Here is a 55,810-nt window from a genome sequence, read left to right on the forward strand (position 1 = left end):
GGAAGAAGTAGTCAATAATATCATTGTCATTAGCTGAATCAAAGTATCAAGTCACGTGGAAAACTACTTGCGAAGTAGTTTGGATAGGAGGATTACTCTCAAATCTTGGATTATAGGTTAGTGGAGCAACTAAATTGTTTTGTGATAATGATGCTACACTCAAATTAACAACAAATCTAGTTTTTCACAAAAGAACAAGACATATAGAAGTTGATTGTCATTTTACTAGAGATAATATCAAAGATGGAGTTGTTGTAACTAAAGGAATTGGAATTATGGACCAACTTGTAGACATCTTCGCTAAGCCACTATGTTAGAGACAACATACATACCTAGTATGTATAAGGGTGTTAGACTTCTTTTTGTCAATCATATGACAAAATCCCCAATTTCAGTTCTAGTTCCAATTCCATCTAAACTTTTTTTGTCTCATAAAAATCCTTAAGTTTAGATCTAGTACCAATTTTATCTTAAATGTTGTTTTGTCTCATAAAAGAATCGCAGCTTTAGGTCCGGTTTTATTTTCACTATAATTTATTTTATCTCTTAAAAGATTACCAACTATTACTTGAGTCCTAAATCTGCTCTGCATTAATCCTTCGTCAAAATCACCCTTAGGCATTTTGCGCTTGGTTTTCGATCTTTCATGCTTGGGAATGTTCAATCTCTCTTGAACAACTCGTGTTTGGGAGTTTTCATTCTCTCGATGTCAATAGGATATTTTGGACAAAGGGTTAATGGGAGCAAATATGCGACTCAAGTAAAAATTTATGAATTTTTATGAGATTGTAAAAATTTTAGGGTATTATACAAAAAAAAAAAAAAAAAAAAAGGTCTAAGGTAGAATTAGTATGTGAGTTAAAATTGAGGATTTTTATGGGACAAAAGAAGGTAATGGTAGAATTGTGAATGGATCTAAAATTATTGTTCTTTTTTTAGACAAAAGGTACAATTAGGAGAAAAGCTAAAGTAGGAGGTTTTTTTTTCATAAGGGTGTTAGGGTTCATTTTGTCAATCATATGACGTCAGCATTTCTTATTTTCTTCACCCTTTTCGTCAGCACGTGCGTCTTCGGTAGCACATCCGGCTCCTCATAAATATCTGGGCGCGCCCGACGCCTTCGTCATCGGCGTCTTCTGTAGCACGTGCAGGGATCGAGCGAGCTCGAGCTAGACGACATGGCGGCGGCGTCGACGACAACGGTGAGGAGGATCAAACTGGGGTCGCAGGGGCTGGAGGTGTCGGCGCAGGGGCTGGGCTGCATGGGCATGTCCGCCTTCTACGGCCCTCCCAAGCCCGAGCCCGACATGATCGCCCTCATCCACCACGCCGTCGGCTCCGGCGTCACCTTCCTCGACACCTCCGACATCTACGGCCCCCACACCAACGAAATCCTCCTCGGAAAGGTCGGTTCTCTCAGTCTCTCTTTTGCCTCCTCATGAATTGTATGTGCTTATAGTGTTACGGAATTTAGCTTCATCGAGCAGGATGGGATGCTCTGATCCTGCGTCATGGTTTTCTAATTTCGGGGTTGATTTTGAGCAGGCACTGAAGGGAGGGGTGAGGCAGAAGGTGGAATTGGCGACCAAGTTCGGAGCCGTCCTTGGGGACGGGAAGCTGGAGGTCCGGGGCGATCCGGCATACGTGAGGGCGGCTTGCGAGGCCAGCTTGAAGCGGCTCGAGGTCGATTGTATTGACCTCTACTACCAACACCGTGTCGATACTCGAGTCCCCATCGAAGTCACTGTATGGATCCTCCTTAAACCTTTACCTCTCTCTCGAGACTTTCTCGGAGCCATATGATCAGTTGCTAAACTAGATTGGCTAGATTGGTGTTAATTATGCATCGTCATGTTGTTACAAGTTTGTTGGATTTTGTGGCAGTTGCTTGTAAATATTGTTAAATGAGATTTAAGATCGGCTGATAGCAGAGTTCAAGATGCGGCACGATGCTGTTAAAGGGGTTGTGGAATTTAGTGGTTTAGTGGCTTGAGTTTTCGTTTTATGGGCATCTTTGACAAGTTAAGGGTCAACAAGCAAGAAAATCATTCAAAATCTTCCTTTGAGATGAAAGTGCTCCGGGGTTCATCCTGATTTATATACAAGAATCAAATTTTAAGTTGTTCCTGGACTTTCTATGGAATGGAGACATTTGGTTCTTGACATATCATCATGAAATGTGACAAGTACTTGGAACACTTCTTTAATTTGCTCTCTTCTGTGATCGATTAGAGAAATCCACCTCCGTTAACGCAATACCTAGTGACTTTTTTGTCACATTGAGATGCATAATAATTGACTAAACTATTCAGGGATTGGGAAACATAAAAAGCTAATGATGTGCATAATTTTCCGGATCTTAACACGTAAGATCTTGATGGTTGTTGTTTTGTCTTGTGAATATGCACAGATCGGAGAGCTAAAGAAGCTCGTTGAAGAGGGTAAGATCAAGTACATCGGTATGTCTGAGGCCTCTGCGTCAACAATCAGAAGAGCACATGCTGTTCATCCCATCACAGCGGTGCAATTGGAGTGGTCGCTGTGGTCAAGAGATGTGGAGGCAGAGATCATTCCCACGTGCAGGTAGGATATCACTCTGTTAATTTATTTATGCAGTAACATCATCTTTCTTCTGACTCTGCTCTTCCTTCAAAATGTTGACTAGGGAGCTTGGCATTGGAATTGTTGCCTACAGTCCTTTAGGACGAGGTTTCTTTTCTGTTGGCTCCAAGTTGGTGGAGAATTTCTCCAAGGATGACTTCAGACAGGTCTGTTTCTGCTGGTCGACATAATTAAATGTTCACAGTGACTGTCATTCTCATTGAAGTGCTGGAAACCTGTTCTTGTGGTATAAAGAAAAGTATCTGGATGGGATGAATAAAACTTGGTGACACAAATGCTTCACGTTCTTATATGTCTTCAATCCAGCACTCACCAGACATCCCACCTCTTTTGATTCTAGATAGATGTAAAATCACAAGTAATGGCTTTAATGAGCCTGAAAGAGGTAGGTTCCCGGATTCTCATTCTTTTGGGAATGAATAAAAATAGGTTTATTTGTAAGTTGCTCTGTTTCCAAGCCTTCCCACCATTTGCTAATCACTATCCTTTCTCCACTTTTCACCCACCCTTTTTTCTCATCTTCCTTCACAAGATTAGCGATAATTCCTCAAAAGAACCGACACCAGTATTGGGCCTCAGCTCTCCATCCTTTTTTATTTTCATCTTTCTTCACAAGATAAATTGTATCTTGACACAACCATTTCTTGAGTGAGGACTCCCAAGCACCTTTCTTATGGAAGTTTTGGGATCAAGTTGTGTATTATTACTTCCTGCCATTAGTTTTGGGCGAGTGAAGTAGCTATTTTTCTCCGTAGCTAAAAGAGCTTTGCATCTGATAATATTCTTCTACACATCATCTACATTTGTGATTTCTTTCTCTTATGTGTGACTAATGGTACCATCACATGAACAATACTTAGATTGTGGATTTTGTTTCTGTTTTCACATCTTACATCAAACCCATTAGCCTTGTGTGGTAGTTGCTGGATCACTTCACTCTACATTTCTGATGCTTATGATTTGGGACAAGATATTTTAATCATTTCATAATAATCTTTAACTGATCATGCTTTTCCAGATACACAGCGATTGTTCACTTCCAAATGCTTATTATGTCAAGTAAAAGACAATCTGATGGCATGCAATGCAACCACTTTTGCTCTTGTTGCGGTAGAATTTGGCGTTAAAAGGAAAATGATAGTTGCTCATATGCTTTCTGCTGAGACATTGCTCTATGTTATGCAGTATCAACCAAGGTTACAGCCAGAGAACTTGGCTCACAACACAAAGTTATTTGACCGAGTGAATGAAATAGCGCAAAGAAAGGGATGCACCCCATCGCAGTTAGCCCTCGCCTGGGTACACCACCAGGGTGATGACGTTTGCCCGATTCCCGGCACGACCAAGATCGAGAATTTCAACCAGAACATTGGGGCTCTGTCAGTGAAGTTTACACCAGAAGAGATGGCTGAGCTCGAATCGATTGCTTCTGCGGACAATGTCAAGGGTGACAGGTGCGATAGCAACAGCAGCGTTGCTACATGGGAAAACTCCGACACTCCACCTCTTTCTTCATGGAAACCTGCCTAGAAACATGTCTGCTTCTGGTGCTGCATCTTTGATATGCAGAGTTTGAGCATTTGCTGCTGAGGTAATTTGAGGCTACGTTGTGTGGCTGTTATAAGTACGTGTAATAAAAGAGTTCGTTATCTTGTAATAAAATCTGAACTCCAGAGAGTGACTGTTTTCGTTTTGTACATGTGACATTCAATATGAGAAGATTATAGATGTGTGCTAAGCTTATTGAGGAAAGATCACTCGAGAACCACGAGAGTGAGTTGAATACTATAAGATATTTGTAGGACCACTGCCGATTATTCTAAAAGTTTAAGCTGTTATATAAATGTATGAATATTCTAATATTCTCCCTCACGCTTAATTTGGTCTTTTGTCTAATACTAAGCGTGGAAATTTAATTGAGGAGACAAATGGAGTCTGGAAAGATTCAAACTAGGGACCTCCAACTCTGATATTATGTAAGATTTAATCATGCGAGATTTTATGATGTTGCTATCAACTATTTTAAAAACTTAATTCGTTAGATGAATGCGTGGTTTATTATTTAAATATTTTAACAAATACGAACTGAGCTTGTTGTGTCGATTTTATCGGATGACTTTTGGAATATGGAAATGGGGATTTTGAAGAATTCGAAACTCACTCATACATACTAAAGTGACACTTTATTCACCTCAACCACGAGTTCAATACTAGCACCGCTAACACCGCGTGACATTCTTTAATCTGTCCATATTAAAATTGACAAATTCCGCCTATCATTATGGGATTCCACCCCCATTTCTTGCAAATTTCAATCTTTAGTCCTAGATCCTACATTCCGATTGAGCCTTGTCCAATCAAATATCAAAATACTCTAGAGAAAAATAAAAAACAAAAAATTGCAAAAAAAAGAGAGATAGTAAAAATGATTTGGCCCCGTAATAATATGGTATAATAATAATGGAAAAATTACTAAAACATTCATAAACCTATTGTAATTTTTTCAATTTAGTCTTAAATGTTTTTTTTTTTTACTAATTCAATCTAAACATTTTGTATTTGTGTCAATTCAATCTATCCAACCATTTTTTTTGCCAGCCAGCATTGATGTGAACTCGACCGACTAACCAATGCTAACGTGAATAATTTTTTTAATAATATTTTTATTTTTCTTATATTTTTATTAATGTTTTCTCTTTTACTTTCTCTATCTTTTTTTTCTTCACTTCCTTCTCTTTCCCGCAGCTAGTCATCGCTAGCGATTGGCCAAAGGTAGGGTTGGTGAGGGACCTTGTTGGCCTCGGGGAAGCTTGACCATGGGTGGGTGACCTTGCCCGTGGCTAGGCGACCTCACCTATGCCACTAGCTGAGTTGGTGAGGGTCAACCCTCGTTGGCCATGGGTGAGGACAAAGGCCGCTAGTCGGCTCGCTCTTATTGAATCTAGCGAGGGTCGAGTCTCATTGGCCATGGGCAAGGTCGAAGGCCACGACCTCATGTGGTCTTTGGCGAGGCTTGCCAGAGGTTGGGCGAGGTTCACCTTGGGTGGCCTGGCAATGGTCGAGCCTCGTCGGCCATGGGCAAGACTACGACCTGCCCATGGCCAACGAGACTTGCCTAGGCCAGAGGCAGACGAGGCCTTGCCTAACCATGGCGAGGGTGGCCTCACCGTCGCTGGGTGAGGCTCACCCTCACCAGTGGCCAGTGGGGGTGAGTCTTGCCATCGGCTGGCGAGACTGACCTCACTAGCTTGAATAAAATAAAATATCATTAAAAGATTATCCATGTCAATATCGGCCGGACGGGCGGAGCTAACCAACCAAAATTTGCCGGATGAACTAAATTAATATAATTGTAAAATGTTTAGAACTGAATTGGCCAGAAAAAAAGGTTTAAGACTGAATTGGAGAAATTACAATAAATTTATGATTGTTTTGGTAATTTTCCCATATAATAACCCTAGTAAAGACGACGCACTTAACTGGAGTGTCAAGAAATCAAAGGTCACGTGTTTACTTCTCGCAACTTATTCGTAAATCACTTTAGAAGTGCAAACCCAATCGATTTATGAGCTTGCACAATATTTTATGAGTCTCTAGAAAAACCAACTTTTGTATTCATGCTTCAGGATTATAATAAAATATTTGGATATGATGGGCAATTGAGAATGAAATGCTTTTTCTTTTTTTTTTCCCCGTTTATATGGGAAATGTTGTTCTGTTTTTGTTTTTGTCACCCTCCAATTTGTGCCGTATTTATTTGGTCTCTTCGCCAGGAGTTTGTCATTTTATGTTCGTGACCTCTTAATTAACGTGGACCGAATTAGCCGCCGATCTTCACACTGCACAACCATATATTCATGGACCGCTCTTCAATTCAGTAATTTAATTGTAAAATTTATGGACATTAACAGAGAATAAATTTGTCGCAAGTTTACCGATACGGAATTTTTGGTAGCAAATAAATAAGTTTTTTGTGGCATTAACTCTATTGAATATGATCAAAAGTCCTAATTTCTACTATTTTTCAGCCGACTAACTTAAAAAACCTCCTACTTCAGCTTCCAACTTTAGGTCATGTCCCAATATTATCCTTTTTTTTTTTTTTTTTTTGGTAAGGTAAGATATGTATTATCTTTTAACCAAAAAGTTATAGAGCAAGGGGATCTTGACACCAAAAACTTACACTCATGATGACAAACATGTCATAACGAGTGGAAGGGTGTCGATAAAAAGGGAAACAAAACCAGCCAAACAATGGCAACAAACAAGGAAAGAGGAAAAGGAGGGAAACCAGACAGCGAAACAGCAACAACCCTCACACCATTACAGGGAGGAAACTGACACCTCTAATAAGAAAAAGTAGGCAACAAGTCCCCAACTTTTTAAATCCTCCCATTCTTCAGTGTGTCCACAACGCGGGTGATGGTCAAGTGACAACAGCCTTCAAAGAGAAAATAGCTAGATCTATCCCCCAACTTCGCTGAGTTCTCCTATTTCTTGGTGTATCTGCAACCTAGCTGAAGGTGAGAGCCTTGTTCTTTACAACTTTGAAGAGATGATTTTTCAGAGTAGGCACAAAAAGAGCTTGGCCCCGGAACAAAGTGTTGTTCCTTGTCTTCCAGATTAGGTGGCAAAGGGCTCCAAAAGAAAATCTTGCAATATATTGAGAGAAATCATTACCTGAGAGACAATCTAAGGCCCAGTGTAAAGTGTCCATCCAAGACCTATTTTGCCAAGTAAGATTGCATTTCGCAGCCCCAAACAAAGTGAGGCCGGCAGTAATCAGGCAACCATAGAAAAGATGATCAATAGAGTCCGGCCTTGAATTACAAAAAACACAATAACCATCCACTATCCTACCATAGGAGAGTAAAAGAACTTGGCTAGGTAGCCGGTTCCTAGTGATGAGCCAGAGATGGAACTGGTATCATGGGGTAAGAATTTTGTTCCAAACAAAAGAGTACCATGGGACCACGTTTCTCTTTGGTCGAATGGCTTCCCAAGCCGAAGTAGTCGAGAAGATACCTGAGGTGTTCTCCAGGCAAATAAACTGATCAGGGTTCTGCGAAAACTTTGGGAGAGGGTGCCTCCAGGATTCTAGAATGATCTTGGTAGTTTGGCCTGGTGTAGAGAATAGTTCCGCAATCGTAGCCTGCTTGGATAAAACCTAACAATAGATGTAAGTGTCCGTGAAGAACAAATTCAGGGGTCCCCGAGGGTGCCAAGGGTCAAACCATTGGGATACCGAGAGGCCATCGCCCACTTGCCATTTAAAGAACTGCTGGAAATCCTTCCTCAGATCAAGAAGCTTCCTCCAGGCCTAGGAGCAAAAAGTAGGCTTAGGAATTATCCAGAAATTCTTCCTTTTTAAACAAGTAGCATGAATCCACTTACACCAAAGGGATTCTTTGTCCGTAAAAAGAATCCAAATGTGTTTAAGCATAGCAGCCGTGTTGCAATCACGAAGACTACGAATTCCAAGTCCTCCTTTTTTGGGAAGGCAAACATCTTCTCATGCTACTTTTGCACCCCCCACTCCCAAGGCCCGGGCCTTTCCATAGAAATTGTCTACATATGTGCTCAATATGATCCAGTATAGCTCTAGGTAACATGAAGATATTAGCCCAAAAGACGTGTATTGAGTGGAGGACAGACCTAATAAGCTGTAAATGGCCTGCGAAAGAGAGGAAACATTGTGGCCAGGATTGCACTCTTGCTGTAATGAGGTTGACAAGGGCTTTACAATATGATAAAAGAATCCTAATTTTTTGTTTGTTTCATAGAAAACCCCAATTTTAGTTCTAGTCTCAATCCTATCTATTTTTTTTTTTGTCTCATTTAAAACCCTTAACTTTTGATCCAATACCAATTCTATCCTAAACGTTGTTTAGGTTCAGTTTGAGTCCCAAATATGTTCGTTACTAACCCTCTGTCAAAATCCCCCTTAGTGATTTTGCGCTTGATTTTTGATCTCTTGTACTTGGGAATGTTCCATCTCCCTCAAACAACTTATGCTTGGGAGTTTTTCACCTCTTGGTGTCAACATGAAATTTTTGATGGAGGGTTAATGGGAGCAAGTTTGTGACTCAAATAAAAGTTTGTGCTTTTTTATGAAATTGTAAAAATTTTAGGATAAAATTGAGATTGGACAGTAAAATTGGGAAAAAACCTAAAGTTGTGGGTTTTTCATAAGAGAAAAAATGTTTAAGGTGGAATTATTATATGACTTAAAAGCAAGGGTTTTTGATGGGATGTGCAGAATTGATAATTGACCTAAAATTAGTATTATTATTTTTAGACAAAAGGTAAAATTGGGAGAAAAGCTAAAGTTGGAGTTCTCTTTTTAGGGTTAATACCTTGAAAAACTCTAAACTGATACATATGTGATAAATTTACTCAACTAATTTTTTGACCATAAAAAAATCAACTAATATACATGTGACAAATTTATTCAAAATGTTTGCAAAAAAATCATAAATTAATATACTTGTGACAAATTTACCACCAAAATAATTTTTTTAATTATCAAAAACTCTAAAGTGGTATGTTTCTGAAAAATATACCATCAATTAAATTAGATTACTACTACAAAAAAAACTACAAAAATGGAACAATTGTGGCAAATAGAGAGCAAAATCCAAAACTAGCACACTAACTAATTGTCTTTTTTTTGGTAAAGACACACTAACTAATTGTCACATGTCATTTAATTCAAAAATTTGACTGTAAAATTTAATGAAAACTAATAGAGGATAAATTTATCACAAATATACTAGTTTATGATAAATTTATTAAATGTGTACCAGTTTGATATTTTTTATGTAAAAAAATTAATTTGACATATATTTGTCATGGAGGTATAGATTTGAGGTTTTTCAATGTATTAATTCTTTTTTTAAATAGGGTATTAGATCTATTTTTGTCAATCAGATGACGTCACCAATTTTGTTTTCAATTGGCCGTTTGACGCTATCGTCAACACGTGCGCCTTAGGCTCATATAAAGCTCGGCTCACCCGACACCTTCGTCGTCGTCTCAGTGCAGTGCAAGGAGTGAGCGAGCTCGAGCTAGGCGACGGCAATGGCGGCGACGACGGTGAGGAGGATCAAGCTGGGGCTGCAGGGCCTCGAGGTGTCGGCGTGGGGGCTGGGCTGCATGGGCATGTCTGCCGCCTACAGCCCTCCCGAGCCTGAGCCTGAGCCCGAGCCCGTGTTAAAAACCAGAGGAGATGCAGATATGCAGATGTGCACAAGAACAACGTTAAAAATAGAGGAAAACAAAGCAAATTTTATGATATGCACAAAAACAAAGGAACGTCTGCATAACCACACACACACAAAAAAAACTGACACCATAGCCTTTATATAGGCTTTACAAAAACAAATAACCACCACACCCCCACTAACTTCACACGTACAGCAACCAATCCACATAATAAAAGTGCTTAATAGACTATTAACACATAAAAAACAAACCAGAAACATAGACTCGTTCAACATTCCCTCCCTTAAACTGATGTTGCAAACAATCAGTTTAAAGGACCCTCTCTCAATTTGGAATATCCAACAAACGAACACCAAGGAGCTTTCTCAGCTTCTGAAACATGGACAACTTTAGGGGCTTGGTGAATATATCAGCCACTTGATCTTCACTTCTACAGAAAACTAGCTCAACTACTTCATCCTTTGTAAGATCTCTTAAGGAGTGGTACTTCACATCTATATGCTTGCTCCTCCCATGTAGAACTGGATTTTTGGACAGCTTGATAGCTGAGCTATTGTCACAATAGATTATAGTTGCTTTTTGCTGTTTGAACTGAAGCTCTTCAAGAATCTTCCGTAACCATATGGCTTGACAAGCGCATGAAGTTGCATCAACAAATTCTGCTTCAGTTGTTGATAAAGTAACAATTGATTGCTTCTTTGAAGACCATGAAACCGCCCCGAACCAAGCATGAATACATACCCTGAAGTACTTCTTCTATCATCAACATCTCCAGCATAATCGCTATCTGTAAACCCAAACAAATCTGACTTTTCTCCCTTTTTATAGAACAGCCCAAAATTTTTAGTTCCTTGCAAATAGCGAAAAATCCTTTTTGCAGCTTGTAAATGTAACTCAGTTGGGTGCTCCATATACCTGCTTATAAGGCTCACAGCATGCATGATATCTGGTCTTGTCCCCGTCAAATACATCAGGCTTCCAACAATCTGCTTGTAGAGAGTGCTATCCACCTTGCTTCCATGAGGATCTTTCAAGAGCTTCAATCCAACTTCAGTTGGAGTAGTCATGGGGTTACAATTATTCATTTGAAACCTGTCCAAAATCTCTTGAACATACTTCTTTTGAGACATAAAGATTCCAGCTGCAGATTGAATAACTTCTATGCCCAGAAAATAATGCATCAATCCAAGATCAGTCATCTCAAATTCATCCATCATAGACTCCTTGAATTTGTCAAACATGGCACTATCACTCCCAGTAAAAATAAGATCATCCACATATAAGCATACAAGAAGCAACTTTCCACCATCACCAATTTTAATAAAGAGTGTATGCTCATATGGACATTTTCTAAAACCTTTCTTCAAGAAATAGGCATCAATGCAACTATACCAAGCTCGGGGAGCTTGTTTTAACCCATATAGTGCCTTTTTTAATTTATAAACTTTATGTTCACTACCGAGCTTCACATAACCAGAAGGTTGATCAACAAATACCTTTTCTTGAAGATCACCATGCAAGAATGCTGACTTCACATCCAATTGGAAGATAGGCCATGAATTCTGCGCCACTAATGCAATTACCAATCTGATTGTGTCAAGTCTTGCTACAGGTGCAAATACTTATTTGTAATCCACTCCAAATTCCTACTTGTAGCCTTTCGCCACCAAGCGCGCCTTATACTTATCAACTTCACCATTCTTGTTCAATTTTGTCTTGTACACCCACTTGACTCCGATTGTTTTGTGTCCTTTTGGAAGATCTGTTAACTCCCAAGTGTCATTCCTCTCAATAGCTGCAATTTCTTCATCCATTGCTATCCTCCAATTTTCTTTTTGTACTGCTTCATCAAAAGTTGTTGGATCACAATCTGAAAACAAAGCAAAATGGATAAGTGGATCTTCATATTGATCAACTCCTGTTACTTCATAATCACTCATCCATGCAAGCCTCCGTCGAACACGATGAGGCCGATCTTCAGGTTCCGCAGCTGCTGCTGTACTTTGGACACTGCCTGTGGCAATTTGGGTTGTTTTGGATTGCTGCACTAGCCCATTTTCATCTTCAAAATTCATTGGAATTTGCTTACCAACACCTTGTTCACCCCACGGCCAAGTTTGTTCTTCATCAAATATCACATCACGTCTGATAATGATTTTCTTGGTCATAGGATTATAAAGTTTATAGGCTTTTGATTGATCACTAATGCCAAGAAAAACACATTTGACTCCCCTGTCATCTAGCTTCTTCCTCTTTTGGTCAGGAACATGGGCGTAGGCAATACACCCAAAAATCCCGAAGTGATCTACTGCAGGTCTTTGGCCGCTCCATGCTTCTTCCGGTGTCATATTTTGAACAGCTAGAGTGGGACTTCTATTTAAAATGTGAATGCTCCAATTGACTGCTTCAGGCTAGAAACTTTTTGGAATTCCACTTCCCCTCAAAAGACTTCGCACCATATTTAGAATGGTACGATTCTTCCTCTCACATACGCCATTTTGATGTGGTGTATAGGCTGCTGTAAGTTGTCTCTTGATCCCATGCTTCATACAAAAATCTGTAAACTCAAGCGAGTTGTACTCTCCACCACGATCCGTGCGAAGGACCTTTATTTGATTTCCTCCATCCTTTTCAACAAGTGCTTTGAAGTTCTTGAAAGCCGCAAAAGCTTCAGATTTTTCTTGCAAAAATACACCCAAATCTTCCGGCTAAAATCATCGATGAAGGTAATGATATACCGTTTACCTCCATTGGAAATTGGAGATATTGGTCCGCAAATATCTGAATGAACCAACGCCAATGGACTTTTTGCTCCACGATTTTCTTTGTGGAAATTGAGCACGATGTTGCTTGCTAACAACACAATCTTCACAAATTTCCAAAGGAGTAGAGATTTGAGGAAGACCCTCCACCATCTCTTTTTTATATAGTGTTCGCAACCCACCGAAATTAAGATGCCCATAGTGAAAATGCCATAACCAGGCTTCCTCCTTCAATCTTGCAGAGAAACATGAATTTGTAGTGTTGTGGAGATACAATGGAAACATTCGATTGCCCGTCATTTTGACTTCAGCAATTAAACCCAACTTCTCATCTTGGATTCTACAAATCCCACCTTTAATAGAGATTTCATATCCCTTCTCTTGCAGCTGACCAGCACTTAACAGATTAGTCTTCAATTCAGGGACATACAATACATTTGAGATAGTTTGTACCGAAGTCCCTTTTGGATGAATTGCCACTGTTCCTTTCCCCATCACCGACACAATGGAACTATCACCAAACTTTACGGTGTTGTTGTACGTTTCGTCTAGATCAAAAAACATTTTCTTGTCTCCACACATGTGATTGCTACAACCAGTGTCGAGATACCACATATTTGGTTGAGTTTCTTCCTTCTCATGGCACACCATCAAAAGAGATACTTCTTATTCTGTTTCAGCAAAGTTAGTTCTTTCAACTCTTTGTTTATTCAAATTAGTTCGACATTCAGATTTGTAATGCCCATACCTGTGGCATCTAAAACACTCAACTTTGGATTTGTCTGCTGACCTTGGCCTAAAACCAGTTGAATGTTGTCCTCCACGACCTCTTCCCCTCCCTTGGAAATCACGATAGGAATAGCTTTCAGACTTTTGATCAAAGCTGAAGCCACTGCGATCGTTGTTCTCCCTTCCTCTGCCTCTTCCTTTGTTCACCCTTGCTGCTGATGAAGAATGATCTCCGTTGAGACCTTCAAAGCTTGCTCTTCCGTCTCTTGTTGTAGGAGTTTTTGTTCATGAACTAACAAGGATCCTTGCAACTCATCAATGGAAAGTTCTTCAATGTCCTTGGCTTCTTCTATGGAACAAACAATAAAGTTGAATTTTGGTGTCAACGATCGAAGAATCTTTTCAACGATGATGACATCCTCCGTCTTGTCGCCATGAATCCGCATCTTATTAACTATTGCCATTGTCTGAGAGAAGAAATCTGTGATTGTCTCTCCCGACTTCATTCGTAGCATTTCAAACTCCGAATGAAGTGTTTGAAGTTGCTGCCTCTTTGCTCTTGCTGAGCCTTGATACTTTTTCTTCATGGAATCCCATATTTCCTTGGAGGTATCCTTGCAAAGAATTGTCTCCAAAATGGATCTGTCAATTGCTTGGAAAAGATAATTTTTGGCCTTGAGATCCTTCAATTTTAACGCATCCAAAGCCGTTCTTTGCGCTGCCGTTAACACAACTCCTTCATCAGGTTCGGCAACTCCCGAAGAAACAACATCCCAATACTCCTTGGACTTAAGAAAATTCTCCATTAGCATGCTCCAATGATCATAATGACCATCAAAGTGTGGAATAGCAGGTTGTACAAATGTTTCTGAGGCCATTACTGCTGCTGCAAAATAGAACCACCACAAAAGCAACCTGCTGCTGCTACAAACGAAAATAACCTGCTGCAATACTCTCCCTTGACTGCTGCAAACGAAAGTACTTGCTGCAATAAAAACTCTCTTTTGGTTCTCACCTTTTTACAGCACTCAAACACACACTTTTCTTCCTAACCTCCGCTCTGATACCAATGTTAAAAACCAGAGGAGATGCAGATATGCAGATGTGCACAAGAACAACGTTAAAAACAGAGGAAAACAGAGGAAATTTTATGATATGCACAAAAACAGAGGAACGTCTGCATAACCACACACACTAAAAAAAAACTGACACCATAGCCTTTATATAGGCTTTACAAAAACAAATAACCACCGCACCCCACTAACTTCACACATACAACAACCAATCCACATAATAAAAGTGCTTAATAGACTATTAACACATAAAAAACAAACCAGAAACATAGACTCGTCCTGAGCCCGACATGATCGCGCTCATCCACCATGCCGTCGTCTCCGGCGTCACCTTCCTCGACACCTCCGACGTCTACGACCCTCACACCAATGAAATACTCCTCGGAAACGTCAGCTCTTGAGTGTGTTATAAAGCTTAGTCTCAGCTGCTTCCGCATGAAGAAGATACGCTATAGTCATGCCGAATTCCAAGATCCTGCATGTTGGTTTTCTTTATTTTGACGGCAATCTGTGGGCTTTCTTGTGGTGATTTTGGTGTTGGTTTTGGAGTAGGCACTGAAGGAAGGGGTGAGACAGAAGGTGGAACTGGCAACCAAGTTCTGGATTGACGCGAAGTGGGAGATCCGGGGCGATCTGGCGTTCGTGAGGGCAGCTTGCGAGGGCAGCTTGAAGCGGCTCGACGTCGATTGCATTGACCTCTACTACCATCACCGTGTCGATACCCGAGTCCCCATCGGGGCCACTGTATGGATCCCTCATTAAACCATTCCCTCTCTGGAGACTTTCTCCAAGCCATATGATCAGTTGCTAAACTAGATTGGTGTTGACGATGCATCGTCATGTTGTTACAAGTTTGTTGAATTTTGTAGCAGAACTTGACTATTTGCTTGCCTTTTGACTTATAAGATATTGTTAAATGAGACTTAAGTTCAGATGATAGCAGAGTTCGAGATGCAGCACGGTGTTGTTAAAGCATGTAAGGATCCTCATTAAACCTTTGCCTCCCTCAAGACTTTCTCTAAGCCATATGATCGTTGTTAAACTAGATTAGTGTTGATCATGTATCATGTTGTTAAAAGTTTGTTGGATTTTGTGGCAAAATTAACTATTTCCTTGACTTTGACTCGTGAGATATTGTTCAAGGACTGAGCTGATAGCTGAGGTCGAGGTGAACGAGCATGAAGATTATTCGATACCTTCTTTTGAGATGAAAGTGCTACGGAGTTCATCCTGATTTATAGATGAAAATCACGTTGAAAAGTCATTCCTAGACTTTCTGTGGAGACATTTGATTCTTGACATATCATTGTAAATTATGATAATTACTTTGAATAGTTCATTCATTTTCCCTCTTCAATGATAGATTAGAGAATCTACCTCCGTTAACTTAATGCCTAGCAACTTTTTTTTGTTGCTTTGAGATGCATAAAGATCGATCAATCTTTGTTGTGTTTTCATGTGAATATTCAAAGATTGGAGAGCTAAAGAAACTTGTCAGAAGAGGGCAAAATCAATTACATTGGTTTATCCGAGGCCTCTGCGTCAACAATCAGAAGAGCACATGCTGTTCATCCCATCATGGCGGTGCAAGATGGACAAGAGATGTGGAGGCAGAGATCGTTCCCACATGCAGGTAGAAAATCATTCTGTCTTTTCATTTATGCAGTAACAGCAGCTTTCATCTGACTCTTCTCTTCCTTCAAATTGTTACCTGGGAGCTTGGCATTGGAATTGTTGCGTGCAGTCCTTTAGGACGAGGATTCTTTTCTGTTGGTTCCAAGATATTGGAGAAATTTGCCGAGGATGACTTTAGACAGGTTTGCTTCTGCTGATCAACACAACTGGATGCTCTTAATGATTGTCATTCTTATTGATGTGCTGGAAACTATAAGTTCTTGTGGTACCTGGATGGCTAGGATAGCAACTGGTGACAAATCATGGTTTCTACTCTTATTTGTTTTCAATCCAGCACAAACCCCAGACCCACCTCTCTGATTCTCCATTTGTGTAAAGTCATACTTAATGCAATAATGAGCCTGAAAGATGCAGTTTCCCAACTCTCCTGCTTTTGGGAATAAACAGATGTAGACTTCCTTGTAAGTTCCTGTTTCCTAGCCTACCCACCATTTGCTATTCACTATTCTTTCCTCCTTTCCACCCATCCTTTTGCTCTCATCTTTCTTCATTAGATTAGCGATGTTTCCTCAATATAAGCAACACCCGTATCTGGCCTCAGCCTTCCGTCCTTTTTTGTTCTCATCTATCTTCACAAGATATCTTGACAAAACCAGTTCTTGACTGAGGACTCGCTGACACCCTTTTTTCGGATTTTTTATGATCAAGTTCCTATCTGCCATAAAGCCAATCACGGGTTACGTCCTGTGATTAGTATCTAACTAGTGATTGTGCCTTTCAAGTGAAGTAGCTATTCTTGTTTTAGCTAAAAGGAGCTTTACTTCCGATAATATTCTTCTGCACATCATGTGATCTGTGATTTCTTTCGAGTGTTATAAATGGATATTTATACCACCGCATCTAGATAGATTATCCCTTCTGTTTCTGTTGTCACATCTTACATCAAAACCATCAGCCTAGCATGGTTATTGCTAGAAAACTCCTCTCCACATTTCTAATGCTTATGATTTTGAGCGAGATAATTTAATCCTTTCAATCATGATTTCCAGATGCACAGTGATTGCAAACTTCCAAATGCTTATCATATCAAGTAGAAGACAATCTGAGCCATGCGACGCAACCTCTTCTAATATTGTTTGCACTTGTTGCCATAGAATTTGGTGCTAAAAAAGAAAATGATAGTTCTCATATGCTCACCACTGAGACGATGCTCTATGTCATGCACTCCATACCGAGGTTCCAGCCAGAGAACTTGGCTCACAATGTGAAGTTATTTGACCAAGTGAATGAAATTGCAAAAAGAAAGGGATGCACCCCGTTGCAGTTAGCCCTCGCTTGGGTATACCACCAGGGTGACGACATCTGCCCAATTCCCGGCACGACCAAGATAGAGAACTTCAACCAGAACATTGGAGCTCTGTCCATGAAGCTTACACCAGAAGAAATGGCCGAGCTGGAATCGATTGCTTCTGTGGACAATGTCAAGGGTGGCAGGTACATAAGCAGCTTGCCTTCGTTGGAAAAATCCGATACTCCACCTCTTTCTTCATGGAAAGCTGCTTAGAAATATGTCTGCTTCCATTGCCATACCTTTACAGAGTTTAGCATTTGCTGCTAAAGTAATTTGAGGCTATGTTATGTGTCCGTTAGAAGTACGTGTATGAAGAGAGTACTTATTATCCTGTAATAAAATCTGGACTTACAGAGAATAACTCTTATCATTTTGTATAAATGACATTCGCTTTGACAAGATTATAGATGTGTAGTAAAGCTTATGGGTGAAGATCACTCAAGAAACACAGAGCGAGTTGAAAACTAACTGAGCCCGCCATGCCAGTTCATCAGGGAGACTTTCAGAATCTCGAAACCGGGATCTCGACAAATTCAACTCATCCATACATATTAGAGTGACACTATATTCACCTCAGCCATGAGTTCAATTTTTAGACCGTATACAACGTTCTCTCAGGATTGGATACAATACATAGACGCAATGCCAAGAGGAACTTCTTCTACAACAGCACCATTGCTCCACTTGAAAGAACGTCGAGGCCTCTCCTATGGCACTGTCGGGAGAGCCTCGATCGATCATCATTACTTATCAAGAAGGTGCCCATGCGTGGCCTTTCTTGCTAGTTGCTATACACATGGAGTTTCGACTCCTTTTTGTCAAATTTTCTTACAGAAAAAGAAGAGCGATAGGAGATTTTCAGCTTCACACTTAAAAAAAAAAAAAGAATTTCCTCGTAAAAAATATAGATATCGGGAACTTGGACATTTTTCTTCTGTCAATATTATATGGACAAATTCCACTGGACAAGTACCAAAGAAGGTTGTCGGTCATATTATTGTACCGTGTGTAATAAGAGTTTTACTTTTGGCCAAATCCTATCGATATTGTTCTTCCCTATTGGGAAAAAAAAAAAAAACATCTTACGAGATGCATGTGTGTGTTCCTTTGTATCTAGTGGTCCTGTCTAGTGTATGATCCTTGGGGAATTTCTCGACCAAATTGAAGAAGATCAGAATTTGAAAAAATCCATTGATATACACTTTGCCTTTTTAAACAATTTCTTTTCTTCCTTCAAGTCCCATGTCATTGAAAACTTAGGGTTCCACTGTTAATTTAATAAATGGCTTGTTTCCGCAAATTTACTCTCCACACGCCACTTCTGTAAATGAAAAAGTTTTTGAAGCCTGAGAGCCTTATAATATAGATTAATGATTTCTACGGACTAAAATACAATCACTTTGAAAAGTCAAATAAGGACTTGTGGTGTGGAATAGCATAATTGTCTTAGATAATCATTAACTTATACCATAGACTCCTCATAGTCAAAGCATCAAGCTCCGAGTTACGAGTTTGCCATACAATGCGGAAATCTTTTAAGAAGAAAAATACCTGTACAAAAATATGAAAATGATTTGGTCGTTCGTTAATAATATGTTATAATAAACCTAATAGAGGTGGCGTGGTCGGTTGGAGTGTGGGGAGATTTTCAGCTTGAAAACTGAAAGTCATATGTTCCATCATCATCACTTCCATGTAAACCACTTTGAGCAAAAAGTAAGGATTTAATATGTCCATGAGCTCGCGGGATGTTTTATGAGAATTCAAATAATTCACTTTTACGCCCATGCCCTCTAGATATTAGTAAAGTATTCGGATATATTATGCGAGTCAACTAAAATTGTAAATGACCGACCAAAATAAAAATTTTAAATGGTACCTTTTATTATCATCTTTTTTTTTTTTTTTTTTTTTTTGGGGGGGGGTGTTAAAGTTGTGCAAAGTTCTTCAGTACATATTTTTGTCACCCTCTTAAGTTGTGCCATATTTATAGGTCCTCATGCCAAGAGGTGTGTCATGTAATGTCCTGGTCCTGTCATCCACTAGCTTTGTGTTCATAGACAATACTGACAGCCAGGAATTAGTTGCCAATCATCACATTGTGTACCTCCACATTAATGGACTATTCCTTTAGAAAATATAGAGTATACATGACCACCGTCTGCAGTGACCCAGTTGGATAAGTGCTCCCCTGATCCTTTACAAGAGGAGAGGAGTTCGAATCTCGCTGGTCGCACGGGATCTTAAGTGCGACATCGGGGTGGTGGATCCTTCGTTAGCGTCGCCCTAGGGTTTACCCCCGTTATCCCGGGCTTGTCGAGCTGTCCGTATTGGTACAATGCGCGAGTTCCCTGGGTCATAAATATATATATATATATATAGAGAGAGAGAGAGAGAGAGAGAGAGAGAGAGAGTATACAAGGATGGACATGTGCAATTCCATGTAAAACTTAAGGAAGAAGAATTAGGAAGAAGAATCCCTTTGAGTGGAACTCCTTAATGTCACCTCCTATATTCCCACCTATCCAAGAAGAAAAAGATATGAAGGGAATTAGGAGGCCTTTAGTGGGGAAGGTAAATATTACGTCAGGACTTTGGTTCTGACTGTTTTGGAATAGACATATATAGTAGTCTCATGCACCTAGAATAAGAAAGTTGAGCGTCCAACCTCCTACTAGGTTGCCTAAGGATACACATGGCAATGAGTCTCTGGACATTGGCCTAATTTATATCATTGTTCAATTTTTAATTTGTTCAATATAGTTTATAAACATTAGTTCAATATGCAATGTAGACTATGCAGTTTTTATTTGTTCAATCTAATCCCTAAACTTTCGGTATATGTTTAATTTGGTCCTTTAATTATAATAAAATGTTCAATGTTATCTCTAATTTTGAATTAATGGAAATATTACATTAAACATTTTCATAGATTTAAATGATTACATTGAACAAATTGAACAAATTAAAAAATAAATGACTATATTGCATATTGAGTGAAAATTTATGGATCATTTTTGTGATTATTCCCATTGCAAAAATAGAACATTTTGACCACCCACCTGAGTGGTGTTGCTGGCGGCGAGCTTCTCCCCCTAATGCAAGGGGAGGAGTTTGATTTTCGGGCGTCGCAGGGTGACTTATCCGGTGGTACGTGTGTGATGGCTAGCACATGTCCTCCAGGGTTTACCCCCCGTTACCCCTAACCTTTCGGGTTGTCCGTGTTGGTACGGTGCGCAGGTTCCCTGAGTCACCAAAAAAAAAAAAAATAGAACATTTAACAAGGAAAAAAGATCTATACATAGATAATAGAGATACACGGCAATAAATATGTCATGATAATAATTAAATTTACAAAATATTTAATACCTTCATTATATGAAAAACGAGGTGGCTGAGGATTGCAGCCTCGACTCCATCCCTCAATTTTTCCATTTACATAACTTCAAAGTCGTGCAAAACTATTGTTGATGATTACTCAATCCGGACTTGCCTTTTGAGTTACACATTGTTAATTTTGTTAGCAAAAATTTTATCATGCACATATCACAATTTTTCAACATTGTGCAATCAATTCTTGAAAGTTCTGAAATTTCGGAGTTATGCAATATGATATAAACCTCTATTCTTTCACGAGTCATAGTTATGATTATTTTTAGGACCGTGCGATTTTCATTCCGAATTTTGTTTTTCACAAGTCCCTTTACATCGTTTTTCTTCTGATCATATTACATCCGCTATCCCTCCTTTCGTTCGATTGCTTGCTTTTCTTTTCTTGCAAGTCTCACGTTGTTCGTTCTTTGCTATTATTGTAATGACATAAAGTACTTTTTAAATTTTGACTCAATATATAATTTGAATGTGATTTCTGGACTTTATCCTAGAGTTGATTTTCCTTGCTTTGTTGTCTCCCCTTTCAGCTCATGCTGACCAGCCATTTGTACCCCATTCCTCTTCGTCTTGCTCTGTTTTCGAGCTTTCGTCCACCCTTTCCTTTCCTTGCTGACCATCTGAGGGAAGACGAAGAGCTGGGTTCTCTCTTCTCTAAAGAAGAGTCGCAGGACGTGCATTCGAACCTGCAATAATGTCTCTCCTCGTTGATTTTTGCCCCGAAAATGTCTGTCTTCCAGCTGTTCGATAAAATGCCTCTTAGAAAAGTGTCATTGGGTTAGCTTGTTCGGTTGCTCTATTTGCTTTCGTTATATTTATCTTTCAGGACGGGGACAGTAACTTCGTCTTCGAGGGAAAACCACACGGAGGATGCCTTTGTCCGGCGGCGCCAGAACGACGGGGAAGAAGGTTCGGGCACGGGTTCTTCCGTCGGGTTCCCGCCGAACGACGGCACGGCGGACTCTGGAATCTCGCCGGCGAGCTTGTTGTGGGATTCAGTCGAGAGTAGGTGACGAGAGCCTGACGTCAGCACGCGCGCCTTTTTGTAGACCCGTTGACTTTTCACCGCCGGCAGCTTCCTTGTCGCGTCGGTTCAGTGGAGGAAGAGAGCGAGCGAGCGAGCGAGCTCTCGGACCGTTTCTTCTTCGCGCTCTCTTCTCGCATCGACCTCGAGATGGGCGGCTGCGGCGTCGGCGGCGGCGATGGCGTCGGCAGCGGTGAGGAGGATCAAGCTGGGGTCGCAGGGCCTGGAGGTCTCGGCGCAGGGGCTGGGCTGCGCGCGCATGTCCCCCTTCTCCGGCCCCCCCAAGCCCGACCCTGACATGATCGCGCTCATCCGCCACGCCGTCGGCTCCGGCGTCACTTTCCTCGACACCGCCGACATCTACGGCTTTAGTGCCAACGAAGTCCTCATCGGAAAGGTCGGTCTTTTTGAGATATTGAGTCGCGCCTCCATTCTAAAGGTTTCGTCTTGTTAGATTAACTAGCTGACAGTCGTCGCAGATAATTCTGTAATCTGATCGATTTCGGCGCTCGAGTGTGTTATAAAGCTAAGTCTCAGCTTCTGCATGACGTAGATATGCTACGGTCATGCCGAATTCTAAGATCCTGCATCTCGATTTCCGAATTTCGGGGTCTTGTTGTGGTGATTTGGTGTGGATTTTGAGCAGGCACTGAAGGGAGGGGTGAGAGAGAAGGTGGAATTGGCGACCAAGTTCGGGCGCTGCTATGCAGATGGAAAGTGGGATGTCTGGGGCGATCCAGTGTACGTGAGGGCGGCCTGCGAGGACAGCTTGAAGCGTCTCGACATCGATTGCATCAACCTCTACTACCAACACCGTATCGACACTCGCATCCCCATCGAAGTCACTGTATGGATTCCTCATTAAACCTTTCCCCCTGTTGAGACTTTCTCTGAGCCATGTGATGAGTTGTTAAACTAGATTCGTGTTGATGATGCATCCTCGTGTCGTTAATAGTTTGGGGGATCTTGTGGCAGATTTAACTATTTCCTTGCCTTTGACTGGTAAGGTTTTGTTAAATGAGATTTTGATATTTGAGATTGAGATGCAGCAGAGTGTTGTTAAAGAGGTTGTGGAGCGTAGTCTTTTCAGTGGCTGAGCTTTTTGTCTTATGGGCATCTTTTACAAGTTAAGGGTCAACCAGCATGAAAATTATTCTGGATATTCCTTCAAAATGAAAGGGCCATGGGCATTCATCCTAATTTATGTAAGTGAATATCGCATCGAAAGTTGTTTCTGGACTTCCTGTAGAGACCTTCGATGGTTGACAGATCATTGTGAAATGAAACAAATAGTTGGCATACTATTTTTGTCTGCCCTCTTCTGTGTTAGATTAGAGAAATCTTACTCCGTTAACTTAATTCTTCTGTTATTTGCCCTCTTTTGTGATAGATATATGTCTGTTAACTTAGTGCCCAGTGACTTTTTTGTTGCATTGAGATGCATCAGGATTGACTCATCCTTGCCAAGAACTGCCTAGTCAAAACGTAATGTTTGAATAGTCAGGAAAAACTACTATTCAGGGATCAAGGACGTGATAAAAGCTAATAATGTGCATAAACTTCTGGACCTCAAAATGTACGGTCTTGACAGTTGTTGTTTTGTCATGTGAATATTTGAAGATTGGGGAGCTAAAGAAACTCGTTGAAGAGGGCAAAATCAAGTACATTGGCTTATCCGAGGCCTCTGCATCAACAATTAGAAGAGCACATGCTGTTCATCCCATCACAGCGGTGCAATTGGAGTGGTCACTGTGGTCAAGAGATGTGGAGGTGGAGATCATTCCTACATGCAGGTAAAGGAATCGCCCCATTGGTTTGTTTATGCAGAGCAACAGCTTTTTTCTGACGCTGCTCTCCTTAAAATGGTGACCAGGGAGCTTGGCATTGGAATTGTTGCGTACAGTCCTTTAGGACGAGGATTCTTTTCTGTCAGTTCCAAGTTATTGGAGAATTTGTCTGAGGATGACTTTAGACAGGTTTGTTTCTGCTGATCAAACATAACTAGATGCTCACAGTGACTGTCATTCCTATTGAAGTGCTGGGAACTACGAGTTCTTGTGGTATACAGAAAATGCATCTGGGTGGGATGTTTAACAATTGGCAACACAGATGCTTTATATTCTTATATGTCTTCTCCGGCACTAGCCCCACACCCACCTCTCTGATTCCACATTAGTGTAAAATCATAACTAATGGCTTAATGAGCCTGAAGAGGCAGTTTCATGACTCTCATGCTTTTGGGAATAAGCAGATATAGGTTCATTTGTATGCTCCTCTGTTTCTCAGCCTTCACCATTTGCTATTCACTATCCTTTCCCCACTTTCCACCTGTCCTTTTTCTCTCACCTTTCTTCCCATGAGGACAATATCTCCTCCATTCGGCCGACACTGGTATCGAGTCTTAGGCCTTTGTTCTTCTTTTTCTCAGCTTTCTTTATGGGATAAAGTATATCTCGACACACCAGTTCTTGAGTGGGGACTCCCTAACACCCTTCTCATGGAAGTTTTGGGATCAAATTCCTATCTGACATAAAGCCAATTGTGGATTACTTCCCGCAATTTGCATTTGACTAGTCATTGTGCTGGGAAAGTGAGTAGCTATTGCTTTTTAGCTAAAAAGGGCTTTACTTCTGATAATGTTTCTCTACACATCATCTAGATTTGTGATTTGTTTCTTTTAAGTGCGATAAATGGATACCATCCATGGAGAAAACTTAGATCGATTTTGTTTCTGTTGTCATGTCTTACAGCAAAACCATCAGCCTTGTGCAGTAGTTTCTAGAGCACTTTGCTCCACATTTTGAATGCTCATAATATTGAACAACATTTTCTAATCCTTTCAAGATGATCTTTTACTAATCATGCTTCTCATATCAAGTATCAAGACAATCTGATGACCATTTCTAGTATTGTTTGCACTTGTTGCAGTAGAGTTTTGTGTTATAAAGAACATGATAATAGATCATATTCTCTCCACTGAGACAGTGCTCCATATTATGCAGAAACTACCGAGGTTCCAGCCAGAGAACTTGGCTCACAACGCGAAGTTATTTGACCGAGTGAATGAAATTGCGCAAAGAAAGGGATGCACCCCATCGCAGTTAGCCCTTGCCTGGGTACACCACCAGGGCAATGGCGTCTGCCCAATTCCCGGCACAACCAAGATCGAGAATTTCAATCCGAACATCAGAGCTCTATCGGTGAAGCTTTCTTCAGAAGACATGGCTGAGCTTGAATCGATTGCTTCCGCGGACAATGTCAAGGGCAGCAGGTATGATAGCAGCATCTCTACATGGGAAAACTCCGATACTCCACCCCTTTCTTCATGGAGCGCTGCTTAGAAAGCACGTCTCCTTCTGTCTCCGCATCTTTGATATGCAGAGTTTGAGCATTCGCTGCAGAAGTAATTTGAGGCTATGTGGTGCGGCCGTCATAAGCATGTGTACGAAGAGAGTACTTATTATCCTGTTAGTAAAATCTGAACTGCAGAGCGTAAACGTTATCATTTTGTATACGCAACGTTCATTGGGAGAAGATCATAATAAGCTTACTGGGAAATGATCACTCAAGAAAGATGGACCGATGGCTCTCCATAAGGCTTTGTCTTCGGGTCGGGATCGGAGTTATAGAAAAGTAGAATGTGAAGCAATGCTGATGGACCCCGACTACCTAGATCGCCGGCACGTGTCACTCCATGTTGCTTCTCTTGAAAGTTGTCGAAGCCTCCTGAGGCACAATTGGGTGAGCCTCTCTCTCTCTCTCTCTCTCTCTCTCTCTCTCTAATAGTAAAGAAAGAGAGGCCAAGAGGCTTTCAGCCTCACACTCAAACTCCGTTTGTTTTGCCAAAAATAAATAATTTGGAAAATATTTTCTTAAATATGGTCACCATATTATTTATAAAATGGTTAATATTATGAAAAACTCTAAACTGGATAAATTTATGCCCGTACTATTGAAATGGTTCATCAATAGAGATGTTCCCACAGGTGCCCCTTCTTCCAATGGAACTATAATTCCTATTCCTATCCTTTCATTCCCTCTTTTGGTCTAAAACTCTAAATTGGATAAATTTATGCCAAATTAATTTTTGAGTCCACAAAAATCATAATTTGTGCAAATGTGACAAATTACCTTAAATTAATTTTTGGACCATCAAAAATCCTAAACTGATATATTTGTGACAATTTTTTCCTAAATTGATATGGATTTCTGTTTGAACTTGTTATATCAATTGAGTTATTGTCAATATTCATCAAACTCAGTAATTTCACAGTAAAATTTAATAGAAACTACTTGATTATAAATATGTTATGGATATACTAGTTCAGGGTTTTTAATGACCCAAAAATTAGTTTAGGATAAATTTATCACATGTGTATCGGTTTGGGGTTTTGGTGATCAAAAACCTAATTTTGAGTAAATTTGTCACAACGGTATTAGTTTGGATATTTTCATGATATTATCCCTAAGTCACTAGGAAAATATTTTCATTGTCCATAAAAATATTTGGATATAAATTGTTGTTGATAATGTAATAAAGTTTTCTTTCACTAATTATTTCAAATGATACAATTGATTTCTTTTCAAAAAAATGTTTTCAAAATCGTTCAATTTCTGTGAAATAAACATAGCGTTTGAAAAACAAAATTCTTCCCGACAAAAAGTGTGGATCTAGTGCATTTGGTCCTTTTTTTCTTCTTTTTAGCTTGGACTTTTATCACTCCGCCGGGAAAATTCCCAAAATCTTGGATTCATTCAACCAACATTTCTTGAAATTTCAAACGTTAGTTTCTAGTTCGTGCATACCAATTGGGCCTTGTCTAGTCAAAAGCATCAAGCTTATAGTCCTCATCAAATGGGCAAAATGAGTTTTGCCATGAAATGTGAAAATCAAAGAAAGAGTACATGTAACAAAAATTAAGGAAAATTATTTGGTCCATTAGAAAAATTACCCAAAAAATCCTCAGTATAATGCACTTTTATTAATTCAATTCTAAATTTTTCAATTTTATCAATTGAATTTTAAACATTTTCACATTTTGCCAAGTGAATCCATCATGTCAATTTTGGTCGAAATTGCTAAGGTAGACACCAATCGTTCAACATGAATAGTTTTTAATAATATTTTAACTTTTTGTCGAATTATTTTTTTCTTTCTTTTTTTTTCCAAACCCTAGGTTGGCAAGGGCCAGTGACCCTTGTTTGGCCTGGGTGAAGGCATTGCTACTCTCGCTTGCAAGGGCATTGAGGGGAGGGTGTTACAACCCTTGCTAGCCAATTGGCGAGGGTTGTAGCCCTCGCTTGGTTCTAGATGAGGGCCTCACACCCTCGCTAGTCCAAGGTTAGACGTAAAAGAAAAAGAAAAAGAATAAAATATTATTCAAAATTGTCCTTATTAGCATTGGTCGTACCATGTAGGATGACAAGTGTCTATGTTAGCGATTTTCAACCAAAATTAATTGAATGGATTTAATTGGAAAAATGTGAAAATATTTAGAATTTAATTAGCAAAATTGAAATGTTTATAATAGAATTGACAAAAGTACAATAAATTTAGGACTTTTTGAATAATTTTCCCATGTGATAATAACCTTAGTAGAGTCCGCACAACCGGTTGAATAGTTTGGGGATTTCTAGGTTAGAAGCTTGAGGTTATCGGTTGAATTCTCACAACTCACATGTTAAGGGTGAGTGGTTGCACGTTTCGTTGAGATTCTATATGAAGCTTGAAACTTACTTGTTGGAACATGTTTCATAATTTTTGGAACCTTGAATTTACCTTACATACTTAGGAACCTGGAATCTACCTTGTCATAAGTTTTAGGTTCTACCTATACTCCTGTACTCTTAATGACTATCATTTACTACAATCCACTAATAACAATTCATATAGAATACACGAAAATTATGAAAAATAAACAAATTAAAAGTTTTAATTATAGATATTATTGAAAATAGAAGCTCGAATTAGCAGTTTTAGATTGCATACTTATTATTAGAGGCCATGAAATGTCACAACATCACATGAAGACATTAAATAAGAAAAACATAAAGAATTATTTCAGATTCCAAGTTTCGGATTTCTCGCCTGTTGAAACAAATTCTTCAATTTTTAGAAGTTAAAACCTACTATGCATGTTCTAAAATTTGGAACAAGACTGGTTCTCATTAATTCGATTCACAATACCTACCATGTATAATCTATTACGAGCAACAAACATAGACTACATTCATGAGATTACGACATTTTTCCGGAGCCGTCAACGTCGGTGGCTCCGGATTATAAAAAAATAAAAATCGGATATAACGGGCAAGTTCACTAAAATTGAAAATGGACACATAACATAATCGTCTTTATAACTTTCTAAGTAGTGCCGTACTGTTGGGTGATTTCGCCAAAAAGCCGCGTACCTGTCATTTCCGACCAATGAATGAGGAATCGGGGGCAGCTCCACCGATGTTGAAGGTAAGTGTTGTTTTCAGAGCGCTTGTGGACAAGACAGCATGGAATCTCCCGCCTCCCTACTATAAAGCTCGGCTCGCCCCATCACTTTCATTATCGTCTCAGTGCCGAAAGTGGTCGAGCGTGCGGACGAGCGAGCGAGCTCTCGAACTGTCTCTTCTCCGGTCTATCTTCTCTGCATCGACCTCGAGCTAGGTGACGACAGCGGCGATGGCGGCGTCGGCGGTGAGGAGGATCAAGCTGGGGTCGCAGGGTCTTGAGGTCTCGGCGCAGGGGCTGGGCTGCATGGGCATGTCCCCCTTCTCTGGCCCTCCCAAGTCGGAGCCCGACATGATCGCGCTCATCCACCATGCCGTCGACTCCGGCGTCACCTTCCTCGACACCTCCGACATGTACGGCCCCCACACCAACGAGATCCTCCTCGGGAAGGTCTGCTCTATTAGATATCCCATCTTAAAATTTCGCGTCTTCTTTAGATCAACCAGCCTACAGTCCTCGCGCGTATATCTGTATGTTGATCAGTCTTTTTATTGCCTTCCTAATCTGATCTGGGTGCATTGAGCTCAGTCTCAGCTTCCGCGTGCAGTGGATATGCTTATGGTGTTATGACATTAGCTTGATCGTGCGGAATTCTATGATCCCGCGTCTTGGTTTGTCATTGTTTTGGGGAAATTTGGTGCTTTTCTTGTGTTGATTTGGTGTCGATTTTGAGCAGGCACTGAAGGGAGGAGTGAGACAGAAGGTGGAATTGGCGACCAAGTTTGGAATCAGCTTCACAGGCGGGAAGGCGGAAATCCGGGGTGATCCGGCATACGTGAGGGCGGCTTGCGAGGCCAGCTTGAAGCGGCTCGATGTCGATTGCATCGACCTCTACTACCAACACCGTGTTGACACTCGGGTCCCCATTGAAGTCACTGTATGGATCCTCATTAAACCTTTCCCTCTCTTGAGACTTTATCTGCGCCATGTGATCAGTTGTAAACTAGATTAGTATTGATGATGCATCGTCATGGTGTTAGAAGTTTGTTTGATTTTGTGGAAGAGATTTACTACTTTCTTTTGCCTTTGACTTGTAAGATAATTGTCAACTGAGACTTAAAGAGGTTGTGGAATTCAGTATTTTAGTGGCTGAGTTTTTGTCTTCATGGCATCTCTTGCAAGTTAAAGGTCAACGGGCACGAAAATTATTTGAAATGTTCCCTTGAGATGAAAGTGCTATGGGGTTCATCCTAATCTACATGCGAGAATTACATTGAAAGTTGTTCCTGGGCTTTGTGTGGAGACATTTGATTCCTGACATACCATTGTGAAATGTGAAAAATACATGGAATACTTCTTTTGTTTGCCCTCTTTAGTGATATCTTAGAGAAATCTACCTCCGTTAACTCAATGCCTAGCAACTTTTTTTGTGCTTTGAGATGCATAAAGATTGACTAATCTTTGTTCTGTTATCATGTGAATATTCAAAGATTGAAGAGCTAAAGAAACTCATTGAAGAGGGTAAAATTAAGTACATCGGGTTATCTGAGGCCTCAGCATCCACAATCAGAAGAGCACATGCTGTTCATCCCATCACAGCAGTGCAATTGGAGTGGTCGCTGTGGACAAGAGATGTGGAGGCAGAGATCGTTCCCACATGCAGGTAGGAAATCACTCTTTTAATTTGTTCATGCAGTAACAGCAGCTTTCTTCTGACTCTGCTCTTCCTTTAATTTGTTACTAGGGAGCTTGGCATTGGAATTGTTGCCTATAGTCCTTTAGGACGAGGATTCTTTTCAGTTGGTTCCAAGTTAGCGGAGAGTTTCTCTGAGGATGACTTCAGACGGGTTTGTTTCTGCTGATCAACATAACTAAAAGCTCACAGTGACTGTTACTCTTGTTGAGTGCTGGAAAGTAGCCGGTGGGTTGGATAATAATTGGTGACACAAATGCTTTATACTCCTTTATGTTTTCAATCCAGCAGTAGCCCCCGACCCACCTTTCTGATTCTACATTAGTGTATAATCATACTTACTGGCATAATGAGCCTGAAAGATGCAGTTTCCCAATCTCATGCTTTTGGGAATAAACAAATATAGACTTGTAAGTTCCTGTTTCCCAGCCTTCCCACCATTTGCTATTCACTATCCTTTCATCCCTTTCCACCTATCCTTTTTCTCTCATCCTTCTTCATAAGATATAGCAATATTTCCTCAACATAAGTGACACTGGAATCCGGCCTCAGCCTTCTCTCCTCTTTTGTTCTCATCTTTCTTCACAAAATGTCTTGACAGAACCAGTTTTTGACTGAGGACTCCCTAACACCCTTTTTTGGGAAGTTTTGGGATCAAGTTTCTTATCTGACATAAAGCCTATTGTGGTTATTGCTAGAGCACTTCTCTCCTCATTTCGAATGCTTATGATTTCGAACAAGATGGTTTAATGTTTGCAATCATGATTTATAAATACACAGTGATTGTGAACTTCCAAATGCTTATCATATCAAGTAACAAGACAATCTGATGGCATGTGATGCAACCACTTCTAGTATCGTTTGCACATGTTGCTGTAGAATTTGGTGCTAAAAAAGAAAATGAAAGTTGCTCATATGCTCTCCACTTGACAGTGCTCTATGTTATGCAGTCCATACCAAGGTTCCAGCCAGAGAACTTGGCTCACAATGCGAAGTTATTTGATCAAGTGAATGAAATTGCACAAAGAAAGGGATGCACCCCGTCACAGTTAGCCCTTGCCTGGGTACACCACCAGGGTGATGACGTCTGCCCGATTCCTGGCACGACCAAAACCGAGAATTTCAACCAGAACATTGGAGCTCTATCCGTAAAGCTTACACCAGAAGAAATGGCCGAGCTGGAATCAATTGCTTCTGCGGACAATGTCAAGGGTGGCAGGTACGCAAGCAGCATGCCTACGTGGGAAAACTCTGATACTCCACCCCTTTCTTCATGGAAAGCTGCTTAGAAACATGTTTGCTTTTGTTGCCGCATCTCTCATATACAGAGTTTGAGCATTTGCTGCTAAAGTATGTTGACGCTGCGTTGTGTGTCCGTTATAAGTACGTGTATGAGGAGAGTACTTATTACGCTGTAATAAAATCTGGACTTGGGAGAGTAACTGTTATCATATTGTGTAAGTGACATTCGCTACGAGAAGATTATAGATGTGTAGTAAGCTAATCAGGGGATAATCACTCAAGAAATGCAAAGCGAGTTGAACACTAACCAAGCCGACCATGCCAATCCATCAGGGTGACTTTCAGAATCACAAAACCTGGATTCGAGGAGTTCAACTCGTCCATACATACTAAAGCGAAACTGTATTCACCTCAATCGTGACTTCAATACTTAAACCTTGTGCAACGTTCTCTCAGGATGGATACAATACATAGAAGCAATGCTAAGAGGAACTTCTTCTGCAACGGCACCATTGCTTCTCTTGAAAAACCGTCGAGCCCTCCTATGGCACTGGCGGGAGAGCCTCGATCGATCATCATACTTATCAAGAAGGCGCCAATGCGTGTTCTTACAAAAAAAGAAGAGCGATAGGAAATTTTAAGTTTCACACTTAACAACAAGAATTTCCTCGCAAAAACTGTGGATATTGTGAACTTGGAAATATTTTTATCTATCAATATTAAATAGACAAATTCCGTTGGACAAGTACCAAAGAAGCATGTCAGTCATATTATTATACTATGTGTAACAAGAGTCTAATTTTTGGCCAAAATCCTTTTAGTATTTTCCTTCGGTCTGAAAAAGCATCTGGCAAGATGCATCTGCGTTCCTTTGGATCTAGTGGTCCTACCTACAGTTTGTATTGTTGTACTAAAAACATGTGCTTGCACTATAGGTCTATCGCCCTTGGGTAATTTATCGACCAAGTTGAAGAAGATCAGAGTTTGAAAAAATCCATTCAGATACAGTCCCTAACATGTGCTTGCACTATTGGTCTATCGCCTTTCTAAACCCTTTCTTTTCTTCCTCAAAGTCTGGTGTCATTAAAAATTTAGAGATATATTGTTAATTCAATACGATGAGTTGTTTTCATAAGAATGTTTTTCGCTTATCACTCTGTGGATCCTGTAAATTAGAAAAGTTAGCCTTATAATATAAATTAATGATCCTTATAAATTAATGATTCCTAGAGATTAAACTACAATCCATTTGAAAAGTTAAATAATGACCGTATGGTGTGAGATGACACGATTATGTATACCATAAGCTCCTCATGGTCAAAGTATGATTTCTAGAGACTATAATACAGCCTCTTTGAAAAGTCAAAGAAGGACCGTATGGTCAGGGATGACATAATTGGGTTAGATAATCATTAATGTATACCATAAACTCCTCGTGGTCAAAGCATCAAGCACATAGTTTTGAGTTTGTGATACAATGGGAAATTCCCAATAATAATAATAATAATAATAATAATAATAATAATAATAATAATAATAATACTTGTAAAAAAAAAATAACGAAAATGGTTTGGTTTGTTAATAGTACGTTATAATAACCTTAGTGGAGTTGGAGTAGCTCGTTGGAGCATCAAAAGATTTCTAGCTATAAAACTAGATGTCATCTGTTCCATTATCACCACTTATGTGTAAATCACCATGGGTAAAAGGTACGGATTTAATCTGTTTGTGAGGTCGTAGGGTATTCCATAAGCCTTTTAATAATCCACTTTTACGCTTGTGCCCTCTAGATATTAGTAAAGTATTCGGATTTTTTTTTTTTTTGGTAAAGGGTAAGAATATATAGCTTGAACCAACAATTATAAAAGATTCGGCACCACAAAACTTGCGCTCAACAAGACAATAGGATGGCCAGAGTGAGTGGAAGGGAGTCGAATGTAAAAGAGGACTGCAAGAGCGGGCCTGAGGAAGCAGAAACAACCAAAACAATGGCGAAAGGAAAAGGAAAGCAGCGGGAGGCCACAGAAGGCCAGATGAGGCCACAGAAGGCCAGATGAAGCACAATCTACGCCTGCATCTGCCAACGACAAAAGTGAAGAGCCATCAAAGAAGCACCCACGCAAATGAAGAGTATCCAAATGGCAAACACCAAGCTAGGGCCCTGCCGAAGTAGAAGACTCCCCAGCTGAAAAAATGATTGGATCAATACCCCAGCTACGCTGCAATTTCTGGTTTCTATAAGTATCATCCACACTCCTGAAGGTGGTGGCCTTGTCTCTGACAACCTTGATGAGTTAATTCTTCACCGCTGGAATGGATAAGCGCTACTCTCTAAAGAGGATGCCATTCCTATGCTTCCAAATGAAATAACAAAGAGCACTAAAAAAGAAGCAAACAATGCACTTGTAAAAGTCTTTGCCCGGAAGAAAGGAGATAGCCCAGTTGAGGTTCTCGACCCATGAACTGTTCCACCATGACAGATTGCATCTAGAGGCCCAAAGAAGGTGATGCTGGCAGAGATGCAGCAACAACTTTTTATTTTAATGTATTCGGATTTAATGTGCAAGTTTACTAAAATTGTAAATGACACTTTTTATTTTATTTTGTTTCTGTGGGTACAGTTGTGAAATGTTGTTGGGTATACATTTTCGTCAGCCTCTTAAGTTGCGGCATTTTTTTAGGCCTTTTCTCCAAGAGTAGTGTCATGTTATGCTCTGGACCTCTAATTTACTAGTTTGGACTCCATTTTTTTTTTCACGGTACATTAATAATTTGAAAAATATCATTTTTAAAATGGATTATTTGTATCGCTTCAAATAATTCATCAATAAAAATATTATTATTACTGATAACGATTTATATCCAAACATTTGATGAAAGTATTTTTTTCGTTATATTTAAGAAAATGTTTTTAAAATTATTTATTTTCCACCCATTATTTTTCGCTCATCTTTCGTCACAAGAATAGGTATCTCCTCCTTATAACCGACACTGGTGTTGGGCCTCCGGCCTTTGTCCTTTTTAATACTCATCTTTCTTCACAAGATAAATAATATCTCAACACAACCCGTTCTTGAGTGAGGACTTCCTAACAACCTTCTTATGGAATTTTTGGGATTATGTTATTGACATAAACCCCATTGTGGGTTACTGCCCACAATTAGTGGCTGACTAGTGATTGCGCCAGGTGAAGTAGCTATTGTTGTTTAGCTTAAAAGAGCTTTACTTCAGATAATATTCTGCTATAAATCACCTAGATTTGTGATTTCTTTCTTTTTAAGGTGATAGATGGAGTGCTAGATTACTAGGTCCACATTTCGAATGCTTATGATTTTGAACTACATATTCCAATCCTTTCGAGATATATGCTCCCCGCACAGTGCTTGCGAACTTCCAAATGCTTATCATATCAAGTAACAAGACAATCTGATGGCATGCAATGTAACCACTTCTATTATCGTTTGCACTTGTTGCGGTAGGATTTGGTGCTAAAAAGAAAATGTCCGCTGAGACAGTTCTCTATGTTATGCAGAAGCAACCAAGGTTTCAACCAGAGAACTTGGCTCACAACGGGAAGTTATTTGACCGAGAGAATGAAATTGCGCAAATACACCACCAGGGCGTCGATGTCTGCCCGATTCTCGACACAACCAAGATCGAGAATTTCAAGCAGAGCATTGGAGCTTTGTCAGTGAAGCTTACACTGGAAGAGATGGCCGAGCTCGAATCAATTGCTTCTACAGACAATGTGAAGTGTGGCAGGCACCATAGCAGCATCTCGACATGGGAAAACTCGGACACTCCACCCCTTTCCTCTTGGGAAGCTGCTTAGAAACGGGTCTGCTTCTGTCACTGCATCTTTGATATTTAGAGTTCGAGCATTTGCTGCTGCAATAATTTTCAGCTTATGTGGTGTGGTTGTTATAAGCATGTGCACGAAGAGAGTGCTTGTGATCCTGTAATAAACTCTAAACTTCAGAGAGTAACTGTTGTCATTTTGTTTAAATGACAATCACTGTGAGAAGATTATATGTGTGTGATAAGCTTATTGGGAAGATTACTCGAGAAACATAGGGCGAGATGAATTCTAACTGAGCCAACCATGCCAATTCATCAGGGTGACTTTCAGAATCCCAAAACTAGGATTTTGAGCTGATGGTTTTTATTAGTGATGGGCTTAAGGCCCGTCCGCCCATGTTGGGCCCAAAAAGCCCGGCCCATAAGAATAGGGCCTGTGGATGGAGGGACATATAAAAGGGATGAGAAAGAGGGAGAAGACACCGCTTGAAAATAACGTACGTACGTCTTCTCCTGCGCGCTCTCTTTCTCTCCAAAAAGAAAAGAAAAACAGTAAGCGTTTTTCTTCCCTTCAAGGCGTCATCGGATTGAACAGGGCCAGACTCTCTTCCTCTTATCGGCATCGGTGTCTAATCTGTGGCTAACACGGTACGCTCGAATCCGTGGTGTGCTTTACGATCGGTGATATTTTTTTTTCACGGGCTCGTCTTCTGCATTGATTTAGGGGTTTGATTTAGTGTCGAATCCGCTTTTCGGGGATCCGTTATTCCCAACATTGGTATCAGAGCCCCAGTTCACGTTTTCCCGACCTGTTTGATGTTTTTTGATTGATTTTTCGCGAAAGTAATTCGGCCGTACGGATCGGGGCAAGAAATCCCGACACTCGAGCCCTGTTCATCCTTTTTTCTGAGTTCTATAAGTCAAAATAAATTTCTGAAGGAACTAGGTGAAAGAGGTCATCGAGGCGAGTCCAGCGACATGTCGTGCGCCGTCGGGCGACGCCGCACGCGCCCACACGCGTGGCCAGAAGCCGCTGCGCGTGGCCGCGACGCGACCGAAGCGCTGGCATCGGCTAGCGCATGCGTCCCACGTGCCGGTCGGTGAACCAGCACGTGCGCGACGCTGGCGGCAAACCGGCACGCGCCGGTCAGCGGACCGACGCATGCTGACGTTAGCATGATGTCATCCAACGGTCGGTAACCGCTGGGATGACGTCATCACTGACGTCAGTGCCGACGACTGTTGGCCGGGCAGTCACCGGCCGGCGATTCGACCCGACCCGACCCGCGGACGCCTGGCACGCGTGTGGCACGTGCCGGCTGACGTCTGCGTGACGTCAGCCCGCGCACGCACGCGGCATGTGTGGTCGGTTCGTTCGACCCAGCCCAATCGGCCCGACCGGTCCGATCGGCCCGACGACCTGATCGTTGACCAACGACCGTTGACCGTTGACCTGAAAAAAAAAAAAAAGGATTTGTTTCTTTTTCAATAATGTCTACGTGTGGGTTAGAGGTAATCCATTTTTTATTCTGCATTTGTTGCATGAATCATGGAAAATTATGTATTTTCCATTTTGTTTATTGTGAATTATAAGTGATCCATTTAAGTTTTGCATTCGTTGCAGGAACTATGATGCGTTATGCACGGATACCTGCAATCTCAAGAACGGACGAAGGAAGAGCTAGACTGAAAAGGCTGATGAAAGAGTTAGCTGATTATCCGTGGCTTGATGGTGATTTAGTATCACACATGGTCAGAGTCAATCAGATGATACAGGAAATCATCTGGAATGGTTATCTTATGCCGGATTTTGAGAAAGTGCTGGCTTTGATGAACACTCTTCCACCTGAATGGCAAGCAGTGTTAGATCGACTATAGGAGGTCAACGTGGTCCCGGATTATAGGAGGCTAGTGGAAGCTTTTGTAAGAGAGTACTATAGGATTGAGTTGACCAAAACTTCAACCCTTAGATTGAGCGTCACATGGCGTAGAGTAAATGCGCCTTAGTGGCGACATGAAAGCTCTCCAAAATTTTTTCCATGGTTGGCAAATGTGCCTTCAGTTTTCTCGAGATACTTTGGTGATAGATTAGAAGGGACTTTCCTATTTATTTCTTAGATTAGTTTGAGATGTTTTTAGTGTTGAATATCTCTTTCTATGTTGATATTTCTTTTTGGATATATTACTTAGTGTAATGGATTGTTGTATTAGTTGAAAGCATTATTATTTTATTGGATTTCAAATTATATGTTGCTTTTTGTTATTGCTGATTGATGTTGGTAGTTAGCTGTGGGTAGTTATAGAAGTTTTTGTAACTTCATAGAATTTATTTTGCATAAGACAATTATATTAATGATAGTTTTAAGTTAGGATTTTTGGAGGATGATTGGAAACATAGTGACCTTTTGATTCTGAAACCTTACTTGAAATTATTCATTGATATGATGGGTCTGTGTAAAGTAGATGCATAAATGATAGGCATTAATTATTCGTGCATATATGTCTAATGTGTTCAAATTGATGGTTTCAGCAACTAAGAACGTAATTGCTGATGTGAACGGCAACAATTGTGAAATATTGAATATGAAGTTTCAATATGTGCTGGAAAAGCAAGAAGCACTAGAAGCTCTTGACCATGTTATGGAAGATCTTGAGGATGCTGTGCGCCACCTTGAGCTGGTAGAGGACCACTTGACGGCATGTGAGCCAAAAATAGATATTTGCAATGCTGGTTCTAGCTCAAAAAGGGCTTTGAGCTCTAAGCGCAAACGTATTGATTCGTTCAATATGTGGGAATGCAAAGGATCAAGTCCTTATTGCAAGAGATCAAGAGTTAACCAACACAAGAGAGGAAAACGTCCTCAAGTGAAGAAAATGTCAAGGGTGAGGTGTTACAATTATGACAAGAAATGTCACTATGCTCGCGACTATCGTGAGCCAAAGAAGGTAAACACCTCTTGTACATTTGAGAACTTTGCTTATTTGTCAAGTTCTATATTATTGGCTGAATCCAATCATTTGTGGACTGTAGATTTAGGAGCAACAGACGATGTAGCGAAGGATAGAGGATCATTCGTGGAATTCCGACGAGTACCAACTGGAATTAAGTGGATATATGTGGGATATAACTCCAGAGATGAAGTTAAAGGGATTGGCACATGCCAATTGAACATGCGTGATGGACGCACCTTGTTCCTACATGATGTTCTATATGCTCCGGAGATTCGTCGAAATTTAAGTGCCTATTTTTGGTGTTGGTTAAGATTGGTTTTAGTGTGAACTTCCGTAATAGCGGTGTAGATTTGTATTTGGATACAAACTACTATAGTTGTGGTCACTTTCTGGATGGTTTTATTGTACTAAATGTTGACTGCGGTGATGTCAATATTTGTTATTCCCTTGTTTCACGTCTTCTACTTCATATGATAATGATGTGAATATGTGGCATGCTAGACTTGGTCATATTGGCCAATAATGTATGAATAGACTAGCCAAAGAGGGCTTGTTGGGCAACATTGAAAAAGTCGATTTGCCAATATATGAGCATTGCCTAGTAGGGAAAACGACAAGAAAACCATTTGGAAAAGATAAAAGAGCTTAATTTCCTCTGCATTTAATCCATTCTGACGTCTGTGGTTCAATGAAAGTGAAAGGAAGGCATGGGGCTGTTTATTTCATCACTTTTATAGATGATTATATTCAATTCGAATATGTCTATTTGATTCCTCATAAATCTGAAGCAATAAGTTGCTTCAAAAGGTTTATGAACCTGGTAGAAAATCAGTTAGACAAGAAAATAAAAGCATTGAGATCCGATCGAGGTCGAGAATATTTATATGATGAGTTCAGAAAATTATGTGATGAAAAAAGAATAGAAAGACAGTTGTCTATTCCATATACTCCTCAACAAAATGGTGTTGTGGAAGAGAAGAAACAGAACCCTACTGGAAATAGTTAGGTCCATGATGGCGCATGCTAACTTACCTATTACTTTTTGGAGTGATGCGTTGTTAATTGCTGCCTATATACTTAACCGGGTGCCTTCCAAATCAGTTACTTCCACTCCATATGAGTTATGGACAGGTAGAAAACCTGACTTAAGTTCACTTAAGCCATGAGATTATGCTACCTATACTCATATGTCCTCTCACAAGTTTGGGAAATTGGGTCCTAAAGGAAAGAAGAGTATTTTAATGAGATACTCTGAACACTCGAAAGGGTATGTGTTCGTAGGTGAGCAAGAAAGTGGGAGTATAATTGAATTTGAATCACGGGATGTCACATTCTTAGTGGATGAATTTCCTAAGAAGGGCGAAATAAGGGAAGATTACCCCTATTTGAAACCTTGGATCAAGATAATGATATTAATGGAGTTAATCTAAGTTGGAGTAATATGAGAAGTGATTAATTGAATTTAATTCATTCTCAATTGCAACCACATGATGAGACAACGTCATTATCTAATCCTAGTGGGAGCATTATGGGGAATGATGTGCTAAGTGTACAATTTCTCATACGACGAATAAGTCGCCAGAGTATTCCCCATCGACGTTATGACATTGAAGGGGAAACTTTTATGGTTGCTCCACAAGATGAGGATAAGCCAAGAAATATTAATGAGGCTCTAAATTGCCCTAGTAAGGAAAAATGGATTAATGCAATGGAAGAGGAAATGGAGTCAATGAAATCAAACCAAGTCTGGGAACTGGTTGATCTTCCAAAAGGACGCAGAGCTATTGGGAACAAATGGGTTCTTAAAATAAAGCGAAAGACTGATGGCTCGGTTGAAAGGCATAAGGCTCGCCTTGTGGCGAAGGGGTATAATCAACAGGAATGAATTGATTATGAAGATACATTTTCTCCTGTAGTGAGATTTACCTCGATTCGCATTATTCTGGCAATAGTGGCTAGTCTGGATCTTGAGTTACATAAAATGGATGTAAAGACTGATTTCCTCAATGGAGAATTAGAGGAAGAAATATATATGGAACAACCTGCTGGTTTCATAGTGAAATGCCAAGAAGAAAAAGTATGTCGACTTTTGAGATCGAGCTATGGTCTTAAGCAATCGTCAAGACAATTGTATACACGATTTCATAATACCATAATGGCATATGATTTTACAATGATAGATGAGGATCATTGTATATATATCAAAAGATCCAATGATCAATTTGTGATCATATCATTATATGTTGATGATATACTAATTGCCGGAAGCAATATGGAGCTTGTCAATACTGTCAAAAGTTGGTTGTCTTCCAATTTTGAATTGAAGGATATGGGATTTTAAACCCATAGACACTCCTATTGCAAAAGGTGAAGGATTGAGCTATAAACTGTGTCCAATGACTCCACAAGAGAAGACGAAATATGTTCCTTATGCTAGTGCTGTTGGGAGCTTGATGTACGCTATGATGTGTACAAGACCTGACATATGTTATGCAGTTGGAATGGTGAGTAGATACCAATCCAATCCAGGTCAAGCACGTTGGAAAGCCGTTAAATGAATACTGAGGTATCTAAATGGGACTGCTGATTATACGCTGAGTTATTATGGAAATGATCTGCAACTCAAAGGCTATTCTGATGCTGATTGGAGAGGAGATTTAGATGAAAGAAAATCTCCATCTGGGCTTGTTTTCTTACCGAATAATGGCACCATATGTTGGAGCAGTAAGAAACAAAAGTGTATAGCCTTGTCCACGATTGAAACTGAGTACGTGGCATTATCAACAGCAATAAAAGAAGATGTTTGGCTTAAGAGATTTTTTGGATCATTTAGGTGTTATTAGAAGTGCTGCAGATTCATTGTTGGTTAACTATGATAACCAAGCAGCAAAAGTGTACACCAAATATCCAAAATATCATGGCAAGACCAAACCTATAGATACCAAGTATAATTTTGTCAAGAATATGATTGCATGAAAAGATGTGAACTTAGAGTACATACTACGCATATAATGGTAGCAGATCCTATGACAAAGCCAATACCTAGAGATGTGTTTTTGTGGCCATGTGAAATCTCTAGGATTGCGTAGAGTCTGATGTACTGGATTGTCATTTCCCTAAGCGTTCACATTTGATGAATTTGTGTTTTTCATCATTAATGCCTATGTATCTTTGTTTGATCTTTATGCATCTTAATGCTTAGTGTATTATTTTAAGTTGATGAAGTATGTCGGACAGATATAAGATTAGCCCACTCACACGGGTAATTGCCTCTATTTACTGTGTGATAAATAGAGATGAGACTGTTTTTAAGCTTATTATCTAGGTGATAATCGAGAGCTCAAGCTTAAAATACGTATGTCACCTTAACTGGGTGTTAAGATGAGGACATTATACTTACTATGTCCGAAAGTAAAATATCCCACATATTTTACTTTATCTGTCTATGATGCCAGATGTGAGTTCTTATGAATTTTGTGAATGAGTAGATACGTGAACTCAAGTTAGACATTGGGTATGTCTGAACTATCATCTGTACGGTATTGAAGGTGTAGACATACGCTCCATAGGAAAGGAGAGAATACCGTAATACGTATTTCATACTACGTATGCATGAAATGACCAATAAGAGTGGCAAAAGTTTGATCTCAACTTTTATGTCGTGTGAGACTCTTGAGGAAAAGAGTTCCTCAATTTTTTAGTCCCCTCATGACTCTTACTTATTCTCAAGATTTCTATTTAGTGTTTGCTATCTTAGGATATTGCCAATGGTCATGAGTTGATTCGACCTAATAGAGCATTTCTAGAAAAGCAAGCTGAACTGAAATTGAGAGTTTGAAGGGAAGAGGAAGATAGAATTTGGAGAATCACATTATAGTTTTTGTATTCACCGGTTAACCAATTATGACTGTCTTTGTGATAATTATAATTGTGAATACAATATATATATATATATATATATATATATATATATATATATCATTGTTTAAAAGAGATCAAGATAGATATAAATGTGATTAATCGATCTAGGGTGCTGCATATTAAATCTACTCGGAGTGTGATGACCATTATGAGCTGCTATATATTCATAACAGATGTATGGCAACGAGCTCTCAAAGTATACTGGTCGCACGGATTATTCACCGGTATGAATATTGAAGAGAGATAAAGAGAATTCTGTTCAGCCCACCATGTGCGAGTGGGAGATGATGATTTTTATTAGTGATGGGCTTAAGGCCCGTCCACCCATGTTGGGCCCAAAAAGCCCTGCCCATAGGAATAGGGCTCGTGGATGGAGGGATGTATAAAAGGAATGAGAAAGAGGGAGAAGACACCGCTTGGAAATAACGTACGTACGTCTTCTCCCACACGCTCTCTTTCTCTCCAAAAAGAAAAGAAAAACAGTAAGCGTTTTTCTTCCCTTCAATGCGTCATCGGATCGAACAAGGCCAGACTCTCTTCCTCTTATCGGCATCGGTGTCTAATCTGTGGCTAACAAGGTACGCTCGAATCCGTGGTATGCTTTACGATCGGTGATACGTGTTTTTTCCCGGGCTCGTCTTCCGCATTGATTTAGGGGTTCGATTTAGTGTCGAATCCGCTTTTCGGGGATCCGTTATTCCCAACATGAGCAATTTGACTCGACCATACATACTAAAGTGACACTCTATTCACCTCAGCCGTGATTTCACACTTTCAAGTTTCAATCTTTGCAACGTTCTCTCAGGATTGGTTACTTACTGAAGCAAATGCCAAGAGGCATGTTTTCTATAACAGCACGATTGCTGAACTGGATGTCATCAGTGTTACAGACAAGTAAACTCACGACTTGATGCTCTCGTGAAGGTGCCCATGTGTGGACTTTCTTGCTAGTTGGTATGCATATGGAGTTTTGACTCCTTTTTGTCAATTTTTCTTACAGAAAAAGAAGCTAAGTAAAAGAAAGAAGAGCTATAGGACATTTTGAACTTCACACTTAAAATTTCCCCACGAGAAGTGTGGTTATTGTGAACTTGGACCTTTTTGTTTGTCAATATAAAATGGATAAATTCCGTTGGATATATACCAAAGAAGCCGTACTGTGTGTAACAGGGGTCCTACGTTTGGCCAAGATCCTTTTAGTATTGTCTTTCCATCTTAAAAAGCGTCTTACGAGATGCAAGTATGGTTCTTTGTATCTAGTGATCCTAATTATTGTATTATTGTCCTAAAAACATGGGCCTGCACTATTAGTATATCACCCTTGGGTAATTTCTCGACGAAGTTGAAGAAGATTAGAGTTAGAAAAAATCCATTCAAACACACTCCACTTTTCTAAACACTTTCCTCTCTTCGTTCAAAGTCTGATGTCATTAAGAGCTTAGAGTAACACGTTAATTCAATATAATGAGTTGTTTTCACAAGTATTCACTTGCCATTATGTGTTCCTTTGTATCTAGTGGTCTGTCGTATCTAATGTTTGTATTATTGTTCTCAAAACAGGTGCTTGCACTATTGGTGCATCACACTTTGGTAATTTCTCGATGAAGTTGAAGAAGTTGAATTTGACAAAATCCATTCATATACACCCTATTTCTCTAAACACTTTCTTTCCTTCCTCGAAGTCCAATGTCATTAAACGCTTAAAGTAATGCTGTTAATTCAATTTGATGAGTCGCTTCCGTAAGTATGCTCTTCACTTGTAATTCTATGCATCATGTAAATCAAAAAGCTTTTGAGGCTCGAGAGCCTTGATTTCTACATACTCCAATGTAGTCCCTTTAATAAGTTAAACAAGGACCGTATAGTGTGGGATAGCATAATTGTCTCAGATAATCATTAGTCTATATCATGACCTTCTCATAATCAAATTATCAAGCTCATAGTTATGAGTTTGCTATAAAATGAACATCCAAAAAAAAAAAAATACTTGTAAAAAAAATAACGAATACGATTTGGTTTGTCAATAGTATGTTATAATAACCTTAGCAGAGTTGGCGCAATAGGTTGAAGCATTAGGAGATTAACAGCTTGGAAGCTGGACATCATCTATTCTGTTATCACCATTTACTTGTAAATCATTTTGAGTAAAAAGTATAGATTTAACCTATTCATGAGCTCGAAGATCCACGAGCCATCAAATAATCCATTTTTATGCTCCTAGATAGTAGTAAAGTATCCGGATATAATGTGCGAGTTTACCAAAATCGTATGGGACTTTTCTTTTTCTTTTTTTTTTTTTTTTTGGTGGGGGTTGCCGCCGCCCGCGGGGGTGTGTGTAGGGTGTTGAAGTTGTGCAATGTTGTTCTGTATATATTTTTGTCGCTCCTTAAGTTTCGCCATATTTCTAGGTCTTTACGCGAAGAGTTGTGTCATGTTGTGTTATGGAACTCTAATCTACTTAGTGCCTGTAGACAAGACAGCGTGGAAGCAGTTGCCAATCATCATATTGTGCCCCTATACATTAATAGGCTATTCCTCTAGAAACTATCAGAGTACACATGGAAAAAGTAGAACGAGAAAAACATATCCACAAACGATAAAGGCTTATCATATGAAATTCCAGGCTGATGTAATTTATTAAAAACTTCAAACCGGGATACTTGTGACAAATTTATATCAAACTAATTTTTTTACCATCAAAAACTCTAAATGAGTACATTTGTAACAAATTTATCTTTCATTAATTTCATTCAAATTGGATTAATATAATGAAAAACCATAAACTGTACATATGTGACAAACAAAGAATAAAACTCCAAATTGGTATACTCATCAACTGTTGCGTATTATATAACCCAATAATTTGACAGTAAAATTTAACGGAAACTTATGGATGATAAATTTATTACACTTGTATCGATTTAGAGTGATGTACTAGTTTAGATTTTTTTATATTAATATTTATAAAATGTCATGATAATAATTTAATCTACGAAATACTCAATACCTTCGTAGCTTGAAAAGTGAGGATCTGACGATTAAGGATGGCAGCCGGTGGTTGAGGATTGTAGCCTTCGCCTATGCCTCAATCTTTCTCTTTACATAACTTCAACGTCAGCGGATAAGTACCAACGATCGATACTTAAGCCAAACGTGTCTTTTAAGTCATATGATTAATTTTGTTGGTGGAAAAGGAGTTGTACACCGTTCACAAGTATGCCTTTTTTGAATAACTATGGTGATGGGTACTTCAATTCAGACATGCTTTTTAAGTTACGTGATTAATTTTGTCATTGGAAATCATATTTTACATTGATTACAAGCATGCCTTTTTTGAATATGATGCAATTAATTCTCGAAAGTTTGAAATTGTGGACCAGATGCAATATGATATAAACCTTACATTACTGACAAATATCCAAAAGTCTCAACTATGCTTACTATGACACAAATATCTTAATTTTTTTTTTGTGACCAAAAACCTTAAACTAATCCACTATGACACAAATATCTTCAACTTTATTTCAATTTTATCCAAAATTAAATTCGAGGATTTTTATGACAAGTCAGGATTTTTCCATAAAAGGTCACGGTATTTTTGAACAAAACCCGAATGTGAGAAGAAGGCAATAAAATATGATGTAAAAAAGTTTGAAATCCCATGTCATAAGTTATCATTTTCTCACGGAAATCGACATGTCTAGGATTTTTCTGGGTGTTTACGTCACATATGAATAGAGCTTTTTGGCGGTGCTCAACCTTTTGTCAAACATAGTACATACGAGGTCAGCATTTCGTTTTTAAAATTGGCCGTTGGAGAAGTGGGCGGCGAGAATTTACGTCAGCACGTGCATCATTTGCTGTCTTTTTGACTCATCACGCCCAACCAAGAGCTTCGTTGTCTGGTAACCGTGAGCGCGCGAGCGAGCTCTCGAACTGTCTCTTCTCCGTCCTCTCTTCTCTGCATTGACTTCGAGCTAGACGGCAGCGGCGGCGGCGGCGATGGCGGCGTCGACGGCGGTGAGGAGGATCAAGCTGGGGTCGCAGGGCCTCGAGGTGTCGGCGCAGGGGCTGGGCTGCATGGGCATGTCCGCCGCCTACGGCCTGCCCAAGCCCGAGCCCGACATGATCAAGCTCATCCACCACGCCGTCGGCTCCGGCGTCACCTTCCTCGACACCTCCGACATCTACGGTCCTCACACCAACGAAATCCTCCTCGGAAAGGTCGGTTCTCTCAGTCTCTCTTTTGCCTCTGCATGAATTATATGTGCTTATAGTGTTACGGAATTTAGCTTCATCGAGCAGAGTGCTCTGATCCTGCGTGTTCGTTTTCTAATTTCGGGGTTGACGTTGAGCAGGCACTGAAGGGAGGGGTGAGGCAGAAGGTGGAATTGGCGACCAAGTTCGGAGTCAGCTTAGCGGACGGGAAGAGCGAGATCCGGGGCGATCCGGCATACCTGAGGGCGGCTTGCGAGGCCAGCTTGAAGCGGCTCGATGTCGATTGCATCGACCTCTACTACCAGCACCGTATTGACACTCGCGTCCCCGTGGAAGTCACTGTACGGATCCTTGTTAAACCTTTGCCTCTCTTTAGACTTTCCTCGAGCCATATGATCCGGTTGCTAAACTAGATTGGTGTCGATGATGCATCGTCGCGTTGCCAATAGTTTGTCGGACCCCATGGCAGAAATTGACTATTGCCTTGCCTTTTGAGTCGTAAGATATTGTTAGCTGTGAGTTAAGTTCGGTTGATAGTTGAGGTAGAGATGCCGAGAGGTCATGGAATTTAGTATTTCGGTGGCTGTGCTTTGTCTTATGGGATCTTTCATAAGTGCTATTCGAAATCTTCCTTTGAGATGAAAGTGCCATCGGGTGCATCTTAAATTATATCGGAGGATCACTTTGAAAGTTGGATCAGTCTGTAGAGACATTTGATTCTTGACATATCATTGTCAAATATGACAATTACTAGGAATACTTCTGTTATTTAACCTCTCTGCCATAGATTAGAGAAATCTACCTCCATCAATTTAATAATTCTGTTATTTGCCCTATTCTGTGATAGATTAGAGAAATCTACGTCTGTTAACTTCTTAATGCCTAGCAAATTCTTTGTTGCATAGAGATGCATAAAGATCTACTGATCTTTGCTAAGAACTGCCAGGTCAAAATGTAATGGTGGAATAGTCAGGGAACACATACCATTGAGGGGTCCGGGACACAATTAAAGCTAATAATGTGCATGAATTTCTAGATCTTGACATGTAAGGTCTTGACTGTTGTTGTTATGGCATGTGAATATTTGAAGATTGGAGAGCTAAAGAAACTCGTTGAAGAGGGTAAAATCAAGTACATTGGTTTATCGGAGGCCCCTGCATCAACCATCAGAAGAGCACATGCTGTTCATCCCATCACAGCTGTGCAATTGGAGTGGTCTCTGTGGTCAAGAGATGTGGAGGCAGAGATCGTTCCCACATGCAGGTAGGATATCACTCCATCAATTTGTTTATGCAGTGACAACAGTTTTTTTCTGACTCTACTCTTCCGGAACATTGTGACTAGGGAGCTTGGCATTGGAATTGTTGCCTACAGTCCTTTAGGACGAGGATTCTTTTCTGTTGGTTCCAAGTTGTTGGAGAATCTCCCCAAGGATGACTTCAGACAGGTCTGTTTCTGCTGATCAACATACTTAGGTGCTCACTATGACTGTCGTTCTTTTTGCTGGATTATTACCTGTTCTTGTGATATACAGAAAAAGTATTGGGTGGTGTAAATAAGAATTAGTGACATAAAGGCTTTATATTCTCGTACGTCTTCAATTCAGCACTCGCCATACATCCCACCTCTCGTGATTATAGATTAGTGTAAGATAATAATCAATAGCTTGATGAGCCTAAAAGAGGCAGTTCCCCGTATTCTCATGCTTTTGTGATGAACTAATATAGATTTATTTTAGGAGATTTGTAAGTTCCTCTGTTTCCCAGGCATCCCACCATTTGCGATTCACCATCTTTTCCCCATTTTCCACCCATCCTTTTTCTCTCCTCTTTCTTCATAAGATTACGATATCTCCTCCATATAACCGACATCAGTATCCGGTCTCAGGCCTGTCCTTTTTTATACTCATCTTTCTTCACATGATAAATAATATCTTGACACAACCCGTTCTTGAGTGACGACTCCCTAACACCCTTCTTATGGAAGTTTTAGGATTACGTTACTGACATGAACCCAAATGTGGTATACTGCTCGTAATTAATGGTTGACTTGTGATTGCGCTGGGTGAAGTAGCTATTGTTTTTTAAAGAAAAAGAGCTTTACTTCTGATTATATTCTTCTACAAATCATCTAGATTTGTGATTTCTTTTAACTGTGATAAATGGATTGCTAGAGCACTCGCTCTGCATTTCAAATGCTTATGATTTTGAACTCCATAGCCCAATCCTTTCGAGATGATCTTTTACTAAACACAGTGCTTACGAACTTCCAAATGCTTATCATATCAAGTAACAAGACAATCTGATGACATACAATGCAACCACTTCTAGTTTTTTTTGCACTTGTTGCGGTAGAATTTGGTGCGTAAAAGAAAATGATAGTTGCTCAAATGCTCTCCGCTGAGACAGTTCTCTATGTTGCAGAATCTACCAAGGTTTCAGCCAGAGAACTTGGCTCACAACACAAAGTTATTTGACCGAGTGAATGAAATTGCGCAAAGAAAGGGATGCAACCCATCCCACTTAGCCCTTGCCTGGGTACACCACCAAGGCGATGACGTCTGCCCGATTCCCGGCACAACCAAGATGGAGAATTTCAACCAGAACATCAGAGCTCTGTCAGTGAAACTTACACCAGAAGAGATGGCCGAGCTCAAATCGATTGCTTCTGCGAACAATGTGAAGGGTGGCAGGTACCATAGCAGCATCTCTACATGGGAAACCTCCGACACTCCACCCCTATCTTCATGGAAAGCTACTTAGAGACATGCCTGTGTCTGTTGCCGCATCTTTGATAGGCAGAGTTCGAGCATTTGCTGCTGCATAATTTTTCAGGCTATGTGGTGTGGTTGTGTTGGAATGTATTAGGAAATCTTCTAGAATTTCTCCCTGATTATATTATGTAATTATATTACTTGATATTATGTGATTTTATTTTATTTTGTTAGCTGTAAATTAGATATTGATAGAGATTAGAGGCTACTTAGGATCTTTACCTAAATAGGTTTCTTACCTAATTTAGGTTCTCTGTTCATGTATTTATACTCATTGTAATCACTTTATGAGAAATAAGAAAACAGATTCTTTTCTTCATGGTATCAGAGCCTAAAGGTCCTTTATCTATTCACCTTGAGTAATTTTCTTTTTCGTTCGATCACTATGTCGGATGAATCATCAACCACCCAATCTAACCCCCCATCACTTCTCACAAAGTCCACCGAATATCATCCCATTCAGATCACTTCCATAAAGCTGAATGGTGATAATTTTTTCTGGTGGTCTCAATCCGTTCAAATGTATATATGGGGTAGAGGAAAAATTGGCTATCTGACTGAAGATAAGGCAGAACCAGCAACAGATGACCCCACTTAGGCTGTCTGGGATGCAGAAAATTCAGCGATTATGACGTGGTTGACCACTCCATGGAAGAAGATATTGGTGCAAATTATCTAGGCTATTATACCGCAAAGGAACTCTGGCATGCGGTGTGTGAGATGTATTCAGATTTGGGTAATCAATCTCAAATCTATGAGTTAACCTTGAAGCTGGGGAAGATGCAACAAGGACAGAAACTATCACAAAATACTTTCACTCCTTGAAACGTTTGTGGCAAGAGTTGGATGTATTCAATGACCATGAGTGGACGTGTATTGAAGATGGTAATCAATACAGAAAATTGTAGAAGCAGAACATATTTACGCTTTCCTAGCAAGGCTTAGAGATGAGTTTGATGAGGTACGCGGCAGAATACTTGGGAAGCAGCCTCTTCCACCTATTGGAGAGGTCTTCTAAGAGGTTCGGAGAGAAGAAGTAGACGGGGAATAATGCTGGTAAAGTCAGCTACCAGCGGAAAGGATGGATCATCGGAAGGTTCATCATTGACTATATTCGAAGACAAGAAGGGCCATGTTCCTGCAACAATAGTCTCCGAGGCAAATGTAAGCAAGATCCCCATTAACTTGCAAAGATCATATGGGAAACCCTATATTTGGGCTCCGTTCGTTTCGCGAAAAATAACTTCCAAGAAAATATTTTCCGGATTTTCCGGTGTTTGGGTGAGCGGAAAATCATGGTCAACGGAAAACATTTTCCGTTGACCGGAAAATTCCTTCTTTGCAGCTTGGAAAATGTTTTCCTCTTTTTCAAAAGAGGAAAACATTTTCCAAGCCTCGCCTCTTCTCTTCCTTCGGTTCTTGTTCTCTCTCTCTCTTGCTCTCCTTGCTGCGAAGTCGGCTTCGACGACGTCCTTCTCGAGACCAGCCTCCGCCCCCCGGCCGCTCCGCCCGCCCGCTCCGGCCGGGCACCGCCGCCACCGCCGCGCTCCGCTTCCCGGCGGCTCGAAGCCGCTCGGGAGGATCCGGCTCAAGAGGGAGCTCCGCGGCGGCGCCGGGAGGCTCGCGGGGAGATCTGTCACCAGATCCAGCGAGCTCGGGTGAGATCGGCCGAGCCTCGAGCTCGCCGGATCTGGCGGCGGAGCTCGCGGCTCGCCGGATCTGGCGGTGGAGCTCGCGGCTCGCCGGATCCGGGCGAGCTCGAGCTCTGTCGCCAAATCCGGCAAGCTCGGGTGAGATCGGCCGAGCCTCGAGCTCGTCGGAGTGGCCACGGGTCTTGGTCGGCTGGCTTTGGGCGGCCGGCCATCGTCGGCGAGGAAGGAGGCGGCGGCGGAACGAGGAGGAAGAAGGAGGAGGAAGGAGGCGACGGCGAGACGAAGCCGCTCGGGAGGAATCGGGAGGAAGAAGGAGGAGGAAGGAGGAAGGAAAAAATAAATAAATAAATAAATTTCTATTTTAAAAATATAAATAATTTAAAAATCATTTTTTAAAAATATAAATAAATAAAATAAATTTTTTGGTCAATTAAAAATATTAAAATTCAATTTTTGATAATTTTTTTCAGGAAAATGTTTGAGCTAACGAACAGTGGAAAATATTTTCCACTCAAATTTTAGAATTTGGCCGAACACCGGAAAATAGAGCCATTTTCCTGGAAAATAACTTTCAGGAAAATGTTTTCCGGAAACATGATATTTTCCTTGAAACGAACGGAGCCTTGGTGTGATTTCGCAACAAACCCCATTATACACAGGAGACCTGTTGGAGGATTCATGGCTGTCCAGCTTCTACAACTAGTGAGGCAAGGAGACCAACTTCATTCAGCCGTGATAATAAGTCTTCTCAACGTATGCCTCCTACAACTAATGAGGCCACTGCATTCCCTTTTAGCAAGGAACAACTAAACCATCTTCTGCAGCTACTTCAGGCTGGGTCCGTATCGGGTAATCTTACTGCTTCGATTGCCCACCAAGGTAGAAATCTAAATGGCCTCTCTTGTTGTTCACAATCTGTACCTTGGATCATTGATTTAGGGGCATCCGATCATATGACTAATATTCCATATTTGTTCAAATCCTATATTCCTTGTCCTGGCAATCAAAATATTTAGATTGACGATGGAAGTTTTTCATCTAGTGCAGGCAAAGGATTAGTTCCACTTTATGATTCTATTAAATTTCATAATGTACTGCATGTTCCTAAGTTAGCTTGTAGCCTCTTGTCTGCTAGTAAACTTTCTAAAGAGTCTAACTGTCGTGTTGTCTTTTTTGCTTCCCATTGTGAATTTCAGGATCGAATCTCAGGGAAGACGATTGGCAATGCTAGGATGAGGGATGGTCTCTACTATTTTGAAGAGTTTGTCTCTAATAAAAAATCTTAAGTGTATGGAACTTTTAGTTCTTCCCCTGTTCAAGAACAAATAATGGTTTGGCACCATAGATTAGGCCATCCTTGCTTTGGATATTTGAAACATTTGTTTTCTCATTTGTTCAAAGATGTGGATGTTTCTTCACTACATTGTGACAATTGTCTTTTTTCTAAAAGTCATCGTACTCATTATAATCCAAAACAGTATCATGCATCATCCCCTTTTTACTTAATCCATAGTGATGTTTGGGGTCCTTCACCCATGCCAACAAAAACCAGAAAACGATGGTTTGTTACCTTTATAGATGATCATATCCGTTTATGTTGGACATACTTGATGAGCGCTAAGTCTAAAGTTGAGTCCTTGTTCAAAATTTTTTATCAAATGGTTATGACTCAATTCTGTACTAATATTAGTATTTTTCATACTGATAATGGTATTGAATATTATAACTAGTTTTTGGGGAGTTTTTTGACATAAAAAGGCATCATTCACCAGTCAACTTGCCGAACTACACCCCAACAGAATGGTATTGCTGAACGCAAAAATCGCCATCTCCTTGAAGTATCGCATGCCCTCTGTTTTTCAATGCATGTACCTAAATACTTATGGGGGGAAGCTGTGCTAACAGCATCTTATCTAATTAATAGGTTGCCTACTCGGGTATTAAACTACACTACTCCCTCAAATTGTTTCAAAAAAGTGTACCCCACAGCCCGTATTTTTTTTCTGATATTCCTCTAAGGGTATTTGGTTGCACTACATTTGTCCATCTCCCAATTCAGTGTCGATCCAAATTAGATCATTGGGCTGAAAAGTGTGTGTTTATAGGGTATGCACCTAATCAAAGAGGTTACAAGTGTTACAATCCACACACTGGTAAAACACATATCACTATGGATGTAACCTTTATACTAGAAGAAAAACTCTTCAAAATATTGTAGATCAGAACTTTGTCTTGGAGCCTCATCCATCTGCAGCCCCGAGAGATGATCTCTTGCCTTCGTCATCGGGTGATCCTAGTAGTACTCATTTTCCCTCCATTCTTGTCTTAAATTCTGATACTAATGCTTCTAATCTTGATTTGCCTATAGCTCTTAGAAAATGAGTTAGATCATGTACTTAGCATCATATATCAAAACATGTGTCATTCCAAAAGTTGTCTCATCATCATAGAGCATTTGTGTCAAATCTGTCTCACATATCTATTCTTAGAAATATCCATGAAGCTTTGAAGGATCCAAAGTGGAAGATGGCAGTTGAGGATGAAATGAATTGGTTGATGCACCAGAAGGAAAAAAGATTGTTGGCTGTAAATGGGTATTTACTGTAAAATGTAAACCTAATGGGAGTGTTGAGCAATATAAAACAAGGCTGGTGGTAAAGGGGTTCACTCAGACTTATGGAGTGGACTATCAGGAGACTTTCGCCTCAGTTGCCAAGATAAATTATGTTCGAATTTTATTATCTTTGGCTGCTGCATTTGATTGGCCCTTACATCAGTTAGATGTGAAGAATGCATTCTTGAATGGTGACTTGGAGGAGGAAGTGTTTATGAGTTTACTACTAGGTTTTGCAGAAACTGAAGGCAAAGCTTGCAGATTAAAAAAGTCGCTGTATAGACTTAAACAATCTCCAAGAGCGTGGTTTGAACGGTTCGGGAAAGTGGTTAAAAGGTTTGGCTATCACCAAAGTCAAGGAGATCACACTCTATTCTATAAACACTCAAAGGAAGGTAAGCGTGCAATTCTAATAATCTATGTTGATGATATAATATTGACTGGTGATGACAAAGTTGAGTTAGAAAGCTTGCGAGGGAAGCTAGCTGAAGAGTTTGAGGTTAAGGATTTGGGTGTTTTGAAATATTTTCTTGGAATAGAATTTGCGAGATCTAAGAAGGGCATTTTTATAAACCAACGCAAATATGTTCTTGATTTGCTCAAAGAGACATGTCTATTATGATGTAAAGTGGCAGAGACCCTCGTGGAACCAAATATGAAGCTTGAACTTGCCAAGGCTGAAGAAGTGATAGACCGAGAAAGGTATCAAAGGCTTATTGGTCGACTTATTTACTTATCTCATACTCGACCTGATATATCATTTGCTATAAGTATGGTGAGCTAGTTCATGCACTCACTAGGGCCAAGGCATTTTGAAGCAATATATAGAATTCTACGCTACTTGAAGGGAAGTCCTAGTAAGGGTCTAATGTTTGAAAAACATGGACATCTGGAAATTGAGGTGTTCACCGATGTAGATTAGGTTGGAAGCAATATCGATAGGAGATCTACTTTAGACTACTGCACGTTTGTTGGTGGTAATTAAGTCACTTGGAAGAGTAAAAAGCAAAGTGTGGTGGCAAGAAGCAGTGCTAAAGCTGAATTTCGATCAGTAGCACATGGTGTATGCGAAGTTATGTGGATTAAAGGTATCTTGGATGAACTACAGATTTCAAGTTCCATACCAATGAAAGTGTATTGCGACAATAAGGCAGCAATCGCAATTGCTCATAATCCCGTGTTACATGAACGGACAAAGCATGTGGAAGTTGATAAACACTTCATCAAAGAAAAACTTGATAGTGGACTAATTTGTATTTCGTATATTTCAAGTGATGGTCAGGCTACTAGCATTCTGACCAAGGGATTACATAAAAAGGCAATTCGTTCATCTAGTGAACAAGCTGTCTATGGAAGACATCTTCAAGCCAGCTTGAGGGGGAGTGTTGGAATGTATTAGGAAATCTTCTAGAATTTCTCCCTAATTATATTACTTGATATTATGTGATTTGATTTTATTTTGTTAGCTGTAAATTAGATATTGATAGAGATTAGAGGCTACTTAGGATCTTTACCTAAATAGGTTTCTTACCTAATTTAGGTTCTCTGTTCATGTATTTATACTCATTGTAATCACTCTATGAGAAATAAGAAAACAGATTCTTTTCTTCAGGTTGTTATAAGCATGTGCACAAAGAGAGTGCTTGTGATCCTGTAATAAACTCTGAACTTCATAGAGTAATTGTTGTCATTTTGTGTAAATGACAATCAGTCTGAGAAGATTATAGATATGTGATAAGCTTATTGGAAAGATTGCTCAAGAAACACATGGCGAGCTGAGCTCTAACCGAGCCGAACATGCCAATTTGACCCGTCCATACATACTAGAGTGATACTATTCACCTCAGCCGTGATTTCATACTTTCAAGTTTCGATCTTTTCAACATTCTCTCAGAATTGGTTACTATTCATTGGAGCAAATGCCAAGAGACATGTTTTCTATGACAACACAATTGTTAAACTGGATGGCATCGGTATTAGGGAAAAGTAAATCACGACCTGATGCTCTCGTGAAGGTGCCCATGTGTGGACTTTTTTGCTAGTTGCTATGCGTATGGAGTTTTGACTCCTTTTTGTCAATTTTTCTTACGGAAAAAAGAAGAGCTATATGAAAAAACAAGAGTTATAGGACATTTTGAGCTTCAAAAAAGGAATTTACTCACATAAAGTGTGGTTACTGTGAACTTGGACCTTTTTATCTGTCCATATAAAATGGACGAATTCCGTTGGACAAGTACCAAAGAAACTGTACCGTGTGTAACAGGGGTCCTACTTTTGGCCAAAATCCTTTCAGTATCGTCTTTCCGTCTTAAAAATCATCTTTCAAGATACAAGTATGGTTCTTTACATCTAGGGGTCCTTCCTATAGTATTATTGTCCTAAAAACATGGGCTTGCACTATTTAGTATATCATCCTCGGGTAATTTCTTGGTGAAGTCGAAGAAGATTAGAGTTTGCAAAAATCCATTCAAACAAACGCCACTTTTCTAAACACTTTCGTCTCTTCATCAAAGTCCAATGTCATTAAAAGCTTAGACCAACACTATTAATTCAATACAATGAGTTGTTTTCGTAAATATGGTCTTCACTTACCATTATGCGTTCCTTTGTATCTAGTGGTTTGTCCTATGTACTGTTTGTGTTATTGTTCCCAAAACAGGTTCTTGCACTGTTAGTGCATCACACTTTGGTCATT

At 40.0% G+C, this 55,810-nt stretch overlaps 5 protein-coding genes and 1 pseudogene across 6 annotated transcripts; all 6 read left to right on the forward strand.

The window, feature by feature from the left end:
* The first annotated feature begins 1,115 nt into the window (after positions 1-1,115).
* LOC104429201 (probable aldo-keto reductase 2) lies at positions 1,116-4,423 on the forward strand. The gene is made up of 5 exons (XM_039301077.1): positions 1,116-1,406; positions 1,546-1,746; positions 2,411-2,583; positions 2,666-2,768; positions 3,808-4,423. The coding sequence occupies exons 1-5, from the start codon at positions 1,179-1,181 to the stop codon at positions 4,150-4,152; spliced, it is 1,050 nt and encodes a 349-aa protein (XP_039157011.1). The 5' UTR covers positions 1,116-1,178; the 3' UTR covers positions 4,153-4,423.
* A 5,276-nt stretch (positions 4,424-9,699) lies between these two features.
* On the forward strand, positions 9,700-17,609 carry LOC120287750 (annotated as a pseudogene).
* A 3,163-nt stretch (positions 17,610-20,772) lies between these two features.
* On the forward strand, positions 20,773-26,223 carry LOC104456322 (probable aldo-keto reductase 2). Its single transcript, XM_010071097.3, has 5 exons — positions 20,773-22,207; positions 22,457-22,657; positions 23,431-23,603; positions 23,684-23,786; positions 24,813-26,223. The coding sequence occupies exons 1-5, from the start codon at positions 21,989-21,991 to the stop codon at positions 25,149-25,151; spliced, it is 1,035 nt and encodes a 344-aa protein (XP_010069399.2). The 5' UTR covers positions 20,773-21,988; the 3' UTR covers positions 25,152-26,223.
* A 2,077-nt stretch (positions 26,224-28,300) lies between these two features.
* LOC104429203 (probable aldo-keto reductase 2) lies at positions 28,301-31,419 on the forward strand. Its single transcript, XM_039301091.1, has 5 exons — positions 28,301-28,702; positions 28,989-29,189; positions 29,743-29,915; positions 29,997-30,099; positions 30,896-31,419. The coding sequence occupies exons 1-5, from the start codon at positions 28,484-28,486 to the stop codon at positions 31,232-31,234; spliced, it is 1,035 nt and encodes a 344-aa protein (XP_039157025.1). The 5' UTR covers positions 28,301-28,483; the 3' UTR covers positions 31,235-31,419.
* Positions 31,420-34,686: 3,267 nt separating this feature from the next.
* Positions 34,687-35,019, forward strand: LOC120286615 (probable aldo-keto reductase 2). The gene has a single exon (XM_039298937.1). The coding sequence runs from the start codon at positions 34,687-34,689 to the stop codon at positions 35,017-35,019; it is 333 nt and encodes a 110-aa protein (XP_039154871.1).
* Positions 35,020-45,738: 10,719 nt separating this feature from the next.
* LOC104456319 (probable aldo-keto reductase 2) lies at positions 45,739-54,934 on the forward strand. Of its 2 annotated transcripts, XR_005546017.1 has the most exons (6): positions 45,739-46,082; positions 46,217-46,417; positions 47,167-47,339; positions 47,421-47,523; positions 48,500-48,923; positions 54,728-54,934. XR_005546017.1 is itself a non-coding variant. In XM_039301089.1 (5 exons), exons 1-5 carry the CDS (start codon positions 45,861-45,863, stop codon positions 48,836-48,838), a joined length of 1,038 nt encoding a protein of 345 aa, XP_039157023.1. In that variant the 5' UTR covers positions 45,739-45,860; the 3' UTR covers positions 48,839-48,994. The 2 variants fall into 2 exon arrangements, 1 of the variants encoding a protein (XP_039157023.1); XM_039301089.1 differs by lacking the exon at positions 54,728-54,934 and having other exon boundaries at positions 48,500-48,994.
* Positions 54,935-55,810: the final 876 nt, after the last annotated feature.

Source organism: Eucalyptus grandis, chromosome 8 (assembly GCF_016545825.1).
Source record: "Eucalyptus grandis isolate ANBG69807.140 chromosome 8, ASM1654582v1, whole genome shotgun sequence".
Classification (NCBI taxonomy): Eukaryota; Viridiplantae; Streptophyta; class Magnoliopsida; order Myrtales; family Myrtaceae; genus Eucalyptus; species Eucalyptus grandis.

Bases quoted from the DNA above. Each gene is read 5' to 3' on its own strand.
- LOC104429201 (XM_039301077.1), top strand. From the start codon at position 1,179: ATGGCGGCGGCGTCGACGACAACGGTGAGGAGGATCAAACTGGGGTCG. The intron at 1,747-2,410 runs GTATGGATCCTC...GAATATGCACAG, and splicing joins GAGTCCCCATCGAAGTCACT to ATCGGAGAGCTAAAGAAGCT. The intron at 2,769-3,807 runs GTCTGTTTCTGC...TATGTTATGCAG, and splicing joins CCAAGGATGACTTCAGACAG to TATCAACCAAGGTTACAGCC.
- LOC104456322 (XM_010071097.3), top strand. From the start codon at position 21,989: ATGGCGTCGGCAGCGGTGAGGAGGATCAAGCTGGGGTCGCAGGGCCTG. The intron at 22,658-23,430 runs GTATGGATTCCT...GAATATTTGAAG, and splicing joins GCATCCCCATCGAAGTCACT to ATTGGGGAGCTAAAGAAACT. The intron at 23,787-24,812 runs GTTTGTTTCTGC...CATATTATGCAG, and splicing joins CTGAGGATGACTTTAGACAG to AAACTACCGAGGTTCCAGCC.
- LOC104429203 (XM_039301091.1), top strand. From the start codon at position 28,484: ATGGCGGCGTCGGCGGTGAGGAGGATCAAGCTGGGGTCGCAGGGTCTT. The intron at 29,190-29,742 runs GTATGGATCCTC...GAATATTCAAAG, and splicing joins GGGTCCCCATTGAAGTCACT to ATTGAAGAGCTAAAGAAACT. The intron at 30,100-30,895 runs GTTTGTTTCTGC...TATGTTATGCAG, and splicing joins CTGAGGATGACTTCAGACGG to TCCATACCAAGGTTCCAGCC.
- LOC120286615 (XM_039298937.1), top strand. From the start codon at position 34,687: ATGTCCGCTGAGACAGTTCTCTATGTTATGCAGAAGCAACCAAGGTTT.
- LOC104456319 (XM_039301089.1), top strand. From the start codon at position 45,861: ATGGCGGCGTCGACGGCGGTGAGGAGGATCAAGCTGGGGTCGCAGGGC. The intron at 46,083-46,216 runs GTCGGTTCTCTC...GACGTTGAGCAG, and splicing joins ACGAAATCCTCCTCGGAAAG to GCACTGAAGGGAGGGGTGAG. The intron at 47,524-48,499 runs GTCTGTTTCTGC...TCTATGTTGCAG, and splicing joins CCAAGGATGACTTCAGACAG to AATCTACCAAGGTTTCAGCC.